General features: G+C 42.8%; 3 protein-coding genes and 2 long non-coding RNA genes across 5 annotated transcripts; all 5 read left to right on the top strand.

The window, feature by feature from the left end:
- Positions 1 to 310: 310 nt before the first annotated feature.
- On the top strand, positions 311 to 2,164 carry LOC136950697 (protein PHTF1-like). Its single transcript, XM_067245142.1, has 3 exons — positions 311 to 392; positions 1,045 to 1,170; positions 1,396 to 2,164. The coding sequence occupies exons 1-3, from the start codon at positions 315 to 317 to the stop codon at positions 1,414 to 1,416; spliced, it is 225 nt and encodes a 74-aa protein (XP_067101243.1). The 5' UTR covers positions 311 to 314; the 3' UTR covers positions 1,417 to 2,164.
- Positions 2,165 to 25,994: 23,830 nt separating this feature from the next.
- LOC136951222 (uncharacterized) lies at positions 25,995 to 27,647 on the top strand. The gene is made up of 3 exons (XR_010877712.1): positions 25,995 to 26,056; positions 26,709 to 26,834; positions 27,060 to 27,647. It is a non-coding gene; the product is annotated as an uncharacterized lncRNA (long non-coding RNA).
- A 12,669-nt stretch (positions 27,648 to 40,316) lies between these two features.
- LOC136950669 (uncharacterized) lies at positions 40,317 to 41,920 on the top strand. The gene is made up of 3 exons (XR_010877501.1): positions 40,317 to 40,378; positions 41,031 to 41,156; positions 41,384 to 41,920. It is a non-coding gene; the product is annotated as an uncharacterized lncRNA (long non-coding RNA).
- An 11,094-nt stretch (positions 41,921 to 53,014) lies between these two features.
- On the top strand, positions 53,015 to 55,125 carry LOC136950414 (protein PHTF1-like). Its single transcript, XM_067244747.1, has 3 exons — positions 53,015 to 53,096; positions 53,752 to 53,877; positions 54,103 to 55,125. The coding sequence occupies exons 1-3, from the start codon at positions 53,019 to 53,021 to the stop codon at positions 54,121 to 54,123; spliced, it is 225 nt and encodes a 74-aa protein (XP_067100848.1). The 5' UTR covers positions 53,015 to 53,018; the 3' UTR covers positions 54,124 to 55,125.
- Positions 55,126 to 68,224: 13,099 nt separating this feature from the next.
- Positions 68,225 to 69,889, top strand: LOC136951206 (protein PHTF1-like). The gene is made up of 3 exons (XM_067245617.1): positions 68,225 to 68,306; positions 68,958 to 69,083; positions 69,309 to 69,889. The coding sequence occupies exons 1-3, from the start codon at positions 68,229 to 68,231 to the stop codon at positions 69,327 to 69,329; spliced, it is 225 nt and encodes a 74-aa protein (XP_067101718.1). The 5' UTR covers positions 68,225 to 68,228; the 3' UTR covers positions 69,330 to 69,889.
- Positions 69,890 to 71,854: the final 1,965 nt, after the last annotated feature.

Genomic DNA, 71,854 nt, shown 5'->3' on the forward strand with positions numbered 1-71,854 from the left:
CACATGCACACTCAGTAAACAAAAACTGGGAGTCAGGTGGCTGAGCGGTTAGGGAATCGGGCTAGTAATCAGAAGGTTGCTGGTTCGATTCCCCGGCCGTGCAAAATGATGTTGTTGTCGTGCAAAATGATGTTGCAAGGCACTTCACCTTACTTGCCTCGGGGGAATGTCCCTGTACTTACTGTAAGTTGCTCTGGATAAGAGCGTCTGCTAAATGACTAAATGTAAATGTAAACACATGTACTCTGTCACACACGCTCCCTTACTCACAGCTAGTTTCCTGCTCCTTCCCCCAGATAAACCTGTATCTCAAGATGGAAAAGAAGCCCAACAAGAAAGAAGAACTGAACATAGTGAACAATGTTCTGAAGCTCGCAACTAAACTCATGAAAGTAAGTAACCCTCAGCAATCGTCTTGTTAAAAAATTAAGATGTATTCCGTTTGCAGACGGGTTTATCCATGCAATGTACAGAGGGGGATTTGAACCTGCAACCTATGGTTTAGTAGCAGTCACTACCACTGAGCTACTGTATCCCCATCCCCTGTATCACTGGTCTTCATCTTTCACCAGGGACTGACTCATTTGTTACAAAGTTAGTACTGTAACTACTGTAACTGTGTCATTTTCAATTAACTGATGCATGGTAGGTGTAATAGTTAAAGTGCATCCGGAAAGTTTTCAAGGCGCTTCACTTTTTCCACGTTACAGGTGTATTCCAAAATGGATTACATGTATTTTTTTCCTCAAAATTCTACACACAATACCCATAATAATAACGTGAAACAAGCTTTTTTTAAATGTTTGCAAATCTATTAAAAAAAAATTAACATACTTTTTTCACTTTGTCAAAAACAAGTCAGAATTCAACTTAAGATCCAAAGAGCTTGTATTTTCTTAAATGTATTTTATGTCTGTGATTCCAATACGTTCCGTGCTTTATCATGTCTGCCCTCTCCCCCTCCATTCCCATCTCCCTCAACCCACCCTCCTAACCCCTCCCCTACCCCAATCCCCGCTCCCCTTACTCCCCTCCTCCCCCCAGGAGTTGGACATCCCCTTCCGGCTGCTGGGTCTGACGGTGAACCCCCTGGTGTACAACATCACCCGGGTGGTCATCCTGTCAGCCCTGTCCGCCGTGGTCAGCGACCTGCTGGGCTTCAATATCAGGGTGAGCTCCTCCCCCTTCCCTCCCCCCCACTGGTCTACAATTAGTGAGCATGTCGAATGTACAACCTCCAATGCAGGAGTTAGTCTAGAACTAGGTTGCGATGCTCCCCAGGAAACAGGCCCTAGCACCTCCCTGTAGAGCGCGTCAACATTCACCATACAGCGTTCTTCGAGAGGGAATCTTTGAGCTGATGTTGCTTCCTCTCTTTCTCGTCCGTTCCCCCAGCTGTGGAAGATCAAGCCTTGATGGGAACGTGCCAAACCAAACCACTGAGTGTTGGACACTGGAAAACTGGACCAGCCCCTGATGCCTGTCCAGACGGGGCCAGCCGACCTTTGACCTTTTGGCCTGTCTGTTCTGAGAGTGTGCGTACCTACTGACCCTCCACCCCTGCTTCTCCGTAGCTTCCCTGGCCCCTCGGAGCACCAGATCTCCATGGACCACCGCTCGCTTCGGCCCCTCTGTGACAAATCCCTTCTCCCTGTCCCTGGATGCTGCTAGCTCTCCCTGGACACTCTGTTAGCTGTCCCTGATGGATGTCCTGGACAACGCTGGCTGTCCCTGTTATCTCTTGTTGGGATGGATGCTACTCGGGTTGCCATGACTACCGTACCTCGGTGTCCCCTTCGTCCCTAGCATGTCACAGCAGCCGCTGGCTGGCCAGACCAGCGCCAAGACGCCTGAACATCACTCTTACCAGTCTTCCTTCTCTGGCTTCTCGTCTGTCAAACTAGTTGCCAATGGGTGCCTTTCCCCCAAAAAATGGGTTGTGTGATTGTTTGGTTAAGACAAATGAATGTGTTCTAGATCCGAAATAGGCGGTGGTGGTGGAATTCTGCAGTGGCATATTACCGGTAGTGAAAGCAAAACGTCACGGTTATGGCGTGACCATGTGTGACCTTTTAGGCGTCATCGAGGTTACGCGACGGTATGTAGACTAGGTCACTGTGCTCCATGTGCTAAAATGTGAAAGCGATGTCAGCGAAACACTACACGGATTAACAAGATGGTATTAACTGCATTGATGCTTCTTTTTATTTAAGGGGAACCAGAGCGCTTTATTTATTTGCAGTTTCAGCGTTGCAATTACTTGCCGAGTGGTATCTACAGAACTACATTCTTGGGGCGAAATCGATTGCTTTTGTATTGAAGACCAATATTCATCAAAGACTGTATTCAACAAGTTTCTATATCCTTGTTTTTTTAAAGTTCAGGGGACACTTTGACTGAGGATTTCCAGAACATACTCTCTGTCAATGTGATATGAAAAACAATGAGAATGGGAACTGATTTTTTTCTTATCTGGCCATTTTCCTCTTTCCAAGAATGAAGCAAAGCACTCAATGTTTTGGTGTCCACACTTTTGCACATATAGTTTAATCTGCCATCTTTCATTGAACAATTGAGTCCTCCATACACACTGTTGTTGCAGGTATTAAACAATCATAGACATCGCTGAGGTACCTAAAAGACACCATCTATTTGGAAAGATTCTATCGGTCTGATCTGAGTTCTTTACTTTGATAGATACCATCCACAAAAAGGCACAGATCAAGTGTTCTGCGTATGTTTTCTTCATGCAGACCACGATGGTATTGGCTGTAGACTCGTCTGTTCTGCTCTGGAGCTGTAGAATGTGAGACCTTGCTAGTCCAAGGAGGACAAAAGGAACTCCACCTGCATTTCTAGGTTCCCAAGGACTTCTCCAGACATAATCTCAGGACAGCCATATAGATGGTGCTCAAAATCAAAGATGGCGTCCATCCATGACTGCATCTGGCTCTGAGAACACATTGAGACATCCAAAACATTTAGTACTGTAAATCTACAAAGACACAGTGAACACTGTCCAGGTAGAGTGTGTGAAGGGGAGAGAAAGAAAGAGTGTGAGACAGAGAGAAAGAGACTGCACCTTGATTCTTAATAAAAAGTTCTCAGATCTCTGGCTCCAGCTCTGTCCTGGTGGTCTGATGGACAGAATGACCCCAAAGAGCAGATGGAGGAATCCATTGGGCCTCTGGAGTAGCAGTAGAGAGACATGAGAGATGAGACACAGTCAACATAACAATAGGACTACAGAATGGTGGGTTGGACCAGCCAATAAGATTACACTATTATGTTTGTGTCTCTTACTGGGGCAGCATGGACTGTCTTGCCCTCCAAAAGGCCGAGCAGGATCATTTCAAAGAACAAATCAAGGAAATTGATTTGGGTGATCTGAAATCAAACAAGTGCATATTTTAAAGAACAGTGTGACACAAAATGACAAAAAGACCAAAAACCTTCATCACAACCTCATTCATTGCTATGGAATGACTGGAATCTGATCTGCTGTCTGGCTACACCTACTCCTGATTGGCTAATTTCCTCCATCATAGCCTGTCTGTTTCCTGGCTCATTGATGAAGGAGACCAGGCGGTCATAGGCTTGCTGAAAGTCCCTCACATCCTCAAAACAGAAACGTAATAAAACTCACACCTCAAACTTCTTATTGAGTACAAAACACTAAGACTCATTGCCCTCTCTCTTTCTCTCGCGGTATTGTGAATTCTGTAGTTACCTGGTTATTGAGCTGAACAAGTAGACCAAGAACCATCCGCCCAGCATGGCTGATGTAGTTAAGGGACTTGTTGGTGTTGGTCAGATCCTGGAAAATATTGGAGAACCATCGGGACACTGTATCTACATGAAGTAAAATGTAGAGACTCATGACAAATACTGTTTCTCGTTACCTTAAAGGTATTGCGGAGGGCAGCCAGTTTACCCTCAAAATCTGTGGTCCCTTTGTAGGCAAAATAGCTTCTGTATCAAGAAAATGAAATACTCATTGATATCGTGAGATGTACTGAAGAAGCACTTTAGGTTTCATTCTGTACACAGGAGAGTAGCAGGACTATTTTCATCCAGTATTCCTATAGAACTTACTGCATCAGGGGCACCTCCACAATTGGTTCCTCCACAATGTCCTCCTCAATATCCTGCAACACAAAAGCAACATTTGTCTCAATCTCAAGGCACCTTTCACTCAGTGGCCAGTGGAGTCACTGGCAGAGGTACAAGCCCATGTAAATGGAAAGACATTTTACCTGAGGAGTGTCGTCAAAGTGGGGAGAAGGAGCCGGGGGAGGAGGAGAGCCGTGAGGAGAGCGAGGTGGAGGAGGGTCACTGAAGGTGGACTCTGTGTTGGAGCGAGACCAGCTCGCCGTCCGTGTCTCACCTGCTGCCTCGGCGAAGCCCTCGAAAGTGGTCTTCACGTCCACCTCCTGTGGTTAGGAAACACAGAACATCTTTAGACGTTTAGTACACCGTTAAACAGTGACGACTCTCAACCGAACAAGACGTTTCGACAAGGATAGTGTCGTGCACCTGGCCATCCTCAAAGTACAAGAACTCCTTTCTTATGTTGATGCAGTAGGACGTCACGTGACTCATCTCTCTATCGAGTAACTAGGGAGGACAAAGCAGAACTCATCAGTTTATTACTAACTGATATCAAATCTGTGTCAAGCTGTCAACACTGAAGCAGCGTTGATGTCCGCTTGTGAACATTAGGTGTTCGACTGACCTGCACCCCTGTGACCTCCTGTTTGATGGTAGACACAGCCACCAATCCCTGAAAAAGACACACAGGAATACATTCAGTTTCCTCCAGGAACCGTAGGATCAGCCAGATGCTCTGGTTGGTGGCCTGTTCAGTCCTCAGTATTCTCTCACCTCAGGGGTCAGAAAGTCAATGTGGAGCTGTCTCTTCCACCACAGCTGGGTCCGTTGGTCCATGACTACACTGATCTTCTGCTCAACCTCCTCCAGGGTCTGTAAAGAGAGGGTTCCCTTAATATAAATGCAACATGTTGGGGATTGAACTTCAGTCTCCTAATTGCTAAGCCAAACATACCAACAGACCGAAAAGACATCCTTTGTTCCAAGGTTGAGATTAGAGCTTGTAACTCGCAGACAGGGCTGACTCATTAAGTGCGTTTCCACACTACCACGTTACCGTTGTGTGTGTGTGTGTGTGTGTAGTGGTCAATACAGAATCAGAGAAGTCCACATGACAGAGTTGTCTGAATTACCTGCAGTCGTCCGGTATTGCGCCTGGTGTTTGTGAAAACTGAGCCGTTCCAAGTATCCATGAGGGGTAGGTCCTCCTCAAAGAGTTCCTCCTTGTGGAACCTCTTAGATTTCTCCTCACTCAGGGAAGAGGCGTCCTTCTCCGGCTCAGGCAAGACAGGCTGCACAACAAGAGCCAAACAGTCACCCTAACTTGCAATTTAACACACTGTCCTTTGAAACAATCCTTTCAATCCTGTCTGTTTTGGTTTTCATTGTACTGCCGTGGCATACAAATAAGTGTAGATGCTAATAGTTTGGGCTTCTCATTCAGTTTATTTCGATGTTACTAAGATTACCTGTCCTCTGGAAAGGGTCAAAGCCTCCAAAGTCATTTTCCCAGCTACGGTGAGGTACACTTTGGGAAACTGTTTGGGCCAAACAGGGGCCATGAAGAAAGTCTGTGGCAGGGAAGATATTAAGACAATCAAGTACATCCTCTTGGTTGAGGGTGACTTCATGATTTAAACCAGTTTATTATTTATTTTTAATCTCCAGACAGTAAATAATGGACTAAGAATATGGAATGTGGAGTGAAATAGTTACCAGATTGTCCAGAGATATTAAGATGCTCAGTACCAGCTTCCCAGCATGAGTCAGTTTGAGAACCGGCATGGGTGAAGGAGCCTTCATGGCAGAGAGAAAAGTTAGAGAATCTTAGGACTTGTATGGAAAATCGTTATTTGTGTCGAGTATATTATCAGTGTGTTACGATGACATAACTAGCTATTGCTATTTGCCCATGTTCTTAGTGATACGTCTATGCACCCTCTCAAACCGCTAACCCCAAACAGAGGAGACTTACAGGAAGCCACACTGGCCTGTAAAGGACCAGTGGTCCAGACAGAGGGCTGAACAGAGGGAGCAGCAGCTCCTCCTCAATGACCTGAGGAGGAAGAGGACAGTAGGTGGAGGAGGTTTTTAATGACAGTCCAGCATGAAACAAGCAAACAGTAATCATGTTGTCCCCCCGCCAGTGATGTACTGTAGTTCCACCCTTGGGTCAGTCAGTGACCAGACCGCCCCCTAGTGGATTAAAGTCCACATTACTGTGTGACAACCTGATGCACACATGGAGACCGATCCATACTGTCCTCCCGATTCCATTGTGATGGGGGATAAAGGAATTGGTATGAACAAGCATCCATTAATGGTGAGATACAATCTAGTAGGTTGTGTTGTCTTACAGTGCTGGTTCTTCTGCATTGGCCATTCTCTGAAGAATTAAACCTTGATCTTGGTGAGTGGTCTGGAGTTTGGCCCTGGTCTGAAGATCTTTGCCTCGACTGAAAAGGTCAAAATGTTTAGGCCTTTAGGAGCATTATTTAAATCAAACAGGTATAAATTGTAACCAGAGATAGGATGTGATGTAGTAGGTTTTGTTGCTCAACTGTACAGTCTTTGTCCTTTCCTGTGGGGGACTGAGGGCTCTTTCTCCACTGCCCAAAGATCTGTTTCAGAGGCTTTAGTTTACGTTTGTTTGACTTCTTCTTCGTGACTTTCTCTACCTTCATCAGACGGTGTCTACCGCCATCAGCTGAGAGGGAACTTTCTGATAGTTTGAACACAAAAAAGAATGGAATTAGCGATGTATCGTGAATTGTGTTTGTTATCCGGCAACTAGTTGTCCAAGGGCTCCTTAAACACTTACCATAATCTGTATCATCGTTTGTCTTCGCTGAGGAGGCAGACTTTCTTTTCATAGACACACAACAAGTCAGAAGGGAGAATAGGTGAAGAAATCTTGTAAGTGACTCTCCACTAGAGACCCCTGGGTCACTTTGGGCCTGACCCATTAAGCCAATAAATAGTTTTGATCTCAAATGTAAATAATCAAATAACTATTGCTATCTGTAATGAGAAACTAACTCTGCTATTTCATGATCTAACTGAAAACTCTGAAACTTCGAATTAAAGCTCAAGTTGTAGATGACATCATAATTGCAAGGCTCATTGTGACATAATGTCCATCATGTGTGAAAAAAAAATCAAGTTGTTTACAAATTAAACTAGTCCGCTTTCAAGTATTCCAACGTGATATCAAAGGAACATAATAAATTACAGTAACACATTACAGTTTTTCACAATTGTTAACACACGTTTCTCAAAACAATAACGGCTTTCTCAAAACTGCACACACAAAACTGAAAAGCTCACACACAAAATGCTAAACCTGACACTCCTTTGCAAGATGACTCTTTGCCATCAAATCTCTTACCTGTTCACAAAATGCACTACCAAGCATTCACAGCACACAGTAGTGCAAAATTGAAAACACAATTCTAGAAATGGAACACACCATACGAATGACTCTGGGGAATCAGCCATTTCAACTTTTGTAAAATGTCTCAGTGTAGGCCTAATTTTTTCAAACATAAAACAGCACACATATGCGGCAAAAAAAGTTTTATTTCTGAACAGTACAGTACTGTCAACGGGCCTGCTCAACCCATTGCAGCACACAAAGTGATGTTCCCATCACGCTGGCCGGGGACCTCAACAATGGCGCGCTGGCCAATGACATTTCTGCCCCGGTGCCTCCTCTTCACCAGGTTGAATCCAACCTCATCAATGAATATGTATTCATATAGCTCATTAGCTGTGTCATGCTCCTGGATCCGCTGGAACAGACAGCATGATAATAATGCAAGTTATAGTATGGACACAGATGGGTCAACGCAGTGGACTACAGTGAGACACTGTAGAAAAGGAACAATATTGGATTACTGGTACAATACATGCGTGTCAGTGCTGAATGTATGGGACTTACAAGCACAAACTCTTGCCGTAACTCCTTGATGTGGTCTGTGTTTCAGTCGAATAGGACCCTGTACACTTGTTTCATCCGCATGGCATTCCTGGGGCATTCCTTTCCCCCATGTTTCTGAATGTGACATGGTCAGCCAGGATCCACGAACCATTTTCACAATGTCAGTCTCCTGTTCGGCTGTGAAAGTGCATGTTCTTCCTCCACGGTGTGGTTCTCTTTCAGTTCTGCAAAATACAAATACAGTGAGCACACTGTATTCTATTGATATGCAGTATTTCAGTACACAAGGCAAATATAATTCATACCTGTTCTCTATTCTAAAGGTTCTAATGATGGCCAGCCTCCCTCATGCTCAAACCATGGTTGAGCACATGGTCAACCATGGTGGCCCGAATCTCATTGGAGATCACCGTTCTCTTTCTTCTTTCTCCTCCTCCTCCTTCTTCTTCTCCTCTTCCTCCTCCTCCTTCTTGTCATCCTCCTCTTCCTCCTCCTTATCCTCCTCCTTGTCATCCTCTCCCTCCTCTTCCTTGTCCTCTTCCTTGTCCTCTTCCTTGTCCTCTTCCTTTTAATTCTGCAGTCCTGATCGCAAATTGCTCACCAGACCTAAGATTTGAATATTTGTGTGTTGTAGGTTGATGCTTTGAGAGCTTTACTTGAGAAGTGTGTTTAACAACTGAACATTGTGTGTAGTGTTTTGACAACAAGGTGATGTGTAATTGACATCAGTGTGTAAACAAGGAAAGTCAGAGTCTAATGCAGATAAGGGAGTGTGAAGTAGTGCCAAATTGGGTCAAGCAATTGGTACATGAAGTGAAGGTTGTGAAAATTGTGCCAAAGTTTTGCTTTTTGTGTGTTAACAATTGTGAAAAACTGTAATGAGGTGCTTCAACTAGAGTTAAAGCTGGTTAATGAATGGATCTTGGAAAATAAGATGAAGTTGAATGTTTTAAAAACTAAATGCATGGTTATAGGTTCTAAATATTCTCTCCGGACAGATCAGAAATTAAGCCTCTCTTTAAAGGGTGCTACTATGGAGCAGGTCAAAGAAGTCAAACTGTTGGGTGTCATTATTGACGAAACACTGTCATGGTCCACTCAGATTAAAAATTAGAAGGAGTGCTCATCTGCTAACCAACACAACAATTAGACTACTCATACAATCTCTAGTTCTGTCAAATCTGGACTACTGTCCTGTTATCTGGTCTAGTGCATCAAAGCAGGAACTTAATAAACTTCAGCTTGCTCCGAACAGAGCGGCAAGACTAACACTTGACTGCTCTGTCAGGAGTAGTGTGGAGGATATGCATGCCAGGCTGTCATGGGTGAGGGTGGATGAAAGACTAGCATGCAGCCTTATTCTGTTCTTAAATAATGTCTATTTCTCACAGAAACCCGTCAGTTTGTCTCTACAGCTATCACATGTAAATGAGACACAGTTTTAATACTAGACAGGCACTAAGTGGTCACTTTACTCTTCCTCTACCCAGAACCAATGCACTTAAGAAAACGGTAATGTACAGAGCTATTGCATACTGGAATGTGCTCCCCTCATATTTGACTCTAACAAGAAATACATGTGATTTCAAAAGGAAACTTAAGGCAGCAATAATCAGAAATGAAATTAGAGTAGATTAGGTTATTATTTTAGGACAGACAACAATGATGTTTTAAGTCTGTTTTTGTTTGTTATTTTATTTTTACTGTAAATGTTGTTTTCTAAGTTTGTGTTTTTGTTCACCAACATTGATCATGTTGTACTGCATGTTATGATTTATATTGTAATGTTTTCTGCCTGAATCCCAGGAATAATAGTCTCCACTACGGTGTAGACTTATGGGGATCCTTAATAAACATAAACATAAACGGAGGCGTTGCCTCGACATACCAACTGAGGCACTGTATCGACATACCAACTGAGGCTTTGCTCGACGTACCAACTGAGGCGTTTGCCTCGACATACCATGAGGCGTTGCCTCGACAGGCTCACATCCACAGTCCATGCTCTTATGGTTCTTCCCTTTGGCACTTATTTTGGTTGTTCACAATATGTGCTTCATGTGTTGGCTACCCGCAATGTTTTTGGGGCTATCTTGTTGTTATTATCAGTGACCTATGCACTTTGTAAAGCTCTCTCTTGGAAGTCGCTTTAGATAAAAGCGTCTGCTAAATGAATAAATGTAAATGTAAGATGATAGCGTCCTCATGTGATCCACTGACGTGCGGTGATGTCAGTAAGAGGCTAGGCACTGAGTTATGAAAGCCAGATTACCTAATTTACTGTTAGGTAGGGTGACCAGATTTGAGTTTGTGAAAAACTCGAATCTCAAATCCAAAACTTGTAGTTTGTGAAAGACCCAGAGAAACACATATCCGACGAGGCAAAATCCCGGACAATTTTGGAATCCCTGCCGGACGCATTTTTAGGTCTCAAAAAGAGGACATGTCCGGGTAAAAGAGGACGTCTGGTCACACTACTGTTAGGCTAATATGTAAAAAACAGTAAACGCAGTAAACGGTACAAGCAGTAGCCTACAGCCGCTGACTATTAGCACAGCCACATAGCCAATCTTTTATTCCATACCAGTCAGTTTGAAACGATCGAAAAAAATGTGTCCCTTTTGCTGCAGTAGTCCATTTAAGTCTGGCGTAGACCTCCCTCTTGCTGTTAACTCCTTTTTTGAATAAAATCGATCTTGGAGTAATTCCTCAACTCTGTGATATCGGCACACACCGCTGCTGTCATTTTGACTTGAATTTCGCGGGGATTACGTTTACAATGTAGCTGGTGTAATGACGTCAGCTGCGCAAATGTCCAGTAATATCTCGATTTTAATTGGTCCATGTTTGATACGTAACGTAGGTGATTACTGGCATAACATATTTACGTGCAAAGGCACAGCAGAGTTGTGTTTTTCTAAGTACATTTTGAAGAATACAGTATCAGTTTTTCGCTTGTAGTCCGCAGTGAATGGCTGTTTATTCTACAATTTTTGTTGTATAAAGATTATGCAACTGCTACATTTGTCATCGTAACATCTAAACAATTGGAATAGCACACATATTGCATATATAAATCACAAGACTAAACAGTAAAAATATAAATACAAGTTTATTAAATAAAATGATTTAATAAACATTTTTACGTTTGGCAGTGCCTACCTTGCCTACCCAGACTGCACGACACTGATGTGATGCTTTAGGTATTGGCTGTTTTAGCGTTTCCACCAAACAACAGTGCCACCCTCAGGCTGACAGTAATATTTCAGTGAAGCTGACCTGGCTATGGAGCATTCATAAAATATGTATAACATTTTTTAATTTTAAGTATTTTAATTTGAATGTATATTGTCACACTGTGAGTGAAACAGTTAGTGAAGCATGTAAAAAATATTTTGTAAACATTTATATTGTATTTTTGTAACTATGATTTATGGCATGTTTCAAGTGCACCTACGGAACGAGCTCCAACATAAGCCTGTGCTCTGGTATTTTCTTTTGGGTAACACGTGTGGGACTGAACTGTGAGCACTCTGCAAGGACTCAAATGATAGTGTAATGTTCTCTTCTGTGCATGGTTTGAACAAAACAAGAACGTTTAATATTCTGATATTAATGTGATGTGATTGGTAGTACCATAAGTGATTTTTGAGTGAAAGGTGCATTTACAAATTTGGTAGTGAAGTAGGATTTATGGCATGTTTCAAGTGCACCTACGGAACGAGCTCCAACATAAGCCTGTGCTCTGGTATTTTCTTTTGGGTAACACGTGTGGGACTGAACTGTGAGCACTCTGCAAGGACTCAAATGATAGTGTAATGTTCTCTTCTGTGCATGGTTTGAACAAAACAAGAACGTTTAATATTCTGATATTAATGTGATGTGATTGGTAGTACCATAAGTGATTTTTGAGTGAAAGGTGCATTTACAAATTTGGTAGTGAAGTAGGCCTACCTTTAAGAGGACTGATATTTATATTCATTGTATTTCAATTATTTCCTTTTGTCATCATTCATGTGTTTCTAGAGAAATGTCATAGGTGATTTAAACTGATCGTAAAGTTTCTCTAGTGGAGGCTTGAAAATAATAGTACCGGTAACTGGATATTGCCATATTTACACTTCATTGGTAAGCGTTTATATATTTCAGCCAGCTCACAATTCAGCTGCTGGGAACCCAGGTTCTAGTTTATCTTTATATTGATTAAATGTCCCATATGGCTAAGAAAAGTGTTACACACACCTACAGCGACGTAAAGTATGTACAATCACATATTTACAAACATACTCTCTCTCACACACACACATACACACACATACAGTCATATTTACAAACTCGCGTGCACACACACAGTGACCACACAACACTCGTTCGCTGAGTCACTCACGCACACACACAGATGCATTCTTCTGTATGCAGACACACACACTCACACATGCACACTCAGTAAACAAAAACTGGGAGTCAGGTGGCTGAGCGGTTAGGGAATCGGGCTAGTAATCAGAAGGTTGCTGGTTCGATTCCCCGGCCGTGCAAAATGATGTTGTTGTCGTGCAAAATGATGTTGCAAGGCACTTCACCTTACTTGCCTCGGGGGAATGTCCCTGTACTTACTGTAAGTTGCTCTGGATAAGAGCGTCTGCTAAATGACTAAATGTAAATGTAAACACATGTACTCTGTCACACACGCTCCCTTACTCACAGCTAGTTTCCTGCTCCTTCCCCCAGATAAACCTGTATCTCAAGATGGAAAAGAAGCCCAACAAGAAAGAAGAACTGAACATAGTGAACAATGTTCTGAAGCTCGCAACTAAACTCATGAAAGTAAGTAACCCTCAGCAATCGTCTTGTTAAAAAATTAAGATGTATTCCGTTTGCAGACGGGTTTATCCATGCAATGTACAGAGGGGGATTTGAACCTGCAACCTATGGTTTAGTAGCATTCACTACCACTGAGCTACTGTATCCCCATCCCCTGTATCACTGGTCTACATCTTTCACCAGGGACTGACTCATTTGTTACAAAGTTAGTACTGTAACTACTGTAACTGTGTCATTTTCAATTAACTGATGCATGGTAGGTGTAATAGTTAAAGTGCATCCAGAAAGTTTTCAAGGCGCTTCACTTTTTCCTCGTTACAGGTGTATTCCAAAATGGATTACATGTATTTTTTTCCTCAAAATTCTACACACAATACCCATAATAATAACGTGAAACAAGCTTTTTTTAAATGTTTGCAAATCTATAAAAAAAAAATTAACATACTTTTTTCACTTTGTCAAAAACAAGTCAGAATTCAACTTAAGATCCAAAGAGCTTGTATTTTCTTAAATGTATTTTATGTCTGTGATTCCAATACGTTCCGTGCTTTATCATGTCTGCCCTCTCCCCCTCCATTCCCATCTCCCTCAACCCACCCTCCTAACCCCTCCCCTACCCCAATCCCCGCTCCTCTTACTCCCCTCCTCCCCCCAGGAGTTGGACATCCCCTTCCGGCTGCTGGGTCTGACGGTAAACCCCCTGGTGTACAACATCTCCCGGGTGGTCATCCTGTCAGCCCTGTCCGCCGTGGTCAGCGACCTGCTGGGCTTCAATATCAGGGTGAGCTCCTCCCCCTTCCCTGCCCCCCACTAGTCTACAATTAGTGAGCATGTCGAATGTACAACCTCCAATGCAGGAGTTAGTCTAGAACTAGGTTGCGATGCTCCCCAGGAAACAGGCCCTAGCACCTCCCTGTAGAGCGCGTCAACATTCACCATACAGCGTTCTTCGAGAGGGAATCTTTGAGCTGATGTTGCTTCCTCTCTTTCTCGTCCGTTCCCCCAGCTGTGGAAGATCAAGCCTTGATGGGAACGTGCCAAACCAAACCACTGAGTGTTGGACACTGGAAAACTGGACCAGCCCCTGATGCCTGTCCAGACGGGGCCAGCCGACCTTTGACCTTTTGGCCTGTCTGTTCTGAGAGTGTGCGTACCTACTGACCCTCCACCCCTGCTTCTCCGTAGCTTCCCTGGCCCCTCGGAGCACCAGATCTCCCTGGACCACCGCTCGCTTCGGCCCCTCTGTGACAAATCCCTTCTCCCTGTCCCTGGATGCTGCTAGCTCTCCCTGGACACTCTGTTAGCTGTCCCTGATGGATGTCCTGGACAACGCTGGCTGTCCCTGTTATCTCTTGTTGGGATGGATGCTACTCGGGTTGCCATGACTACCGTACCTCGGTGTCCCCTTCGTCCCTAGCATGTCACAGCAGCCGCTGGCTGGCCAGACCAGCGCCAAGACGCCTGAACATCACTCTTACCAGTCTTCCTTCTCTGGCTTCTCGTCTGTCAAACTAGTTGCCAATGGGTGCCTTTCCCCAAAAAAATGGGTTGTGTGATTGTTTGGTTAAGACAAATGAATGTGTTCTAGATCCGAAATAGGCAGTGGTGGTGGAATTCTGCAGTGGCATATTACCGGTAGTGAAAGCAAAACGTCACGGTTATGGCGTGACCATGTGTGACCTTTTAGGCGTCATCGAGGTTACGCGACGGTATGTAGACTAGGTCACTGTGCTCCATGTGCTAAAATGTGAAAGCGATTTCAGCGAAACACTACACGGATTAACAAGATGCTATTAACTGCATTGATGCTTCTTTTTATTTAAGGGGAACCAGAGCGCTTTATTTATTTGCAGTTTCAGCGTTGCAATTACTTGCCGAGTGGTATCTACAGAACTACATTCTTGGGGCGAAATCGATTGCTTTTGTATTGAAGACCAATATTCATCAAAGATACTATGCACAGGCGAGATGATTTTGTACGTGCAACATAATAGGAATGTTTGCCTCAATCTTTTGGAAGATAAATAAATTGTCCTTTTTTTAAGAACAGCTGACTTGTCTGTGTTTAGTTCATGTTTTATTTGCCTCTGCAATAATATCCCAGCAGGCTCTGGGAAGATGTGTAATATACATTTAGAAGCTGTTTATTTAGTGACTTCCACTAAAGATGGAGAAGTGAGTAAACACAAGAGGGATGTTGGATGTTGGGGGCAGTGAGTTTTTCACTCATTAATTACCCAGACTGGGGCATCCCACCATAGTGTAATTTGTCACGCAATAGTTTCATAATAAACCGAAAATATTTGTACCCTTCTGGAAAATGTACATCAACCCTTGAAAAAGGACGGCTTGTCATCTCTGAATAATCTGATGATGATACCTGCACAGTTCTGGGGGTTTCATCAAAGACTGTATTCAACAAGTTTCTATATCCTTGTTTTTTTAAAGTTCAGGGGACACTTTGACTGAGGATTTCCAGAACATACTCTCTGTCAATGTGATATGAAAAACAATGAGAATGGGAACTGATTTTTTTCTTATCTGGCCATTTTCCTCTTTCCAAGAATGAAGCAAAGCACTCAATGTTTTGGTGTCCACACTTTTGCACATATAGTTTAATCTGCCATCTTTCATTGAACAATTGAGTCCTCCATACACACTGTTGTTGCAGGTATTAAACAATCATAGACATCGCTGAGGTACCTAAAAGACACCATCTATTTGGAAAGATTCTATCGGTCTGATCTGAGTTCTTTACTTTGATAGATACCATCCACAAAAAGGCACAGATCAAGTGTTCTGCGTATGTTTTCTTCATGCAGACCACGATGGTATTGGCTGTAGACTCGTCTGTTCTGCTCTGGAGCTGTAGAATGTGAGACCTTGCTAGTCCAAGGAGGACAAAAGGAACTCCACCTGCATTTCTAGGTTCCCAAGGACTTCTCCAGACATAATCTCAGGACAGCCATATAGATGGTGCTCAAAATCAAAGATGGCGTCCATCCATGACTGCATCTGGCTCTGAGAACACATTGAGACATCCAAAACATTTAGTACTGTAAATCTACAAAGACACAGTGAACACTGTCCAGGTAGAGTGTGTGAAGGGGAGAGAAAGAAAGAGTGTGAGACAGAGAGAAAGAGACTGCACCTTGATTCTTAATAAAAAGTTCTCAGATCTCTGGCTCCAGCTCTGTCCTGGTGGTCTGATGGACAGAATGACCCCAAAGAGCAGATGGAGGAATCCATTGGGCCTCTGGAGTAGCAGTAGAGAGACATGAGAGATGAGACACAGTCAACATAACAATAGGACTACAGAATGGTGGGTTGGACCAGCCAATAAGATTACACTATTATGTTTGTGTCTCTTACTGGGGCAGCATGGACTGTCTTGCCCTCCAAAAGGCCGAGCAGGATCATTTCAAAGAACAAATCAAGGAAATTGATTTGGGTGATCTGAAATCAAACAAGTGCATATTTTAAAGAACAGTATGACACAAAATGACAAAAAGATCAAAAACCTACATCACAACCTCCTTCATTGCTATGGAATGACTGGAATCTGATCTGCTGTCTGGCTACACCTACTCCTGATTGGCTAATTTCCTCCATCATAGCCTGTCTGTTTCCTGGCTCATTGATGAAGGAGACCAGGCGGTCATAGGCTTGCTGAAAGTCCCTCACATCCTCAAAACAGAAACGTAATAAAACTCACACCTCAAACTTCTTATTGAGTACAAAACACTAAGACTCATTGCCCTCTCTCTTTCTCTCGCGGTATTGTGAATTCTGTAGTTACCTGGTTATTGAGCTGAACCAGTAGACCAAGAACCATCCGCCCAGCATGGCTGATGTAGTTAAGGGACTTGTTGGTGTTGGTCAGATCCTGGAAAATATTGGAGAACCATCGGGACACTGTATCTACATGAAGTAAAATGTAGACACTCATGACAAATACTGTTTCTCGTTACCTTAAAGGTATTGCGGAGGGCAGCCAGTTTACCCTCAAAATCTGTGGTCCCTTTGTAGGCAAAATAGCTTCTGTATCAAGAAAATGAAATACTCATTGATATCGTGAGATGTACTGAAGAAGCACTTTAGGTTTCATTCTGTACACAGGAGAGTAGCAGGACTATTTTCATCCAGTATTCCTATAGAACTTACTGCATCAGGGGCACCTCCACAATTGGTTCCTCCACAATGTCCTCCTCAATATCCTGCAACACAAAAGCAACATTTGTCTCAATCTCAAGGCACCTTTCACTCAGTGGCCAGTGGAGTCACTGGCAGAGGTACAAGCCCATGTAAATGGAAAGACATTTTACCTGAGGAGTGTCGTCAAAGTGGGGAGAAGGAGCCGGGGGAGGAGGAGAGCCGTGAGGAGAGCGAGGTGGAGGAGGGTCACTGAAGGTGGACTCTGTGTTGGAGCGAGACCAGCTCGCCGTCCGTGTCTCACCTGCTGCCTCGGCGAAGCCCTCGAAAGTGGTCTCCCAAGGACTTCTCCAGACATAATCTCAGGACAGCCATATAGATGGTGCTCAAAATCAAAGATGGCGTCCATCCATGACTGCATCTGGCTCTGAGAACACATTGAGACATCCAAAACATTTAGTACTGTAAATCTACAAAGACACAGTGAACACTGTCCAGGTAGAGTGTGTGAAGGGGAGAGAAAGAAAGAGTGTGAGACAGAGAGAAAGAGACTGCACCTTGATTCTTAATAAAAAGTTCTCAGATCTCTGGCTCCAGCTCTGTCCTGGTGGTCTGATGGACAGAATGACCCCAAAGAGCAGATGGAGGAATCCATTGGGCCTCTGGAGTAGCAGTAGAGAGACATGAGAGATGAGACACAGTCAACATAACAATAGGACTACAGAATGGTGGGTTGGACCAGCCAATAAGATTACACTATTATGTTTGTGTCTCTTACTGGGGCAGCATGGACTGTCTTGCCCTCCAAAAGGCCGAGCAGGATCATTTCAAAGAACAAATCAAGGAAATTGATTTGGGTGATCTGAAATCAAACAAGTGCATATTTTAAAGAACAGTATGACACAAAATGACAAAAAGATCAAAAACCTACATCATAACCTCATTCATTGCTATGGAATGACTGGAATCTGATCTGCTGTCTGGCTACACCTACTCCTGATTGGCTAATTTCCTCCATCATAGCCTGTCTGTTTCCTGGCTCATTGATGAAGGAGACCAGGCGGTCATAGGCTTGCTGAAAGTCCCTCACATCCTCAAAACAGAAACGTAATAAAACTCACACCTCAAACTTCTTATTGAGTACAAAACACTAAGACTCATTGCCCTCTCTCTTTCTCTCGCGGTATTGTGAATTCTGTAGTTACCTGGTTATTGAGCTGAACCAGTAGACCAAGAACCATCCGCCCAGCATGGCTGATGTAGTTAAGGGACTTGTTGGTGTTGGTCAGATCCTGGAAAATATTGGAGAACCATCGGGACACTGTATCTACATGAAGTAAAATGTAGACACTCATGACAAATACTGTTTCTCGTTACCTTAAAGGTATTGCGGAGGGCAGCCAGTTTACCCTCAAAATCTGTGGTCCCTTTGTAGGCAAAATAGCTTCTGTATCAAGAAAATGAAATACTCATTGATATCGTGAGATGTACTGAAGAAGCACTTTAGGTTTCATTCTGTACACAGGAGAGTAGCAGGACTATTTTCATCCAGTATTCCTATAGAACTTACTGCATCAGGGGCACCTCCACAATTGGTTCCTCCACAATGTCCTCCTCAATATCCTGCAACACAAAAGCAACATTTGTCTCAATCTCAAGGCACCTTTCACTCAGTGGCCAGTGGAGTCACTGGCAGAGGTACAAGCCCATGTAAATGGAAAGACATTTTACCTGAGGAGTGTCGTCAAAGTGGGGAGAAGGAGCCGGGGGAGGAGGAGAGCCGTGAGGAGAGCGAGGTGGAGGAGGGTCACTGAAGGTGGACTCTGTGTTGGAGCGAGACCAGCTCGCCGTCCGTGTCTCACCTGCTGCCTCGGCGAAGCCCTCGAAAGTGGTCTTCACGTCCACCTCCTGTGGTTAGGAAACACAGAACATCTTTAGACGTTTAGTACACCGTTAAACAGTGACGACTCTCAACCGAACAAGACGTTTCGACAAGGATAGTGTCGTGCACCTGGCCATCCTCAAAGTACAAGAACTCCTTTCTTATGTTGATGCAGTAGGACGTCACGTGACTCATCTCTCTATCGAGTAACTAGGGAGGACAAAGCAGAACTCATCAGTTTATTACTAACTGATATCAAATCTGTGTCAAGCTGTCAACACTGAAGCAGCGTTGATGTCCGCTTGTGAACATTAGGTGTTCGACTGACCTGCACCCCTGTGACCTCCTGTTTGATGGTAGACACAGCCACCAATCCCTGAAAAAGACACACAGGAATACATTCAGTTTCCTCCAGGAACCGTAGGATCAGCCAGATGCTCTGGTTGGTGGCCTGTTCAGTCCTCAGTATTCTCTCACCTCAGGGGTCAGAAAGTCAATGTGGAGCTGTCTCTTCCACCACAGCTGGGTCCGTTGGTCCATGACTACACTGATCTTCTGCTCAACCTCCTCCAGGGTCTGTAAAGAGAGGGTTCCCTTAATATAAACGCAACATGTTGGGGATTGAACTTCAGTCTCCTAATTGCTAAGCCAAACATACCAACAGACCGAAAAGACATCCTTTGTTCCAAGGTTGAGATTAGAGCTTGTAACTCGCAGACAGGGCTGACTCATTAAGTGCGTTTCCACACTACCACGTTACCGTTGTGTGTGTGTGTGTGTGTGTGTGTGTAGTGGTCAATACAGAATCAGAGAAGTCCACATGACAGAGTTGTCTGAATTACCTGCAGTCGTCCGGTATTGCGCCTGGTGTTTGTGAAAACTGAGCCGTTCCAAGTATCCATGAGGGGTAGGTCCTCCTCAAAGAGTTCCTCCTTGTGGAACCTCTTAGATTTCTCCTCACTCAGGGAAGAGGCGTCCTTCTCCGGCTCAGGCAAGACAGGCTGCACAACAAGAGCCAAACAGTCACCCTAACTTGCAATTTAACACACTGTCCTTTGAAACAATCCTTTCAATCCTGTCTGTTTTGGTTTTCATTGTACTGCCGTGGCATACAAATAAGTGTAGATGCTAATAGTTTGGGCTTCTCATTCAGTTTATTTCGATGTTACTAAGATTACCTGTCCTCTGGAAAGGGTCAAAGCCTCCAAAGTCATTTTCCCAGCTACGGTGAGGTACACTTTGGGAAACTGTTTGGGCCAAACAGGGGCCATGAAGAAAGTCTGTGGCAGGGAAGATATTAAGACAATCAAGTACATCCTCTTGGTTGAGGGTGACTTCATGATTTAAACCAGTTTATTATTTATTTTTAATCTCCAGACAGTAAATAATGGACTAAGAATATGGAATGTGGAGTGAAATAGTTACCAGATTGTCCAGAGATATTAAGATGCTCAGTACCAGCTTCCCAGCATGAGTCAGTTTGAGAACCGGCATGGGTGAAGGAGCCTTCATGGCAGAGAGAAAAGTTAGAGAATCTTAGGACTTGTATGGAAAATCGTTATTTGTGTCGAGTATATTATCAGTGTGTTACGATGACATAACTAGCTATTGCTATTTGCCCATGTTCTTAGTGATACGTCTATGCACCCTCTCAAACCGCTAACCCCAAACAGAGGAGACTTACAGGAAGCCACACTGGCCTGTAAAGGACCAGTGGTCCAGACAGAGGGCTGAACAGAGGGAGCAGCAGCTCCTCCTCAATGACCTGAGGAGGAAGAGGACAGTAGGTGGAGGAGGTTTTTAATGACAGTCCAGCATGAAACAAGCAAACAGTAATCATGTTGTCCCCCCGCCAGTGATGTACTGTAGTTCCACCCTTGGGTCAGTCAGTGACCAGACCGCCCCCTAGTGGATTAAAGTCCACATTACTGTGTGACAACCTGATGCACACATGGAGACCGATCCATACTGTCCTCCCGATTCCATTGTGATGGGGGATAAAGGAATTGGTATGAACAAGCATCCATTAATGGTGAGATACAATCTAGTAGGTTGTGTTGTCTTACAGTGCTGGTTCTTCTGCATTGGCCATTCTCTGAAGAATTAAACCTTGATCTTGGTGAGTGGTCTGGAGTTTGGCCCTGGTCTGAAGATCTTTGCCTCGACTGAAAAGGGCAAAATGTTTAGGCCTTTAGGAGCATTATTTAAATCAAACAGGTATAAACTGTAACCAGAGATAGGATGTGATGTAGTAGGTTTTGTTGCTCAACTGTACAGTCTTTGTCCTTTCCTGTGGGGGACTGAGGGCTCTTTCTCCACTGCCCAAAGATCTGTTTCAGAGGCTTTAGTTTACGTTTGTTTGACTTGGCCTTCTTCGTGACTTTCTCTACCTTCATCAGACGGTGTCTACCGCCATCAGCTGAGAGGGAACTTTCTGATAGTTTGAACACAAAAAAGAATGGAATTAGCGATGTATCGTGAATTGTGTTTGTTATCCGGCAACTAGTTGTCCAAGGGCTCCTTAAACACTTACCATCATCTGTATCATCGTTTGTCTTCGCTGAGGAGGCAGACTTTCTTTTCATAGACACACAACAAGTCAGAAGGGAGAATAGGTGAAGAAATCTTGCAAGTGACTCTCCACTAGAGACCCCTGGGTCACTTTGGGCCTGACCCATTAAGCCAATAAATTGTTTTGATCTCAAATGTAAATAATCAAATAACTATTGCTATCTGTAATGAGAAACTAACTCTGCTATTTCATGATCTAACTGAAAACTCTGAAACTTCGAATTAAAGCTCAAGTTGTAGATGACATCATAATTGCAAGGCTCATTGTGACATAATGTCCATCATGTGTGAAAAAAAAATCAAATTGTTTACAAATTAAACTAGTCCGCTTTCAAGTATTCCAACGTGATATCAAAGGAACATAATAAATTACAGTAACACATTACAGTTTTTCACAATTGTTAACACACGTTTCTCAAAACAATAACGGCTTTCTCAAAACTGCACACACAAAACTGAAAAGCTCACACACAAAATGCTAAACCTGACACTCCTTTGCAAGATGACTCTTTGCCATCAAATCTCTTACCTGTTCACAAAATGCACTACCAAGCATTCACAGCACACAGTAGTGCAAAATTGAAAACACAATTCTAGAAATGGAACACACCATACGAATGACTCTGGGGAATCAGCCATTTCAACTTTTGTAAAATGTCTCAGTGTAGGCCTAATTTTTTCAAACATAAAACAGCACACATATGCGGCAAAAAAAGTTTTATTTCTGAACAGTACAGTACTGTCAACGGGCCTGCTCAACCCATTGCAGCACACAAAGTGATGTTCCCATCACGCTGGCCGGGGACCTCAACAATGGCGCGCTGGCCAATGACATTTCTGCCCCGGTGCCTCCTCTTCACCAGGTTGAATCCAACCTCATCAATGAATATGTATTCATATAGCTCATTAGCTGTGTCATGCTCCTGGATCCGCTGGAACAGACAGCATGATAATAATGCAAGTTATAGTATGGACACAGATGGGTCAACGCAGTGGACTACAGTGAGACACTGTAGAAAAGGAACAATATTGGATTACTGGTACAATACATGCGTGTCAGTGCTGAATGTATGGGACTTACAAGCACAAACTCTTGCCGTAACTCCTTGATGTGGTCTGTGTTTCAGTCGAATAGGACCCTGTACACTTGTTTCATCCGCATGGCATTCCTGGGGCATTCCTTTCCCCCATGTTTCTGAATGTGACATGGTCAGCCAGGATCCACGAACCATTTTCACAATGTCAGTCTCCTGTTCGGCTGTGAAAGTGCATGTTCTTCCTCCACGGTGTGGTTCTCTTTCAGTTCTGCAAAATACAAATACAGTGAGCACACTGTATTCTATTGATATGCAGTATTTCAGTACACAAGGCAAATATAATTCATACCTGTTCTCTATTCTAAAGGTTCTAATGATGGCCAGCCTCCCTCATGCTCAAACCATGGTTGAGCACATGGTCAACCATGGTGGCCCGAATCTCATTGGAGATCACCGTTCTCTTTCTTCTTTCTCCTCCTCCTCCTTCTTCTTCTCCTCTTCCTCCTCCTCCTTCTTGTCATCCTCCTCTTCCTCCTCCTTATCCTCCTCCTTGTCATCCTCTCCCTCCTCTTCCTTGTCCTCTTCCTTGTCCTCTTCCTTGTCCTCTTCCTTTTAATTCTGCAGTCCTGATCGCAAATTGCTCACCAGACCTAAGATTTGAATATTTGTGTGTTGTAGGTTGATGCTTTGAGAGCTTTACTTGAGAAGTGTGTTTAACAACTGAACATTGTGTGTAGTGTTTTGACAACAAGGTGATGTGTAATTGACATCAGTGTGTAAACAAGGAAAGTCAGAGTCTAATGCAGATAAGGGAGTGTGAAGTAGTGCCAAATTGGGTCAAGCAATTGGTACATGAAGTGAAGGTTGTGAAAATTGTGCCAAAGTTTTGCTTTTTGTGTGTTAACAATTGTGAAAAACTGTAATGAGGTGCTTCAACTAGAGTTAAAGCTGGTTAATGAATGGATCTTGGAAAATAAGATGAAGTTGAATGTTTTAAAAACTAAATGCATGGTTATAGGTTCTAAATATTCTCTCCGGACAGATCAGAAATTAAGCCTCTCTTTAAAGGGTGCTACTATGGAGCAGGTCAAAGAAGTCAAACTGTTGGGTGTCATTATTGACGAAACACTGTCATGGTCCACTCAGATTAAAAATTAGAAGGAGTGCTCATCTGCTAACCAACACAACAATTAGACTACTCATACAATCTCTAGTTCTGTCAAATCTGGACTACTGTCCTGTTATCTGGTCTAGTGCATCAAAGCAGGAACTTAATAAACTTCAGCTTGCTCCGAACAGAGCGGCAAGACTAACACTTGACTGCTCTGTCAGGAGTAGTGTGGAGGATATGCATGCCAGGCTGTCATGGGTGAGGGTGGATGAAAGACTGGCATGCAGCCTTATTCTGTTCTTAAATAATGTCTATTTCTCACAGAAACCCGTCAGTTTGTCTCTACATTTACATTTACATTTAGTCATTTAGCAGACGCTCTTATCCAGAGCGACTTACAGTAAGTACAGGGACATTCCCCCGAGGCAAGTAGGGTGAAGTGCCTTGCCCAAGGACACAACGTCAGTTGGCACTGCCGGGAATCGAACTGGCAACCTTCGGATTACTAGCCCGATTCCCTCACCGCTCAGCCACCTGACTCCCAGGTCAGGTCTGTCTCTACAGCTATCACATGTAAATGAGAGACATAGTTTTAATACTAGACAGGCACTAAGTGGTCACTTTACTCTTCCTCTACCCAGAACCAATGCACTTAAGAAAACGGTAATGTACAGAGCTATTGCATACTGGAATGTGCTCCCCTCATATTTGACTCTAACAAGAAATACATGTGATTTCAAAAGGAAACTTAAGGCAGCAATAATCAGAAATGAAATTAGAGTAGATTAGGTTATTATTTTAGGACAGAACACAATGATGTTTTAAGTCTGTTTTTGTTTGTTATTTTATTTTTACTGTAAATGTTGTTTTCTAAGTTTGAGTTTTTGTTCACCAACATTGATCATGTTGTACTGCATGTTATGATTTATATTGTAATGTTTTCTGCCTGAATCCCAGGAATAATAGTCTCCACTACGGTGTAGACTTATGGGGATCCTTAATAAACATAAACATAAACTGAGGCGTTTGCCTCGACATACCATGAGGCGTTGCCTCGACAGGCTCCCATCCACAGTCCATGCTCCTATGGTTCTTCCCTTTGGCACTTATTTTGGTTGTTCACAATATGTGCTTCATGTGTTGGCTACCCGCAATGTTTTTGGGGCTATCTTGTTGTTATTATCAGTGACCTATGCACTTTGTAAAGCTCTCTCTTGGAAGTCGCTTTAGATAAAAGCGTCTGCTAAATGAATAAATGTAATGTAAAAAACATTTATATTGTATTTTTGTCACTATGATTTATGGCATGTTTCAAGTGCACCTACGGAACGAGCTCCAACATAAGCCTGTGCTCTGGTATTTTCTTTTGGGTAACACGTGTGGGACTGAACTGTGAGCACTCTGCAAGGACTCAAAGGATAGTGTAATGTTCTCTTCTGTGCATGGTTTGAACAAAACAAGAACGTTTAATATTCTGATATTAATGTGATGTGATTGGTAGTACCATAAGTGATTTTTGAGTGAAAGGTGCATTTACAAATTTGGTAGTGAAGTAGGCCTACCTTTAAGAGGACTGATATTTATATTCATTGTATTTCAATTATTTCCTTTTGTCATCATTCATGTGTTTCTAGAGAAATGTCATAGGTGATTTAAACTGATCGTAAAGTTTCTCTAGTGGAGGCTTGAAAATAATAGTACCGGTAACTGGATATTGCCATATTTACACTTCATTGGTAAGCTTTTATATATTTCAGCCAGCTCACAATTCAGCTGCTGGGAACCCAGGTTCTAGTTTATCTTTATATTGATTAAATGTCCCATATGGCTAAGAAAAGTGTTACACACACCTACAGCGACGTAAAGTATGTACAATCACATATTTACAAACATACTCTCTCTCACACACACACATACACACACATACAGTCATATTTACAAACTCGCGTGCACACACACAGTGACCACACAACACTCGTTCGCTGAGTCACTCACGCACACACACAGATGCATTCTTCTGTATGCAGACACACACACTCACACATGCACACTCAGTAAACAAAAACTGGGAGTCAGGTGGCTGAGCGGTTAGGGAATCGGGCTAGTAATCAGAAGGTTGCTGGTTCGATTCCCCGGCCGTGCAAAATGATGTTGTTGTCGTGCAAAATAATGTTGCAAGGCACTTCACCTTACTTGCCTCGGGGGAATGTCCCTGTACTTACTGTAAGTCGCTCTGGATAAGAGCGTCTGCTAAATGACTAAATGTAAATGTAAACACATGTACTCTGTCACACACGCTCCCTTACTCACAGCTAGTTTCCTGCTCCTTCCCCCAGATAAACCTGTATCTCAAGATGGAAAAGAAACCCAACAAGAAAGAAGAACTGAACATAGTGAACAATGTTCTGAAGCTCGCAACTAAACTCATGAAAGTAAGTAACCCTCAGCAATCGTCTTGTTAAAAAATTAAGATGTATTCCGTTTGCAGACGGGTTTATCCATGCAATGTACAGAGGGGGATTTGAACCTGCAACCTATGGTTTAGTAGCAGTCACTACCACTGAGCTACTGTATCCCCATCCCCTGTATCACTGGTCTTCATCTTTCACCAGGGACTGACTCATTTGTTACAAAGTTAGTACTGTAACTACTGTAACTGTGTCATTTTCAATTAACTGATGCATGGTAGGTGTAATAGTTAAAGTGCATCCGGAAAGTTTTCAAGGCGCTTCACTTTTTCCACGTTACAGGTGTATTCCAAAATGGATTACATGTATTTTTTTCCTCAAAATTCTACACACAATACCCATAATAATAACGTGAAACAAGCTTTTTTTAAATGTTTGCAAATCTATAAAAACAAAATTAACATACTTTTTTCACTTTGTCAAAAACAAGTCAGAATTCAACTTAAGATCCAAAGAGCTTGTATTTTCTTAAATGTATTTTATGTCTGTGATTCCAATACGTTCCGTGCTTTATCATGTCTGCCCTCTCCCCCTCCATTCCCATCTCCCTCAACCCACCCTCCTAACCCCTCCCCTACCCCAATCCCCGCTCCCCTTACTCCCCTCCTCCCCCCAGGAGTTGGACATCCCCTTCCGGCTGCTGGGTCTGACGGTGAACCCCCTGGTGTACAACATCACCCGGGTGGTCATCCTGTCAGCCCTGTCCGCCGTGGTCAGCGACCTGCTGGGCTTCAATATCAGGGTGAGCTCCTCCCCCTTCCCTCCCCCCCACTGGTCTACAATTAGTGAGCATGTCGAATGTACAACCTCCAATGCAGGAGTTAGTCTAGAACTAGGTTGCGATGCTCCTCAGGAAACAGGCCCTAGCACCTCCCTGTAGAGCGCGTCAACATTCACCATACAGCGTTCTTCGAGAGGGAATCTTTGAGCTGATGTCGCTTCCTCTCTTTCTCGTCCGTTCCCCCAGCTGTGGAAGATCAAGCCTTGATGGGAACGTGCCAAACCAAACCACTGAGTGTTGGACACTGGAAAACTGGACCAGCCCCTGATGCCTGTCCAGACGGGGCCAGCCGACCTTTGACCTTTTGGCCTGTCTGTTCTGAGAGTGTGCGTACCTACTGACCCTCCACCCCTGCTTCTCCGTAGCTTCCCTGGCCCCTCGGAGCACCAGATCTCCCTGGACCACCGCTCGCTTCGGCCCCTCTGTGACAAATCCCTTCTCCCTGTCCCTGGATGCTGCTAGCTCTCCCTGGACACTCTGTTAGCTGTCCCTGATGGATGTCCTGGACAACGCTGGCTGTCCCTGTTATCTCTTGTTGGGATGGATGCTACTCGGGTTGCCATGACTACCGTACCTCGGTGTCCCCTTCGTCCCTAGCATGTCACAGCAGCCGCTGGCTGGCCAGACCAGCGCCAAGACGCCTGAACATCACTCTTACCAGTCTTCCTTCTCTGGCTTCTCGTCTGTCAAACTAGTTGCCAATGGGTGCCTTTCCCCCAAAAAATGGGTTGTGTGATTGTTTGGTTAAGACAAATGAATGTGTTCTAGATCCGAAATAGGCAGTGGTGGTGGATTTTTGCAGTGGCATATTACTGGTAGTGAAAGCAAAACGTCACGGTTATGGCGTGACCATGTGTGACCTTTTAGGCGTCATCGAGGTTACGCGACGGTATGTAGACTAGGTCACTGTGCTCCATGTGCTAAAATGTGAAAGCGATTTCAGCGAAACACTACACGGATTAACAAGATGCTATTAACTGCATTGATGCTTCTTTTTATTTAAGGGGAACCAGAGCGCTTTATTTATTTGCAGTTTCAGCGTTGCAATTACTTGCCGAGTGGTATCTACAGAACTACATTCTTGGGGCGAAATCGATTGCTTTTGTATTGAAGACCAATATTCATCAAAGATACTATGCACAGGCGAGATGATTTTGTACGTGCAACATAATAGGAATGTTTGCCTCAATCTTTTGGAAGATAAATAAATTGTCCTTTTTTTAAGAACAGCTGACTTGTCTGTGTTTAGTTCATGTTTTATTTGCCTCTGCAATAATATCCCAGCAGGCTCTGGGAAGATGTGTAATATACATTTAGAAGCTGTTTATTTAGTGACTTCCACTAAAGATGGAGAAGTGAGTAAACACAAGAGGGATGTTGGATGTTGGGGGCAGTGAGTTTTTCACTCATTAATTACCCAGACTGGGGCATCCCACCATAGTGTAATTTGTCACGCAATAGTTTCATAATAAACCGAAAATATTTGTACCCTTCTGGAAAATGTACATCAACCCTTGAAAAAGGACGGCTTGTCATCTCTGAATAATCTGATGATGATACCTGCACAGTTCTGGGGGTTTCATCAAAGACTGTATTCAACAAGTTTCTATATCCTTGTTTTTTTAAAGTTCAGGGGACACTTTGACTGAGGATTTCCAGAACATACTCTCTGTCAATGTGATATGAAAAACAATGAGAATGGGAACTGATTTTTTTCTTATCTGGCCATTTTCCTCTTTCCAAGAATGAAGCAAAGCACTCAATGTTTTGGTGTCCACACTTTTGCACATATAGTTTAATCTGCCATCTTTCATTGAACAATTGAGTCCTCCATACACACTGTTGTTGCAGGTATTAAACAATCATAGACATCGCTGAGGTACCTAAAAGACACCATCTATTTGGAAAGATTCTATCGGTCTGATCTGAGTTCTTTACTTTGATAGATACCATCCACAAAAAGGCACAGATCAAGTGTTCTGCGTATGTTTTCTTCATGCAGACCACGATGGTATTGGCTGTAGACTCGTCTGTTCTGCTCTGGAGCTGTAGAATGTGAGACCTTGCTAGTCCAAGGAGGACAAAAGGAACTCCACCTGCATTTCTAGGTTCCCAAGGACTTCTCCAGACATAATCTCAGGACAGCCATATAGATGGTGCTCAAAATCAAAGATGGCGTCCATCCATGACTGCATCTGGCTCTGAGAACACATTGAGACATCCAAAACATTTAGTACTGTAAATCTACAAAGACACAGTGAACACTGTCCAGGTAGAGTGTGTGAAGGGGAGAGAAAGAAAGAGTGTGAGACAGAGAGAAAGAGACTGCACCTTGATTCTTAATAAAAAGTTCTCAGATCTCTGGCTCCAGCTCTGTCCTGGTGGTCTGATGGACAGAATGACCCCAAAGAGCAGATGGAGGAATCCATTGGGCCTCTGGAGTAGCAGTAGAGAGACATGAGAGATGAGACACAGTCAACATAACAATAGGACTACAGAATGGTGGGTTGGACCAGCCAATAAGATTACACTATTATGTTTGTGTCTCTTACTGGGGCAGCATGGACTGTCTTGCCCTCCAAAAGGCCGAGCAGGATCATTTCAAAGAACAAATCAAGGAAATTGATTTGGGTGATCTGAAATCAAACAAGTGCATATTTTAAAGAACAGTATGACACAAAATGACAAAAAGATCAAAAACCTACATCACAACCTCCTTCATTGCTATGGAATGACTGGAATCTGATCTGCTGTCTGGCTACACCTACTCCTGATTGGCTAATTTCCTCCATCATAGCCTGTCTGTTTCCTGGCTCATTGATGAAGGAGACCAGGCGGTCATAGGCTTGCTGAAAGTCCCTCACATCCTCAAAACAGAAACGTAATAAAACTCACACCTCAAACTTCTTATTGAGTACAAAACACTAAGACTCATTGCCCTCTCTCTTTCTCTCGCGGTATTGTGAATTCTGTAGTTACCTGGTTATTGAGCTGAACCAGTAGACCAAGAACCATCCGCCCAGCATGGCTGATGTAGTTAAGGGACTTGTTGGTGTTGGTCAGATCCTGGAAAATATTGGAGAACCATCGGGACACTGTATCTACATGAAGTAAAATGTAGACACTCATGACAAATACTGTTTCTCGTTACCTTAAAGGTATTGCGGAGGGCAGCCAGTTTACCCTCAAAATCTGTGGTCCCTTTGTAGGCAAAATAGCTTCTGTATCAAGAAAATGAAATACTCATTGATATCGTGAGATGTACTGAAGAAGCACTTTAGGTTTCATTCTGTACACAGGAGAGTAGCAGGACTATTTTCATCCAGTATTCCTATAGAACTTACTGCATCAGGGGCACCTCCACAATTGGTTCCTCCACAATGTCCTCCTCAATATCCTGCAACACAAAAGCAACATTTGTCTCAATCTCAAGGCACCTTTCACTCAGTGGCCAGTGGAGTCACTGGCAGAGGTACAAGCCCATGTAAATGGAAAGACATTTTACCTGAGGAGTGTCGTCAAAGTGGGGAGAAGGAGCCGGGGGAGGAGGAGAGCCGTGAGGAGAGCGAGGTGGAGGAGGGTCACTGAAGGTGGACTCTGTGTTGGAGCGAGACCAGCTCGCCGTCCGTGTCTCACCTGCTGCCTCGGCGAAGCCCTCGAAAGTGGTCTTCACGTCCACCTCCTGTGGTTAGGAAACACAGAACATCTTTAGACGTTTAGTACACCGTTAAACAGTGACGACTCTCAACCGAACAAGACGTTTCGACAAGGATAGTGTCGTGCACCTGGCCATCCTCAAAGTACAAGAACTCCTTTCTTATGTTGATGCAGTAGGACGTCACGTGACTCATCTCTCTATCGAGTAACTAGGGAGGACAAAGCAGAACTCATCAGTTTATTACTAACTGATATCAAATCTGTGTCAAGCTGTCAACACTGAAGCAGCGTTGATGTCCGCTTGTGAACATTAGGTGTTCGACTGACCTGCACCCCTGTGACCTCCTGTTTGATGGTAGACACAGCCACCAATCCCTGAAAAAGACACACAGGAATACATTCCGTTTCCTCCAGGAACCGTAGGATCAGCCAGATGCTCTGGTTGGTGGCCTGTTCAGTCCTCAGTATTCTCTCACCTCAGGGGTCAGAAAGTCAATGTGGAGCTGTCTCTTCCACCACAGCTGGGTCCGTTGGTCCATGACTACACTGATCTTCTGCTCAACCTCCTCCAGGGTCTGTAAAGAGAGGGTTCCCTTAATATAAATGCAACATGTTGGGGATTGAACTTCAGTCTCCTAATTGCTAAGCCAAACATACCAACAGACCGAAAAGACATCCTTTGTTCCAAGGTTGAGATTAGAGCTTGTAACTCGCAGACAGGGCTGACTCATTAAGTGCGTTTCCACACTACCACGTTACCGTTGTGTGTGTGTGTGTGTGTGTGTGTAGTGGTCAATACAGAATCAGAGAAGTCCACATGACAGAGTTGTCTGAATTACCTGCAGTCGTCCGGTATTGCGCCTGGTGTTTGTGAAAACTGAGCCGTTCCAAGTATCCATGAGGGGTAGGTCCTCCTCAAAGAGTTCCTCCTTGTGGAACCTCTTAGATTTCTCCTCACTCAGGGAAGAGGCGTCCTTCTCCGGCTCAGGCAAGACAGGCTGCACAACAAGAGCCAAACAGTCACCCTAACTTGCAATTTAACACACTGTCCTTTGAAACAATCCTTTCAATCCTGTCTGTTTTGGTTTTCATTGTACTGCCGTGGCATACAAATAAGTGTAGATGCTAATAGTTTGGGCTTCTCATTCAGTTTATTTCGATGTTACTAAGATTACCTGTCCTCTGGAAAGGGTCAAAGCCTCCAAAGTCATTTTCCCAGCTACGGTGAGGTACACTTTGGGAAACTGTTTGGGCCAAACAGGGGCCATGAAGAAAGTCTGTGGCAGGGAAGATATTAAGACAATCAAGTACATCCTCTTGGTTGAGGGTGACTTCATGATTTAAGCCAGTTTATTATTATTTTTTTAATCTCCAGACAGTAAATAATGGACTAAGAATATGGAATGTGGAGTGAAATAGTTACCAGATTGTCCAGAGATATTAAGATGCTCAGTACCAGCTTCCCAGCATGAGTCAGTTTGAGAACCGGCATGGGTGAAGGAGCCTTCATGGCAGAGAGAAAAGTTAGAGAATCTTAGGACTTGTATGGAAAATCGTTATTTGTGTCGAGTATATTATCAGTGTGTTACGATGACATAACTAGCTATTGCTATTTGCCCATGTTCTTAGTGATACCTCTATGCACCCTCTCAAACCGCTAACCCCAAACAGAGGAGACTTACAGGAAGCCACACTGGCCTGTAAAGGACCAGTGGTCCAGACAGAGGGCTGAACAGAGGGAGCAGCAGCTCCTCCTCAATGACCTGAGGAGGAAGAGGACAGTAGGTGGAGGAGGTTTTTAATGACAGTCCAGCATGAAACAAGCAAACAGTAATCATGTTGTCCCCCCGCCAGTGATGTACTGTAGTTCCACCCTTGGGTCAGTCAGTGACCAGACCGCCCCCTAGTGGATTAAAGTCCACATTACTGTGTGACAACCTGATGCACACATGGAGACCGATCCATACTGTCCTCCCGATTCCATTGTGATGGGGGATAAAGGAATTGGTATGAACAAGCATCCATTAATGGTGAGATACAATCTAGTAGGTTGTGTTGTCTTACAGTGCTGGTTCTTCTGCATTGGCCATTCTCTGAAGAATTAAACCTTGATCTTGGTGAGTGGTCTGGAGTTTGGCCCTGGTCTGAAGATCTTTGCCTCGACTGAAAAGGTCCAAATGTTTAGGCCTTTAGGAGCATTATTTAAATCAAACAGGTATAAACTGTAACCAGAGATAGGATGTGATGTAGTAGGTTTTGTTGCTCAACTGTACAGTCTTTGTCCTTTCCTGTGGGGGACTGAGGGCTCTTTCTCCACTGCCCAAAGATCTGTTTCAGAGGCTTTAGTTTACGTTTGTTTGACTTCTTCTTCGTGACTTTCTCTACCTTCATCAGACGGTGTCTACCGCCATCAGCTGAGAGGGAACTTTCTGATAGTTTAAACACAAAAAAGAATGGAATTAGCAATGTATCGTGAATTGTGTTTGTTATCCGGCAACTAGTTGTCCAAGGGCTCCTTAAACACTTACCATCATCTGTATCATCGTTTGTCTTCGCTGAGGAGGCAGACTTTCTTTTCATAGACACACAACAAGTCAGAAGGGAGAATAGGTGAAGAAATCTTGTAAGTGACTCTCCACTAGAGACCCCTGGGTCACTTTGGGCCTGACCCATTAAGCCAATAAATTGTTTTGATCTCAAATGTAAATAATCAAATAACTATTGCTATCTGTAATGAGAAACTAACTCTGCTATTTCATGATCTAACTGAAAACTCTGAAACTTCGAATTAAAGCTCAAGTTGTAGATGACATCATAATTGCAAGGCTCATTGTGACATAATGTCCATCATGTGTGAAAAAAAAATCAAAAAGTTGTTTACAAATTAAACTAGTCCGCTTTCAAGTATTCCAACGTGATATCAAAGGAACATAATAAACTAGAGAGGGTACAATTTCTGGGGAAATTGTAGGGTGTGCTTGCTTGAGTCGGTTGCACAGGGGTCCGTTTTTGAATGACATTTTTACAACTGATTTCTGTATATTTTATATGAAAATGCATACTTATTATTTATAAAGATTAAATAGATTTAAAAGCATTTTTTTTTTGCTGCTCATTTACAACTGAAAATACGAGTGAAGTGTAGATTGAAATAGATGTCTTCTCATTTCCCCTGCAAAAGGCAGCCTCATCGTTAAATCAAAACGAATAAATTTGGCAGACCTGTGTAAAAATTGACCTAATCTCTATGACTTAAACGTCATTTTAAGTTTTTCCCTTCTCGTGTTATTTTCAGGCATGAAGTCTACTCATTGCATTCATTCATTAATAAAGAACACCCTTTGAAGATTATTCTACGACGTTACCGGCAGAAGATAGAATCGCGATTCAAACAGTACCATCTGCTAACTGAAAATATGCCCCCAAAAACGTAAATAAGCTTGACATTTATTTAGTGGAAAATCGCTCATTCATAAAAAGCTCACTGGTAGCGATCATTGTCAGTAACAACGCAAAATGCGATATAGCCCTGTGTGGAGAATCTGCCCCGGTAAATTGTACTACTACGGTACAGTAGTAGACTACTGCTGTGTTAGTCTTGGTAGCGATTGCGTTGGTTGAATTGGATTTAACGTTCCGTTGTACGGTTTAGGCTGAAATTAATTATTTTCATGAACAGATTGGCAACGTTTAGGCTGTGGCAATGAAGTTAAGGTTAATAGTTAGATAGACTTTTGATTAAGTAAGGGGAGTGCCGAACATGTTCTGTCGCCGTTTGACTTCCTACAGCTGTGTAGATGTTTTTGTAGTGTCTCGCGTAGGCTACAGCATTGCAGTGAGCAACACTGGTTTGAAACACAGGTAATGATAATTTCACCCACAAATCGTTTAGTTGTAATGTAATGTCATAATGAATCCTACAACGAAAATGTATTTGTGAGGAATGTTTATTTTAAAGATTGAAAACAGATGCATCATAGACCACTGTAGTATGTGTTGCCCGGGCAACAGAGGCTAATGTCATGATGCTAATGCTTCAGTGAAATAGTAGACTACCGTTTCCAAAAGTAGATGTGGGCCTACTTCCTTAATAATATCAGCTAATATTGTACATTACATTTCATAATTGTGTTTCACATCACAAAGTAAAATGAGTAAATAGTTATCACCCTGGCCTCTTTGCTTGTGGTGTTTCTGCAGCTGCCTTGCAGTAAAGCTATAGTTAGCCTAGCTATCCCCCAAGTTAACAGATGTGAAACGAATGTTCTGCTACAGGTAGTCACGCGTGTTTTCGTGACGTTAGTGACGCAGTGACGTTAGTAACGTCAGTGACTGTGGCTAGCAAATTAGCCACCGTTAGCTTCACTTTTCGCCACAAAAACTTAACTGAAGCCTAAACCATGCAACGGAACGTAAATTCCAATAGAAGCAACTCAATCGCTACCAAGACGAAACTTTTGACACCGCCGTTGTGTATGTAGTCCAAATATTGACTGAGTTTTAGGGGGGCGAAAATAAATAATAAAGAAATAAAGAAATAAATAAAGAAATATATATGTGAGAGAACAAAGGTTGTGCTCTCGCCGAAGGCTTGAGCACACCCAATTACAGTAACACATTACAGTTTTTCACAATTGTTAACACACGTTTCTCAAAACAATAACGGCTTTCTCAAAACTGCACACACAAAACTGAAAAGCTCACACACAAAATGTTAAACCTGACACTCCTTTGCAAGATGACTCTTTGCCATCAAATCTCTTACCTGTTCACAAAATGCACTACCAAGCATTCACAGCACACAGTAGTGCAAAATTGAAAACACAATTCTAGAAATGGAACACACCATACGAATGACTCTGGGGAATCAGCCATTTCAACTTTTGTCAAATGTCTCAGTGTAGGCCTAATTTTTTCAAACATAAAACAGCACACATATGCGGCAAAAAAAGTTTTATTTCTGAACAGTACAGTACTGTCAACGGGCCTGCTCAACCCATTGCAGCACACAAAGTGATGTTCCCCGGGGACCTCAACAATGGCGCGCTGGCCAATGACATTTCTGCCCCGGTGCCTCCTCTTCACCAGGTTGAATCCAACCTCATCAATGAATATGTATTCATATAGCTCATTAGCTGTGTCATGCTCCTGGATCCGCTGGAACAGACAGCATGATAATAATGCAAGTTATAGTATGGACACAGATGGGTCAACGCAGTGGACTACAGTGAGACACTGTAGAAAAGGAACAATATTGGATTACTGGTACAATACATGCGTGTCAGTGCTGAATGTATGGGACTTACAAGCACAAACTCTTGCCGTAACTCCTTGATGTGGTCTGTGTTTCAGTCGAATAGGACCCTGTACACTTGTTTCATCCGCATGGCATTCCTTTCCCCCATGTTTCTGAATGTGACATGGTCAGCCAGGATCCACGAACCATTTTCACAATGTCAGTCTCCTGTTCGGCTGTGAAAGTGCATGTTCTTCCTCCACGGTGTGGTTCTCTTTCAGTTCTGCAAAATACAAATACAGTGAGCACACTGTATTCTATTGATATGCAGTATTTCAGTACACAAGGCAAATATAATTCATACCTGTTCTCTATTCTAAAGGTTCTAATGATGGCCAGCCTCCCTCATGCTCAAACCATGGTTGAGCACATGGTCAACCATGGTGGCCCGAATCTCATTGGAGATCACCGTTCTCTTTCTTCTTTCTCCTCCTCCTCCTTCTTCTTCTCCTCTTCCTCCTCCTCCTTCTTGTCATCCTCCTCTTCCTCCTCCTTATCCTCCTCCTTGTCATCCTCTCCCTCCTCTTCCTTGTCCTCTTCCTTGTCCTCTTCCTTGTCCTCTTCCTTTTAATTCTGCAGTCCTGATCGCAAATTGCTCACCAGACCTAAGATTTGAATATTTGTGTGTTGTAGGTTGATGCTTTGAGAGCTTTACTTGAGAAGTGTGTTTAACAACTGAACATTGTGTGTAGTGTTTTGACAACAAGGTGATGTGTAATTGACATCAGTGTGTAAACAAGGAAAGTCAGAGTCTAATGCAGATAAGGGAGTGTGAAGTAGTGCCAAATTGGGTCGAGCAATTGGTACAGGAAGTGAAGGTTGTGAAAATTGTGCCAAAGTTTTGCTTTTTGTGTGTTAACAATTGTGAAAAACTGTAATGAGGTGCTTCAACTAGAGTTAAAGCTGGTTAATGAATGGATCTTGGAAAATAAGATGAAGTTGAATGTTTTAAAAACTAAATGCATGGTTATAGGTTCTAAATATTCTCTCCGGACAGATCAGAAATTAAGCCTCTCTTTAAAGGGTGCCACTATGGAGCAGGTCAAAGAAGTCAAACTGTTGGGTGTCATTATTGACGAAACACTGTCATGGTCCACTCAGATTAAAAATTAGAAGGAGTGCTCATCTGCTAACCAACACAACAATTAGACTACTCATACAATCTCTAGTTCTGTCAAATCTGGACTACTGTCCTGTTATCTGGTCTAGTGCATCAAAGCAGGAACTTAATAAACTTCAGCTTGCTCCGAACAGAGCGGCAAGACTAACACTTGACTGCTCTGTCAGGAGTAGTGTGGAGGATATGCATGCCAGGCTGTCATGGGTGAGGGTGGATGAAAGACTGGCATGCAGCCTTATTCTGTTCTTAAATAATGTCTATTTCTCACAGAAACCCGTCAGTTTGTCTCTACAGCTATAACATGTAAATGAGACACAGTTTTAATACTAGACAGGCACTAAGTGGTCACTTTACTCTTCCTCTACCCAGAACCAATGCACTTAAGAAAACGGTAATGTACAGAGCTATTGCATACTGGAATGTGCTCCCCTCATATTTGACTCTAACAAGAAATACATGTGATTTCAAAAGGAAACTTAAGGCAGCAATAATCAGAAATGAAATTAGAGTAGATTAGGTTATTATTTTAGGACAGACAACAATGATGTTTTAAGTCTGTTTTTGTTTTTACTGTAAATTTTGTTTTCTAAATTTGTGTTTTTGTTCACCAACATTGATCATGTTGTACTGCATGTTATGATTTATATTGTAATGTTTTCTGCCTGAATCCCAGGAATAATAGTCTCCACTACGGTGTAGACTTATGGGGATCCTTAATAAACATAAACATAAACGGAGGCGTTGCCTCGACATACCAACTGAGGCACTGTATCGACATACCAACTGAGGCTTTGCTCGACGTACCAACTGAGGCGTTTGCCTCGACATACCATGAGGCGTTGCCTCGACAGGCTCACATCCACAGTCCATGCTCTTATGGTTCTTCCCTTTGGCACTTATTTTGGTTGTTCACAATATGTGCTTCATGTGTTGGCTACCCGCAATGTTTTTGGGGCTATCTTGTTGTTATTATCAGTGACCTATGCACTTTGTAAAGCTCTCTCTTGGAAGTCGCTTTAGATAAAAGCGTCAGCTAAATGAATAAATGTAAATGTAAGATGATTGCGTCCTCATGTGATCCACTGACGTGCGGTGATGTCAGTAAGAGGCTAGGCACTGAGTTATGAAAGCCAGATTACCTAATTTACTGTTAGGTAGGGTGACCAGATTTGAGTTTGTGAAAAACTCTAATCTCAAATCCCAAACTTGTAGTTTGTGAAAGACCCAGAGAAACACATATCCGACGAGGCAAAATCCCGGACAATTTTGGAATCCCTGCCGGACGCATTTTTTAGGTCTCAAAAAGAGGACATGTCCGGGTAAAAGAGGACGTCTGGTCACACTACTGTTAGGCTAATATGTAAAAAACAGTAAACGCAGTAAACGGTACAAGCAGTAGCCTACAGCCGCTGACTATTAGCACAGCCACATAGCCAATCTTTTATTCCATACCAGTCAGTTTGAAACGATCGAAAACAATGTGTCCCTTTTGCTGCAGTAGTCCATTTAAGTCTGGCGTAGACCTCCCTCTTGCTGTTAACTCCTTTTTTGAATAAAATCGATCTTGGAGTAATTCCTCAACTCTGTGATATCGGCACACACCGCTGCTGTCATTTTGACTTGAATTTCGCGGGGATTACGTTTACAATGTAGCTGGTGTAATGACGTCAGCTGCGCAAATGTCCAGTAATATCTCGATTTTAATTGGTCCATGTTTGATACGTAACGTAGGTGATTACTGGCATAACATATTTACGTGCAAAGGCACAGCAGAGTTGTGCTTTTCTACGTACATTTTGAAGAATACAGTATCAGTTTTTCGCTTGTCGTCCGCAGTGAATGGCTGTTTATTCTACAATTTTTGTTGTATAAAGATTATGCAACTGCTACATTTGTCATCGTAACATCTAAACAATTGGAATAACACACATATTGCATATATAAATCACAAGACTAAACAGTAAAAATATAAATACAAGTTTATTAAATAAAATAATTTAATAAACATTTTTACGTTTGGCAGTGCCTACCTTGCCTACCCAGACTGCACGACACTGATGTGATGCTTTAGGTATTGGCTGTTTTAGCGTTTCCACCAAACAACAGTGCCACCCTCAGGCTGACAGTAATATTTCAGTGAAGCTGACCTGGCTATGGAGCATTCATAAAATATGTATAATTCTTTTTAATTTTAAGTATTTTAATTTGAATGTATATTGTCACACTGTGAGTGAAACAGTTAGTGAAGCATGGAAAAAATATTTTGTAAACATTTATATTGTATTTTTGTTACTATGATTTATGGCATGTTTCAAGTGCACCTACGGAACGAGCTCCAACATAAGCCTGTGCTCTGGTATTTTCTTTTGGGTAACACGTGTGGGACTGAACTGTGAGCACTCTGCAAGGACTCAAAGGATAGTGTAATGTTCTCTTCTGTGCATGGTTTGAACAAAACAAGAACGTTTAATATTCTGATATTAATGTGATGTGATTGGTAGTACCATAAGTGATTTTTGAGTGAAAGGTGCATTTACAAATTTGGTAGTGAAGTAGGCCTACCTTTAAGAGGACTGATATTTATATTCATTGTATTTCAATTATTTCCTTTTGTCATCATTCATGTGTTTCTAGAGAAATGTCATAGGTGATTTAAACTGATCGTAAAGTTTCTCTAGTGGAGGCTTGAAAATAATAGTACCGGTAACTGGATATTGCCATATTTACACTTCATTGGTAAGCGTTTATATATTTCAGCCAGCTCACAATTCAGCTGCTGGGAACCCAGGTTCTAGTTTATCTTTATATTGATTAAATGTCCCATATGGCTAAGAAAAGTGTTACACACACCTACAGCGACGTAAAGTATGTACAATCACATATTTACAAACATACTCTCTCTCACACACACACATACACACACATACAGTCATATTTACAAACTCGCGTGCACACACACAGTGACCACACAACACTCGTTCGCTGAGTCACTCACGCACACACACAGATGCATTCTTCTGTATGCAGACACACACACTCACACATGCACACTCAGTAAACAAAAACTGGGAGTCAGGTGGCTGAGCGGTTAGGGAATCGGGCTAGTAATCAGAAGGTTGCTGGTTCGATTCCCCGGCCGTGCAAAATGATGTTGTTGTCGTGCAAAATGATGTTGCAAGGCACTTCACCTTACTTGCCTCGGGGGAATGTCCCTGTACTTACTGTAAGTTGCTCTGGATAAGAGCGTCTGCTAAATGACTAAATGTAAATGTAAACACATGTACTCTGTCACACACGCTCCCTTACTCACAGCTAGTTTCCTGCTCCTTCCCCCAGATAAACCTGTATCTCAAGATGGAAAAGAAACCCAACAAGAAAGAAGAACTGAACATAGTGAACAATGTTCTGAAGCTCGCAACTAAACTCATGAAAGTAAGTAACCCTCAGCAATCGTCTTGTTAAAAAATTAAGATGTATTCCGTTTGCAGACGGGTTTATCCATGCAATGTACAGAGGGGGATTTGAACCTGCAACCTATGGTTTAGTAGCAGTCACTACCACTGAGCTACTGTATCCCCATCCCCTGTATCACTGGTCTTCATCTTTCACCAGGGACTGACTCATTTGTTACAAAGTTAGTACTGTAACTACTGTAACTGTGTCATTTTCAATTAACTGATGCATGGTAGGTGTAATAGTTAAAGTGCATCCGGAAAGTTTTCAAGGCGCTTCACTTTTTCCACGTTACAGGTGTATTCCAAAATGGATTACATGTATTTTTTTCCTCAAAATTCTACACACAATACCCATAATAATAACGTGAAACAAGCTTTTTTTAAATGTTTGCAAATCTATAAAAAATTCTTTAACATACTTTTTTCACTTTGTCAAAAACAAGTCAGAATTCAACTTAAGATCCAAAGAGCTTGTATTTTCTTAAATGTATTTTATGTCTGTGATTCCAATACGTTCCGTGCTTTATCATGTCTGCCCTCTCCCCCTCCATTCCCATCTCCCTCAACCCACCCTCCTAACCCCTCCCCTACCCCAATCCCCGCTCCCCTTACTCCCCTCCTCCCCCCAGGAGTTGGACATCCCCTTCCGGCTGCTGGGTCTGACGGTGAACCCCCTGGTGTACAACATCACCCGGGTGGTCATCCTGTCAGCCCTGTCCGCCGTGGTCAGCGACCTGCTGGGCTTCAATATCAGGGTGAGCTCCTCCCCCTTCCCTCCCCCCCCCACTGGTCTACAATTAGTGAGCATGTCGAATGTACAACCTCCAATGCAGGAGTTAGACTAGAACTAGGTTGCGATGCTCCCCAGGAAACAGGCCCTAGCACCTCCCTGTAGAGCGCGTCAACATTCACCATACAGCGTTCTTCGAGAGGGAATCTTTGAGCTGATGTTGCTTCCTCTCTTTCTCGTCCGTTCCCCCAGCTGTGGAAGATCAAGCCTTGATGGGAACGTGCCAAACCAAACCACTGAGTGTTGGACACTGGAAAACTGGACCAGCCCCTGATGCCTGTCCAGACGGGGCCAGCCGACCTTTGACCTTTTGGCCTGTCTGTTCTGAGAGTGTGCGTACCTACTGACCCTCCACCCCTGCTTCTCCGTAGCTTCCCTGGCCCCTCGGAGCACCAGATCTCCATGGACCACCGCTCGCTTCGGCCCCTCTGTGACAAATCCCTTCTCCCTGTCCCTGGATGCTGCTAGCTCTCCCTGGACACTCTGTTAGCTGTCCCTGATGGATGTCCTGGACAACGCTGGCTGTCCCTGTTATCTCTTGTTGGGATGGATGCTACTCGGGTTGCCATGACTACCGTACCTCGGTGTCCCCTTCGTCCCTAGCATGTCACAGCAGCCGCTGGCTGGCCAGACCAGCGCCAAGACGCCTGAACATCACTCTTACCAGTCTTCCTTCTCTGGCTTCTCGTCTGTCAAACTAGTTGCCAATGGGTGCCTTTCCCCAAAAAAATGGGTTGTGTGATTGTTTGGTTAAGACAAATGAATGTGTTCTAGATCCGAAATAGGCGGTGGTGGTGGAAGTCTGCAGTGGCATATTACCGGTAGTGAAAGCAAAACGTCACGGTTATGGCGTGACCATGTGTGACCTTTTAGGCGTCATCGAGGTTACGCGACGGTATGTAGACTAGGTCACTGTGCTCCATGTGCTAAAATGTGAAAGCGATGTCAGCGAAACACTACACGGATTAACAAGATGTTATTAACTGCATTGATGCTTCTTTTTATTTAAGGGGAACCAGAGCGCTTTATTTATTTGCAGTTTCAGCGTTGCAATTACTTGCCGAGTGGTATCTACAGAACTACATTCTTGGGGCGAAATCGATTGCTTTTGTATTGAAGACCAATATTCATCAAAGATACTATGCACAGGCGAGACGATTTTGTACGTGCAACATAATAGGAATGTTTGCCTCAATCTTTTGGAAGATAAATAAATTGTCCTTTTTTTAAGAACAGCTGACTTGTCTGTGTTTAGTTCATGTTTTATTTGCCTCTGCAATAATATCCCAGCAGGCTCTGGGAAGATGTGTAATATACATTTAGAAGCTGTTTATTTAGTGACTTCCACTAAAGATGGAGAAGTGAGTAAACACAAGAGGGATGTTGGATGTTGGGGGCAGTGAGTTTTTCACTCATTAATTACCCAGACTGGGGCATCCCACCATAGTGTAATTTGTCACGCAATAGTTTCATAATAAACCGAAAATATTTGTACCCTTCTGGAAAATGTACATCAACCCTTGAAAAAGGACGGCTTGTCATATCTGAATAATCTGATGATGATACCTGCACAGTTCTGGGGGTTTCATCAAAGACTGTATTCAACAAGTTTCTATATCCTTGTTTTTTTAAAGTTCAGGGGACACTTTGACTGAGGATTTCCAGAACATACTCTCTGTCAATGTGATATGAAAAACAATGAGAATGGGAACTGATTTTTTTCTTATCTGGCCATTTTCCTCTTTCCAAGAATGAAGCAAAGCACTCAATGTTTTGGTGTCCACACTTTTGCACATATAGTTTAATCTGCCATCTTTCATTGAACAATTGAGTCCTCCATACACACTGTTGTTGCAGGTATTAAACAATCATAGACATCGCTGAGGTACCTAAAAGACACCATCTATTTGGAAAGATTCTATCGGTCTGATCTGAGTTCTTTACTTTGATAGATACCATCCACAAAAAGGCACAGATCAAGTGTTCTGCGTATGTTTTCTTCATGCAGACCACAATGGTATTGGCTGTAGACTCGTCTGTTCTGCTCTGGAGCTGTAGAATGTGAGACCTTGCTAGTCCAAGGAGGACAAAAGGAACTCCACCTGCATTTCTAGGTTCCCAAGGACTTCTCCAGACATAATCTCAGGACAGCCATATAGATGGTGCTCAAAATCAAAGATGGCGTCCATCCATGACTGCATCTGGCTCTGAGAACACATTGAGACATCCAAAACATTTAGTACTGTAAATCTACAAAGACACAGTGAACACTGTCCAGGTAGAGTGTGTGAAGGGGAGAGAAAGAAAGAGTGTGAGACAGAGAGAAAGAGACTGCACCTTGATTCTTAATAAAAAGTTCTCAGATCTCTGGCTCCAGCTCTGTCCTGGTGGTCTGATGGACAGAATGACCCCAAAGAGCAGATGGAGGAATCCATTGGGCCTCTGGAGTAGCAGTAGAGAGACATGAGAGATGAGACACAGTCAACATAACAATAGGACTACAGAATGGTGGGTTGGACCAGCCAATAAGATTACACTATTATGTTTGTGTCTCTTACTGGGGCAGCATGGACTGTCTTGCCCTCCAAAAGGCCGAGCAGGATCATTTCAAAGAACAAATCAAGGAAATTGATTTGGGTGATCTGAAATCAAACAAGTGCATATATTAAAGAACAGTGTGACACAAAATGACAAAAAGATCAAAAACCTACATCATAACCTCATTCATTGCTATGGAATGACTGGAATCTGATCTGCTGTCTGGCTACACCTACTCCTGATTGGCTAATTTCCTCCATCATAGCCTGTCTGTTTCCTGGCTCATTGATGAAGGAGACCAGGCGGTCATAGGCTTGCTGAAAGTCCCTCACATCCTCAAAACAGAAACGTAATAAAACTCACACCTCAAACTTCTTATTGAGTACAAAACACTAAGACTCATTGCCCTCTCTCTTTCTCTCGCGGTATTGTGAATTCTGTAGTTACCTGGTTATTGAGCTGAACCAGTAGACCAAGAACCATCCGCCCAGCATGGCTGATGTAGTTAAGGGACTTGTTGGTGTTGGTCAGATCCTGGAAAATATTGGAGAACCATCGGGACACTGTATCTACATGAAGTAAAATGTAGAGACTCATGACAAATACTGTTTCTCGTTACCTTAAAGGTATTGCGGAGGGCAGCCAGTTTACCCTCAAAATCTGTGGTCCCTTTGTAGGCAAAATAGCTTCTGTATCAAGAAAATGAAATACTCATTGATATCGTGAGATGTACTGAAGAAGCACTTTAGGTTTCATTCTGTACACAGGAGAGTAGCAGGACTATTTTCATCCAGTATTCCTATAGAACTTACTGCATCAGGGGCACCTCCACAATTGGTTCCTCCACAATGTCCTCCTCAATATCCTGCAACACAAAAGCAACATTTGTCTCAATCTCAAGGCACCTTTCACTCAGTGGCCAGTGGAGTCACTGGCAGAGGTACAAGCCCATGTAAATGGAAAGACATTTTACCTGAGGAGTGTCGTCAAAGTGGGGAGAAGGAGCCGGGGGAGGAGGAGAGCCGTGAGGAGAGCGAGGTGGAGGAGGGTCACTGAAGGTGGACTCTGTGTTGGAGCGAGACCAGCTCGCCGTCCGTGTCTCACCTGCTGCCTCGGCGAAGCCCTCGAAAGTGGTCTTCACGTCCACCTCCTGTGGTTAGGAAACACAGAACATCTTTAGACGTTTAGTACACCGTTAAACAGTGACGACTCTCAACCGAACAAGACGTTTCGACAAGGATAGTGTCGTGCACCTGGCCATCCTCAAAGTACAAGAACTCCTTTCTTATGTTGATGCAGTAGGACGTCACGTGACTCATCTCTCTATCGAGTAACTAGGGAGGACAAAGCAGAACTCATCAGTTTATTACTAACTGATATCAAATCTGTGTCAAGCTGTCAACACTGAAGCAGCGTTGATGTCCGCTTGTGAACATTAGGTGTTCGACTGACCTGCACCCCTGTGACCTCCTGTTTGATGGTAGACACAGCCACCAATCCCTGAAAAAGACACACAGGAATACATTCAGTTTCCTCCAGGAACCGTAGGATCAGCCAGATGCTCTGGTTGGTGGCCTGTTCAGTCCTCAGTATTCTCTCACCTCAGGGGTCAGAAAGTCAATGTGGAGCTGTCTCTTCCACCACAGCTGGGTCCGTTGGTCCATGACTACACTGATCTTCTGCTCAACCTCCTCCAGGGTCTGTAAAGAGAGGGTTCCCTTATTATAAATGCAACATGTTGGGGATTGAACTTCAGTCTCCTAATTGCTAAGCCAAACATACCAACAGACCGAAAAGACATCCTTTGTTCCAAGGTTGAGATTAGAGCTTGTAACTCGCAGACAGGGCTGACTCATTAAGTGCGTTTCCACACTACCACGTTACCGTTGTGTGTGTGTGTGTGTGTGTGTGTGTGTGTGTGTGTGTGTGTGTAGTGGTCAATACAGAATCAGAGAAGTCCACATGACAGAGTTGTCTGAATTACCTGCAGTCGTCCGGTATTGCGCCTGGTGTTCGTGAAAACTGAGCCGTTCCAAGTATCCATGAGGGGTAGGTCCTCCTCAAAGAGTTCCTCCTTGTGGAACCTCTTAGATTTCTCCTCACTCAGGGAAGAGGCGTCCTTCTCCGGCTCAGGCAAGACAGGCTGCACAACAAGAGCCAAACAGTCACCCTAACTTGCAATTTAACACACTGTCCTTTGAAACAATCCTTTCAATCCTGTCTGTTTTGGTTTTCATTGTACTGCCGTGGCATACAAATAAGTGTAGATGCTAATAGTTTGGGCTTCTCATTCAGTTTATTTCGATGTTACTAAGATTACCTGTCCTCTGGAAAGGGTCAAAGCCTCCAAAGTCATTTTCCCAGCTACGGTGAGGTACACTTTGGGAAACTGTTTGGGCCAAACAGGGGCCATGAAGAAAGTCTGTGGCAGGGAAGATATTAAGACAATCAAGTACATCCTCTTGGTTGAGGGTGACTTCATGATTTAAGCCAGTTTATTATTTATTTTTAATCTCCAGACAGTAAATAATGGACTAAGAATATGGAATGTGGAGTGAAATAGTTACCAGATTGTCCAGAGATATTAAGATGCTCAGTACCAGCTTCCCAGCATGAGTCAGTTTGAGAACCGGCATGGGTGAAGGAGCCTTCATGGCAGAGAGAAAAGTTAGAGAATCTTAGGACTTGTATGGAAAATCGTTATTTGTGTCGAGTATATTATCAGTGTGTTACGATGACATAACTAGCTATTGCTATTTGCCCATGTTCTTAGTGATACGTCTATGCACCCTCTCAAACCGCTAACCCCAAACAGAGGAGACTTACAGGAAGCCACACTGGCCTGTAAAGGACCAGTGGTCCAGACAGAGGGCTGAACAGAGGGAGCAGCAGCTCCTCCTCAATGACCTGAGGAGGAAGAGGACAGTAGGTGGAGGAGGTTTTTAATGACAGTCCAGCATGAAACAAGCAAACAGTAATCATGTTGTCCCCCCGCCAGTGATGTACTGTAGTTCCACCCTTGGGTCAGTCAGTGACCAGACCGCCCCCTAGTGGATTAAAGTCCACATTACTGTGTGACAACCTGATGCACACATGGAGACCGATCCATACTGTCCTCCCGATTCCATTGTGATGGGGGATAAAGGAATTGGTATGAACAAGCATCCATTAATGGTGAGATACAATCTAGTAGGTTGTGTTGTCTTACAGTGCTGGTTCTTCTGCATTGGCCATTCTCTGAAGAATTAAACCTTGATCTTGGTGAGTGGTCTGGAGTTTGGCCCTGGTCTGAAGATCTTTGCCTCGACTGAAAAGGGCAAAATGTTTAGGCCTTTAGGAGCATTATTTAAATCAAACAGGTATAAACTGTAACCAGAGATAGGATGTGATGTAGTAGGTTTTGTTGCTCAACTGTACAGTCTTTGTCCTTTCCTGTGGGGGACTGAGGGCTCTTTCTCCACTGCCCAAAGATCTGTTTCAGAGGCTTTAGTTTACGTTTGTTTGACTTGGCCTTCTTAGTGACTTTCTCTACCTTCATCAGACGGTGTCTACCGCCATCAGCTGAGAGGGAACTTTCTGATAGTTTGAACACAAAAAAGAATGGAATTAGCGATGTATCGTGAATTGTGTTTGTTATCCGGCAACTAGTTGTCCAAGGGCTCCTTAAACACTTACCATAATCTGTATCATCGTTTGTCTTCGCTGAGGAGGCAGACTTTCTTTTCATAGACACACAACAAGTCAGAAGGGAGAATAGGTGAAGAAATCTTGTAAGTGACTCTCCACTAGAGACCCCTGGGTCACTTTGGGCCTGACCCATTAAGCCAATAAATTGTTTTGATCTCAAATGTAAATAATCAAATAACTATTGCTATCTGTAATGAGAAACTAACTCTGCTATTTCATGATCTAACTGAAAACTCTGAAACTTCGAATTAAAGCTCAAGTTGTAGATGACATCATAATTGCAAGGCTCATTGTGACATAATGTCCATCATGTGTGAAAAAAAAATCAAAAAGTTGTTTACAAATTAAACTAGTCCGCTTTCAAGTATTCCAACGTGATATCAAAGGAACATAATAAATTACAGTAACACATTACAGTTTTTCACAATTGTTAACACACGTTTCTCAAAACAATAACGGCTTTCTCAAAACTGCACACACAAAACTGAAAAGCTCACACACAAAATGCTAAACCTGACACTCCTTTGCAAGATGACTCTTTGCCATCAAATCTCTTACCTGTTCACAAAATGCACTACCAAGCATTCACAGCACACAGTAGTGCAAAATTGAAAACACAATTCTAGAAATGGAACACACCATACGAATGACTCTGGGGAATCAGCCATTTCAACTTTTGTAAAATGTCTCAGTGTAGGCCTAATTTTTTCTAACATAAAACAGCACACATATGCGGCAAAAAAACTTTTATTTCTGAACAGTACAGTACTGTCAACGGGCCTGCTCAACCCATTGCAGCACACAAAGTGATGTTCCCATCACGCTGGCCGGGGACCTCAACAATGGCGCGCTGGCCAATGACATTTCTGCCCCGGTGCCTCCTCTTCACCAGGTTGAATCCAACCTCATCAATGAATATGTATTCATATAGCTCATTAGCTGTGTCATGCTCCTGGATCCGCTGGAACAGACAGCATGATAATAATGCAAGTTATAGTATGGACACAGATGGGTCAACGCAGTGGACTACAATGAGACACTGTAGAAAAGGAACAATATTGGATTACTGGTACAATACATGCGTGTCAGTGCTGAATGTATGGGACTTACAAGCACAAACTCTTGCCGTAACTCCTTGATGTGGTCTGTGTTTCAGTCGAATAGGACCCTGTACACTTGTTTCATCCGCATGGCATTCCTGGGGCATTCCTTTCCCCCATGTTTCTGAATGTGACATGGTCAGCCAGGATCCACGAACCATTTTCACAATGTCAGTCTCCTGTTCGGCTGTGAAAGTGCATGTTCTTCCTCCACGGTGTGGTTCTCTTTCAGTCCTGCAAAATACAAATACAGTGAGCACACTGTATTCTATTGATATGCAGTATTTCAGTACACAAGGCAAATATAATTCATACCTGTTCTCTATTCTAAAGGTTCTAATGATGGTCAGCCTCCCTCATGCTCAAACCATGGTTGAGCACATGGTCAACCATGGTGGCCCGAATCTCATTGGAGATCACCGTTCTCTTTCTTCTTTCTCCTCCTCCTCCTTCTTCTTCTCCTCTTCCTCCTCCTCCTTCTTGTCATCCTCCTCTTCCTCCTCCTTATCCTCCTCCTTGTCATCCTCTCCCTCCTCTTCCTTGTCCTCTTCCTTGTCCTCTTCCTTGTCCTCTTCCTTGTCCTCTTCCTTTTAATTCTGCAGTCCTGATCGCAAATTGCTCACCAGACCTAAGATTTGAATATTTGTGTGTTGTAGGTTGATGCTTTGAGAGCTTTACTTGAGAAGTGTGTTTAACAACTGAACATTGTGTGTAGTGTTTTGACAACAAGGTGATGTGTAATTGACATCAGTGTGTAAACAAGGAAAGTCAGAGTCTAATGCAGATAAGGGAGTGTGAAGTAGTGCCAAATTGGGTCGAGCAATTGGTACATGAAGTGAAGGTTGTGAAAATTGTGCCAAAGTTTTGCTTTTTGTGTGTTAACAATTGTGAAAAACTGTAATGAGGTGCTTCAACTAGAGTTAAAGCTGGTTAATGAATGGATCTTGGAAAATAAGATGAAGTTGAATGTTTTAAAAACTAAATGCATGGTTATAGGTTCTAAATATTCTCTCCGGACAGATCAGAAATTAAGCCTCTCTTTAAAGGGTGCTACTATGGAGCAGGTCAAAGAAGTCAAACTGTTGGGTGTCATTATTGACGAAACACTGTCATGGTCCACTCAGATTAAAAATTAGAAGGAGTGCTCATCTGCTAACCAACACAACAATTAGACTACTCATACAATCTCTAGTTCTGTCAAATCTGGACTACTGTCCTGTTATCTGGTCTAGTGCATCAAAGCAGGAACTTAATAAACTTCAGCTTGCTCCGAACAGAGCGGCAAGACTAACACTTGACTGCTCTGTCAGGAGTAGTGTGGAGGATATGCATGCCAGGCTGTCATGGGTGAGGGTGGATGAAAGACTGGCATGCAGCCTTATTCTGTTCTTAAATAATGTCTATTTCTCACAGAAACCCGTCAGTTTGTCTCTACAGCTATCACATGTAAATGAGACACAGTTTTAATACTAGACAGGCACTAAGTGGTCACTTTACTCTTCCTCTACCCAGAACCAATGCACTTAAGAAAACGGTAATGTACAGAGCTATTGCATACTGGAATGTGCTCCCCTCATATTTGACTCTAACAAGAAATACATGTGATTTCAAAAGGAAACTTAAGGCAGCAATAATCAGAAATGAAATTAGAGTAGATTAGGTTATTATTTTAGGACAGACAACAATGATGTTTTAAGTCTGTTTTTGTTTGTTATTTTATTTTTACTGTAAATGTTGTTTTCTAAGTTTGTGTTTTTGTTCACCAACATTGATCATGTTGTACTGCATGTTATGATTTATATTGTAATGTTTTCTGCCTGAATCCCAGGAATAATAGTCTCCACTACGGTGTAGACTTATGGGGATCCTTAATAAACATAAACATAAACGGAGGCGTTGCCTCGACATACCAACTGAGGCACTGTATCGACATACCAACTGAGGCTTTGCTCGACGTACCAACTGAGGCGTTTGCCTCGACATACCATGAGGCGTTGCCTCGACAGGCTCACATCCACAGTCCATGCTCTTATGGTTCTTCCCTTTGGCACTTATTTTGGTTGTTCACAATATGTGCTTCATGTGTTGGCTACCCGCAATGTTTTTGGGGCTATCTTGTTGTTATTATCAGTGACCTATGCACTTTGTAAAGCTCTCTCTTGGAAGTCGCTTTAGATAAAAGCGTCAGCTAAATGAATAAATGTAAATGTAAGATGATTGCGTCCTCATGTGATCCACTGACTTGCGGTGATGTCAGTAAGAGGCTAGGCACTGAGTTATGAAAGCCAGATTACCTAATTTACTGTTAGGTAGGGTGACCAGATTTGAGTTTGTGAAAAACTCGAATCTCAAATCCAAAACTTGTAGTTTGTGAAAGACCCAGAGAAACACATATCCGACGAGGCAAAATCCCGGACAATTTTGGAATCCCTGCCGGACGCATTTTTTAGGTCTCAAAAAGAGGACATGTCCGGGTAAAAGAGGACGTCTGGTCACACTACTGTTAGGCTAATATGTAAAAAACAGTAAACGCAGTAAACGGTACAAGCAGTAGCCTACAGCCGCTGACTATTAGCACAGCCACATAGCCAATCTTTTATTCCATACCAGTCAGTTTGAAACGATCGAAAAAAATGTGTCCCTTTTGCTGCAGTAGTCCATTTAAGTCTGGCGTAGACCTCCCTCTTGCTGTTAACTCTTTTTTTGAATAAAATCGATCTTGGAGTAATTCCTCAACTCTGTGATATCGGCACACACCGCTGCTGTCATTTTGAGTTGAATTTCGCGGGGATTACGTTTACAATGTAGCTGGTGTAATGACGTCAGCTGCGCAAATGTCCAGTAATATCTCGATTTTAATTGGTCCATGTTTGATACGTAACGTAGGTGATTACTGGCATAACATATTTACGTGCAAAGGCACAGCAGAGTTGTGCTTTTCTACATACATTTTGAAGAATACAGTATCAGTTTTTCGCTTGTCGTCCGCAGTGAATGGCTGTTTATTCTACAATTTTTGTTGTATAAAGATTATGCAACTGCTACATTTGTCATCGTAACATCTAAACAATTGGAATAGCACACATATTGCATATATAAATCACAAGACTAAACAGTAAAAATATAAATACAAGTTTATTAAATAAAATGATTTAATAAACATTTTTACGTTTGGCAGTGCCTACCTTGCCTACCCAGACTGCACGACACTGATGTGATGCTTTAGGTATTGGCTGTTTTAGCGTTTCCACCAAACAACAGTGCCACCCTCAGGCTGACAGTAATATTTCAGTGAAGCTGACCTGGCTATGGAGCATTCATAAAATATGTATAACATTTTTTAATTTTAAGTATTTTAATTTGAATGTATCTTGTCACACTGTGAGTGAAACAGTTAGTGAAGCATGGAAAAAATATTTTGTAAACATTTATATTGTATTTTTGTTACTATGATTTATGGCATGTTTCAAGTGCACCTACGGAACGAGCTCCAACATAAGCCTGTGCTCTGGTATTTTCATTTGGGTAACACGTGTGGGACTGAACTGTGAGCACTCTGCAAGGACTCAAAGGATAGTGTAATGTTCTCTTCTGTGCATGGTTTGAACAAAACAAGAACGTTTAATATTCTGATATTAATGTGATGTGATTGGTAGTACCATAAGTGATTTTTGAGTGAAAGGTGCATTTACAAATTTGGTAGTGAAGTAGGCCTACCTTTAAGAGGACTGATATTTATATTCATTGTATTTCAATTATTTCCTTTTGTCATCATTCATGTGTTTCTAGAGAAATGTCATAGGTGATTTAAACTGATCGTAAAGTTTCTCTAGTGGAGGCTTGAAAATAATAGTACCGGTAACTGGATATTGCCATATTTACACTTCATTGGTAAGCGTTTATATATTTCAGCCAGCTCACAATTCAGCTGCTGGGAACCCAGGTTCTAGTTTATCTTTATATTGATTAAATGTCCCATATGGCTAAGAAAAGTGTTACACACACCTACAGCGACGTAAAGTATGTACAATCACATATTTACAAACATACTCTCTCTCACACACACACATACACACACATACAGTCATATTTACAAACTCGCGTGCACACACACAGTGACCACACAACACTCGTTCGCTGAGTCACTCACGCACACACACAGATGCATTCTTCTGTATGCAGACACACACACTCACACATGCACACTCAGTAAACAAAAACTGGGAGTCAGGTGGCTGAGCGGTTAGGGAATCGGGCTAGTAATCAGAAGGTTCGATTCCCCGGCCGTGCAAAATGATGTTGTTGTCGTGCAAAATGATGTTGCAAGGCACTTCACCTTACTTGCCTCGGGGGAATGTCCCTGTACTTACTGTAAGTTGCTCTGGATAAGAGCGTCTGCTAAATGACTAAATGTAAATGTAAACACATGTACTCTGTCACACACGCTCCCTTACTCACAGCTAGTTTCCTGCTCCTTCCCCCAGATAAACCTGTATCTCAAGATGGAAAAGAAGCCCAACAAGAAAGAAGAACTGAACATAGTGAACAATGTTCTGAAGCTCGCAACTAAACTCATGAAAGTAAGTAACCCTCAGCAATCGTCTTGTTAAAAAATTAAGATGTATTCCGTTTGCAGACGGGTTTATCCATGCAATGTACAGAGGGGGATTTGAACCTGCAACCTATGGTTTAGTAGCAGTCACTACCACTGAGCTACTGTATCCCCATCCCCTGTATCACTGGTCTACATCTTTCACCAGGGACTGACTCATTTGTTACAAAGTTAGTACTGTAACTACTGTAACTGTGTCATTTTCAATTAACTGATGCATGGTAGGTGTAATAGTTAAAGTGCATCCGGAAAGTTTTCAAGGCGCTTCACTTTTTCCTCGTTACAGGTGTATTCCAAAATGGATTACATGTATTTTTTTCCTCAAAATTCTACACACAATACCCATAATAATAACAACGTGAAACAAGCTTTTTTTAAATGTTTGCAAATCTATAAAAAAAAAATTAACATACTTTTTTCACTTTGTCAAAACCAAGTCAGAATTCAACTTAAGATCCAAAGAGCTTGTATTTTCTTAAATGTATTTTATGTCTGTGATTCCAATACGTTCCGTGCTTTATCATGTCTGCCCTCTCCCCCTCCATTCCCATCTCCCTCAACCCACCCTCCTAACCCCTCCCCTACCCCAATCCCCGCTCCCCTTACTCCCCTCCTCCCCCCAGGAGTTGGACATCCCCTTCCGGCTGCTGGGTCTGACGGTGAACCCCCTGGTGTACAACATCACCCGGGTGGTCATCCTGTCAGCCCTGTCCGCCGTGGTCAGCGACCTGCTGGGCTTCAATATCAGGGTGAGCTCCTCCCCCTTCCCTCCCCCCCACTAGTCTACAATTAGTGAGCATGTCGAATGTACAACCTCCAATGCAGGAGTTAGTCTAGAACTAGGTTGCGATGCTCCCCAGGAAACAGGCCCTAGCACCTCCCTGTAGAGCGCGTCAACATTCACCATACAGCGTTCTTCAAGAGGGAATCTTTGAGCTGATGTTGCTTCCTCTCTTTCTCGTCCGTTCCCCCAGCTGTGGAAGATCAAGCCTTGATGGGAACGTGCCAAACCAAACCACTGAGTGTTGGACACTGGAAAACTGGACCAGCCCCTGATGCCTGTCCAGACGGGGCCAGCCGACCTTTGACCTTTTGGCCTGTCTGTTCTGAGAGTGTGCGTACCTACTGACCCTCCACCCCTGCTTCTCCGTAGCTTCCCTGGCCCCTCGGAGCACCAGATCTCCCTGGACCACCGCTCGCTTCGGCCCCTCTGTGACAAATCCCTTCTCCCTGTCCCTGGATGCTGCTAGCTCTCCCTGGACACTCTGTTAGCTGTCCCTGATGGATGTCCTGGACAACGCTGGCTGTCCCTGTTATCTCTTGTTGGGATGGATGCTACTCGGGTTGCCATGACTACCGTACCTCGGTGTCCCCTTCGTCCCTAGCATGTCACAGCAGCCGCTGGCTGGCCAGACCAGCGCCAAGACGCCTGAACATCACTCTTACCAGTCTTCCTTCTCTGGCTTCTCGTCTGTCAAACTAGTTGCCAATGGGTGCCTTTCCCCCAAAAAATGGGTTGTGTGATTGTTTGGTTAAGACAAATGAATGTGTTCTAGATCCGAAATAGGCAGTGGTGGTGGAATTCTGCAGTGGCATATTACCGGTAGTGAAAGCAAAACGTCACGGTTATGGCGTGACCATGTGTGACCTTTTAGGCGTCATCGAGGTTACGCGACGGTATGTAGACTAGGTCACTGTGCTCCATGTGCTAAAATGTGAAAGCGATTTCAGCGAAACACTACACGGATTAACAAGATGCTATTAACTGCATTGATGCTTCTTTTTATTTAAGGGGAACCAGAGCGCTTTATTTATTTGCAGTTTCAGCGTTGCAATTACTTGCCGAGTGGTATCTACAGAACTACATTCTTGGGGCGAAATCGATTGCTTTTGTATTGAAGACCAATATTCATCAAAGATACTATGCACAGGCGAGATGATTTTGTACGTGCAACATAATAGGAATGTTTGCCTCAATCTTTTGGAAGATAAATAAATTGTCCTTTTTTTAAGAACAGCTGACTTGTCTGTGTTTAGTTCATGTTTTATTTGCCTCTGCAATAATATCCCAGCAGGCTCTGGGAAGATGTGTAATATACATTTAGAAGCTGTTTATTTAGTGACTTCCACTAAAGATGGAGAAGTGAGTAAACACAAGAGGGATGTTGGATGTTGGGGGCAGTGAGTTTTTCACTCATTAATTACCCAGACTGGGGCATCCCACCATAGTGTAATTTGTCACGCAATAGTTTCATAATAAACCGAAAATATTTGTACCCTTCTGGAAAATGTACATCAACCCTTGAAAAAGGACGGCTTGTCATCTCTGAATAATCTGATGATGATACCTGCACAGTTCTGGGGGTTTCATCAAAGACTGTATTCAACAAGTTTCTATATCCTTGTTTTTTTTAAGTTCAGGGGACACTTTGACTGAGGATTTCCAGAACATACTCTCTGTCAATGTGATATGAAAAACAATGAGAATGGGAACTGATTTTTTTCTTATCTGGCCATTTTCCTCTTTCCAAGAATGAAGCAAAGCACTCAATGTTTTGGTGTCCACACTTTTGCACATATAGTTTAATCTGCCATCTTTCATTGAACAATTGAGTCCTCCATACACACTGTTGTTGCAGGTATTAAACAATCATAGACATCGCTGAGGTACCTAAAAGACACCATCTATTTGGAAAGATTCTATCGGTCTGATCTGAGTTCTTTACTTTGATAGATACCATCCACAAAAAGGCACAGATCAAGTGTTCTGCGTATGTTTTCTTCATGCAGACCACGATGGTATTGGCTGTAGACTCGTCTATTCTGCTCTGGAGCTGTAGAATGTGAGACCTTGCTAGTCCAAGGAGGACAAAAGGAACTCCACCTGCATTTCTAGGTTCCCAAGGACTTCTCCAGACATAATCTCAGGACAGCCATATAGATGGTGCTCAAAATCAAAGATGGCGTCCATCCATGACTGCATCTGGCTCTGAGAACACATTGAGACATCCAAAACATTTAGTACTGTAAATCTACAAAGACACAGTGAACACTGTCCAGGTAGAGTGTGTGAAGGGGAGAGAAAGAAAGAGTGTGAGACAGAGAGAAAGAGACTGCACCTTGATTCTTAATAAAAAGTTCTCAGATCTCTGGCTCCAGCTCTGTCCTGGTGGTCTGATGGACAGAATGACCCCAAAGAGCAGATGGAGGAATCCATTGGGCCTCTGGAGTAGCAGTAGAGAGACATGAGAGATGAGACACAGTCAACATAACAATAGGACTACAGAATGGTGGGTTGGACCAGCCAATAAGATTACACTATTATGTTTGTGTCTCTTACTGGGGCAGCATGGACTGTCTTGCCCTCCAAAAGGCCGAGCAGGATCATTTCAAAGAACAAATCAAGGAAATTGATTTGGGTGATCTGAAATCAAACAAGTGCATATTTTAAAGAACAGTATGACACAAAATGACAAAAAGATCAAAAACCTACATCACAACCTCATTCATTGCTATGGAATGACTGGAATCTGATCTGCTGTCTGGCTACACCTACTCCTGATTGGCTAATTTCCTCCATCATAGCCTGTCTGTTTCCTGGCTCATTGATGAAGGAGACCAGGCGGTCATAGGCTTGCTGAAAGTCCCTCACATCCTCAAAACAGAAACGTAATAAAACTCACACCTCAAACTTCTTATTGAGTACAAAACACTAAGACTCATTGCCCTCTCTCTTTCTCTCTCGCGGTATTGTGAATTCTGTAGTTACCTGGTTATTGAGCTGAACCAGTAGACCAAGAACCATCCGCCCAGCATGGCTGATGTAGTTAAGGGACTTGTTGGTGTTGGTCAGATCCTGGAAAATATTGGAGAACCATCGGGACACTGTATCTACATGAAGTAAAATGTAGAGACTCATGACAAATACTGTTTCTCGTTACCTTAAAGGTATTGCGGAGGGCAGCCAGTTTACCCTCAAAATCTGTGGTCCCTTTGTAGGCAAAATAGCTTCTGTATCAAGAAAATGAAATACTCATTGATATCGTGAGATGTACTGAAGAAGCACTTTAGGTTTCATTCTGTACACAGGAGAGTAGCAGGACTATTTTCATCCAGTATTCCTATAGAACTTACTGCATCAGGGGCACCTCCACAATTGGTTCCTCCACAATGTCCTCCTCAATATCCTGCAACACAAAAGCAACATTTGTCTCAATCTCAAGGCACCTTTCACTCAGTGGCCAGTGGAGTCACTGGCAGAGGTACAAGCCCATGTAAATGGAAAGACATTTTACCTGAGGAGTGTCGTCAAAGTGGGGAGAAGGAGCCGGGGGAGGAGGAGAGCCGTGAGGAGAGCGAGGTGGAGGAGGGTCACTGAAGGTGGACTCTGTGTTGGAGCGAGACCAGCTCGCCGTCCGTGTCTCACCTGCTGCCTCGGCGAAGCCCTCGAAAGTGGTCTTCACGTCCACCTCCTGTGGTTAGGAAACACAGAACATCTTTAGACGTTTAGTACACCGTTAAACAGTGACGACTCTCAACCGAACAAGACGTTTCGACAAGGATAGTGTCGTGCACCTGGCCATCCTCAAAGTACAAGAACTCCTTTCTTATGTTGATGCAGTAGGACGTCACGTGACTCATCTCTCTATCGAGTAACTAGGGAGGACAAAGCAGAACTCATCAGTTTATTACTAACTGATATCAAATCTGTGTCAAGCTGTCAACACTGAAGCAGCGTTGATGTCCGCTTGTGAACATTAGGTGTTCGACTGACCTGCACCCCTGTGACCTCCTGTTTGATGGTAGACACAGCCACCAATCCCTGAAAAAGACACACAGGAATACATTCAGTTTCCTCCAGGAACCGTAGGATCAGCCAGATGCTCTGGTTGGTGGCCTGTTCAGTCCTCAGTATTCTCTCACCTCAGGGGTCAGAAAGTCAATGTGGAGCTGTCTCTTCCACCACAGCTGGGTCCGTTGGTCCATGACTACACTGATCTTCTGCTCAACCTCCTCCAGGGTCTGTAAAGAGAGGGTTCCCTTAATATAAATGCAACATGTTGGGGATTGAACTTCAGTCTCCTAATTGCTAAGCCAAACATACCAACAGACCGAAAAGACATCCTTTGTTCCAAGGTTGAGATTAGAGCTTGTAACTCGCAGACAGGGCTGACTCATTAAGTGCGTTTCCACACTACCACGTTACCGTTGTGTGTGTGTGTGTGTGTGTGTGTGTGTAGTGGTCAATACAGAATCAGAGAAGTCCACATGACAGAGTTGTCTGAATTACCTGCAGTCGTCCGGTATTGCGCCTGGTGTTCGTGAAAACTGAGCCGTTCCAAGTATCCATGAGGGGTAGGTCCTCCTCAAAGAGTTCCTCCTTGTGGAACCTCTTAGATTTCTCCTCACTCAGGGAAGAGGCGTCCTTCTCCGGCTCAGGCAAGACAGGCTGCACAACAAGAGCCAAACAGTCACCCTAACTTGCAATTTAACACACTGTCCTTTGAAACAATCCTTTCAATCCTGTCTGTTTTGGTTTTCATTGTACTGCCGTGGCATACAAATAAGTGTAGATGCTAATAGTTTGGGCTTCTCATTCAGTTTATTTCGATGTTACTAAGATTACCTGTCCTCTGGAAAGGGTCAAAGCCTCCAAAGTCATTTTCCCGGCTACAGTGAGGTACACTTTGGGAAACTGTTTGGGCCAAACAGGGCCCATGAAGAAAGTCTGTGGCAGGGAAGATATTAAGACAATCAAGTACATCCTCTTGGTTGAGGGTGACTTCATGATTTAAGCCAGTTTATTATTTATTTTTAATCTCCAGACAGTAAATAATGGACTAAGGATATGGAATGTGGAGTGAAATAGTTACCAGATTGTCCAGAGATATTAAGATGCTCAGTACCAGCTTCCCAGCATGAGTCAGTTTGAGAACCGGCATGGGTGAAGGAGCCTTCATGGCAGAGAGAAAAGTTAGAGAATCTTAGGACTTGTATGGAAAATCGTTATTTGTGTCGAGTATATTATCAGTGTGTTACGATGACATAACTAGCTATTGCTATTTGCCCATGTTCTTAGTGATACGTCTATGCACCCTCTCAAACCGCTAACCCCAAACAGAGGAGACTTACAGGAAGCCACACTGGCCTGTAAAGGACCAGTGGTCCAGACAGAGGGCTGAACAGAGGGAGCAGCAGCTCCTCCTCAATGACCTGAGGAGGAAGAGGACAGTAGGTGGAGGAGGTTTTTAATGACAGTCCAGCATGAAACAAGCAAACAGTAATCATGTTGTCCCCCCGCCAGTGATGTACTGTAGTTCCACCCTTGGGTCAGTCAGTGACCAGACCGCCCCCTAGTGGATTAAAGTCCACATTACTGTGTGACAACCTGATGCACACATGGAGACCGATCCATACTGTCCTCCCGATTCCATTGTGATGGGGGATAAAGGAATTGGTATGAACAAGCATCCATTAATGGTGAGATACAATCTAGTAGGTTGTGTTGTCTTACAGTGCTGGTTCTTCTGCATTGGCCATTCTCTGAAGAATTAAACCTTGATCTTGGTGAGTGGTCTGGAGTTTGGCCCTGGTCTGAAGATCTTTGCCTCGACTGAAAAGGTCAAAATGTTTAGGCCTTTAGGAGCATTATTTAAATCAAACAGGTATAAATTGTAACCAGAGATAGGATGTGATGTAGTAGGTTTTGTTGCTCAACTGTACAGTCTTTGTCCTTTCCTGTGGGGGACTGAGGGCTCTTTCTCCACTGCCCAAAGATCTGTTTCAGAGGCTTTAGTTTACGTTTGTTTGACTTCTTCTTCGTGACTTTCTCTACCTTCATCAGACGGTGTCTACCGCCATCAGCTGAGAAGGAACTTTCTGATAGTTTGAACACAAAAAAGAATGGAATTAGCGATGTATCGTGAATTGTGTTTGTTATCCGGCAACTAGTTGTCCAAGGGCTCCTTAAACACTTACCATAATCTGTATCATCGTTTGTCTTCGCTGAGGAGGCAGACTTTCTTTTCATAGACACACAACAAGTCAGAAGGGAGAATAGGTGAAGAAATCTTGTAAGTGACTCTCCCCTAGAGACCCCTGGGTCACTTTGGGCCTGACCCATTAAGCCAATAAATAGTTTTGATCTCAAATGTAAATAATCAAATAACTATTGCTATCTGTAATGAGAAACTAACTCTGCTATTTCATGATCTAACTGAAAACTCTGAAACTTCGACTTAAAGCTCAAGTTGTAGATAACATCATAATTGCAAGGCTCATTGTGACATAATGTCCATCATGTGTGAAAAAAAAATCAAGTTGTTTACAAATTAAACTAGTCCGCTTTCAAGTATTCCAACGTGATATCAAAGGAACATAATAAATTACAGTAACACATTACAGTTTTTCACAATTGTTAACACACGTTTCTCAAAACAATAACGGCTTTCTCAAAACTGCACACACAAAACTGAAAAGCTCACACACAAAATGCTAAACCTGACACTCCTTTGCAAGATGACTCTTTGCCATCAAATCTCTTACCTGTTCACAAAATGCACTACCAAGCATTCACAGCACACAGTAGTGCAAAATTGAAAACACAATTCTAGAAATGGAACACACCATACGAATGACTCTGGGGAATCAGCCATTTCAACTTTTGTAAAATGTCTCAGTGTAGGCCTAATTTTTTCAAACATAAAACAGCACACATATGCGGCAAAAAAAGTTTTATTTCTGAACAGTACAGTACTGTCAACGGGCCTGCTCAACCCATTGCAGCACACAAAGTGATGTTCCCATCACGCTGGCCGGGGACCTCAACAATGGCGCGCTGGCCAATGACATTTCTGCCCCGGTGCCTCCTCTTCACCAGGTTGAATCCAACCTCATCAATGAATATGTATTCATATAGCTCATTAGCTGTGTCATGCTCCTGGATCCGCTGGAACAGACAGCATGATAATAATGCAAGTTATAGTATGGACACAGATGGGTCAAAGCAGTGGACTACAGTGAGACACTGTAGAAAAGGAACAATATTGGATTACAGGTACAATACATGCGTGTCAGTGCTGAATGTATGGGACTTACAAGCACAAACTCTTGCCGTAACTCCTTGATGTGGTCTGTGTTTCAGTCGAATAGGACCCTGTACACTTGTTTCATCCGCATGGCATTCCTGGGGCATTCCTTTCCCCCATGTTTCTGAATGTGACATGGTCAGCCAGGATCCACGAACCATTTTCACAATGTCAGTCTCCTGTTCGGCTGTGAAAGTGCATGTTCTTCCTCCACGGTGTGGTTCTCTTTCAGTTCTGCAAAATACAAATACAGTGAGCACACTGTATTCTATTGATATGCAGTATTTCAGTACACAAGGCAAATATAATTCATACCTGTTCTCTATTCTAAAGGTTCTAATGATGGCCAGCCTCCCTCATGCTCAAACCATGGTTGAGCACATGGTCAACCATGGTGGCCCGAATCTCATTGGAGATCACCGTTCTCTTTCTTCTTTCTCCTCCTCCTCCTTCTTCTTCTCCTCTTCCTCCTCCTCCTTCTTGTCATCCTCCTCTTCCTCCTCCTTATCCTCCTCCTTGTCATCCTCTCCCTCCTCTTCCTTGTCCTCTTCCTTGTCCTCTTCCTTGTCCTCTTCCTTTTAATTCTGCAGTCCTGATCGCAAATTGCTCACCAGACCTAAGATTTGAATATTTGTGTGTTGTAGGTTGATGCTTTGAGAGCTTTACTTGAGAAGTGTGTTTAACAACTGAACATTGTGTGTAGTGTTTTGACAACAAGGTGATGTGTAATTGACATCAGTGTGTAAACAAGGAAAGTCAGAGTCTAATGCAGATAAGGGAGTGTGAAGTAGTGCCAAATTGGGTCGAGCAATTGGTACATGAAGTGAAGGTTGTGAAAATTGTGCCAAAGTGTTGCTTTTTGTGTGTTAACAATTGTGAAAAACTGTAATGAGGTGCTTCAACTAGAGTTAAAGCTGGTTAATGAATGGATCTTGGAAAATAAGATGAAGTTGAATGTTTTAAAAACTAAATGCATGGTTATAGGTTCTAAATATTCTCTCCGGACAGATCAGAAATTAAGCCTCTCTTTAAAGGGTGCTACTATGGAGCAGGTCAAAGAAGTCAAACTGTTGGGTGTCATTATTGACGAAACACTGTCATGGTCCACTCAGATTAAAAATTAGAAGGAGTGCTCATCTGCTAACCAACACAACAATTAGACTACTCATACAATCTCTAGTTCTGTCAAATCTGGACTACTGTCCTGTTATCTGGTCTAGTGCATCAAAGCAGGAACTTAATAAACTTCAGCTTGCTCCGAACAGAGCGGCAAGACTAACACTTGACTGCTCTGTCAGGAGTAGTGTGGAGGATATGCATGCCAGGCTGTCATGGGTGAGGGTGGATGAAAGACTGGCATGCAGCCTTATTCTGTTCTTAAATAATGTCTATTTCTCACAGAAACCCGTCAGTTTGTCTCTACAGCTATCACATGTAAATGAGACACAGTTTTAATACTAGACAGGCACTAAGTGGTCACTTTACTCTTCCTCTACCCAGAACCAATGCACTTAAGAAAACGGTAATGTACAGAGCTATTGCATACTGGAATGTGCTCCCCTCATATTTGACTCTAACAAGAAATACATGTGATTTCAAAAGGAAACTTAAGGCAGCAATAATCAGAAATGAAATTAGAGTAGATTAGGTTATTATTTTAGGACAGACAACAATGATGTTTTAAGTCTGTTTTTGTTTGTTATTTTATTTTTACTGTAAATGTTGTTTTCTAAGTTTGTGTTTTTGTTCACCAACATTGATCATGTTGTACTGCATGTTATGATTTATATTGTAATGTTTTCTGCCTGAATCCCAGGAATAATAGTCTCCACTACGGTGTAGACTTATGGGGATCCTTAATAAACATAAACATAAACGGAGGCGTTGCCTCGACATACCAACTGAGGCACTGTATCGACATACCAACTGAGGCTTTGCTCGACGTACCAACTGAGGCGTTTGCCTCGACATACCATGAGGCGTTGCCTCGACAGGCTCACATCCACAGTCCATGCTCTTATGGTTCTTCCCTTTGGCACTTATTTTGGTTGTTCACAATATGTGCTTCATGTGTTGGCTTCCCGCAATGTTTTTGGGGCTATCTTGTTGTTATTATCAGTGACCTATGCACTTTGTAAAGCTCTCTCTTGGAAGTCGCTTTAGATAAAAGCGTCTGCTAAATGAATAAATGTAAATGTAAGATGATAGCGTCCTCATGTGATCCACTGACGTGCGGTGATGTCAGTAAGAGGCTAGGCACTGAGTTATGAAAGCCAGATTACCTAATTGGGTGTGCTCAAGCCTTCGGCGAGAGCACAACCTTTGTTCTCTCACATATATATTATTATTATTTTTTTTTTTCTTTTTGCCCCCCTAAAACTCAGTAAATACTTGGCCTACATAGACAACGTAGGTGTCAAAAGTTTCGTCTTGGTAGCGATTGAGTTGCTTCTATTGGAATTTACGTTCCGTTGCATGGTTTAAGCTTAAATTAAGTTTTTGTGGCGAAAAGTGAAGCTAACGGTGGCTAATTTGCTAGCCACAGTCACTGACGTTACTAACGTCACTGCGTCACTAACGTCACGAAAACACGCGTGACTACCTTTGCCAGAACATTCGTTTAGCATCTGTTAACTTGGGGGATAGCTAGGCTAACTATAGCTTTACTGCAAGGCAGCTGCAGAAACGCCACAAGAGGCCAGGGTGATAACTATTTACTAATTTTACTTTGTGATATGACACACAATTGTGATGTGTAATGTACAATATAAGCTGATATTATTAAGGAAGTACATCTACTTTCGGAAACAGTAGTCTACTATTTCACTGAAGTATTAGCATCATGACATTAGCCTGTGTTTCCCGGGCAACACATACTACAGTGGTCTATGATGTAGCGTTATCTGTTTTCAATCGTTAAAATAAACATTCCTCACATATACATTTTCGTTGTAGGATTTATTCTGACATTAGAAAACGATTTGTTGGTGAAATTACCATTACCTGTGGTTTCAAACCAGTGTAGCTCACTGCAACGCTGTAGCTTACGCGAGACACACTACAAAAACATCTAGCTACAGTACACAGCTGTTTAGGAAGTCAAACGGCGACAGAAAACGTTCGGCACTCCCCTTACTTAAATCAAAAGTCTATCTAACTACTAACCTGAACTTCATTGCCACAGCCTAAACGTTGTCAATCTGTTCATGAAAATAATTAATTTCAGCCTAAACCGTACAACGGAACGTTAAATCCAATTCAACCAACGCAATCGCTACCAAGACGAACACAGCAGTAGTCTAGTACTGTACTGTACCGTAGTAGTACAATTTACCGGGGCAGCTTCTCAACACAGGGCTATATCGCATTTTGCGTTGTTACTGACAATGATCGCTACCAGTGAGCTTTTTATGAATGAGCAATTTTCCACTAAATAAATGTCAAGCTTATTTACGTTTTGGGGGGCATATTTTCAGTTAGCAGATGGTACCTTTTGAATTGCGATTCCATCTTCTACTGCCGGGTAACGTCGTAGAATAATCTTCAAAGGGGTTGTTTATTCATGAATGAATGCAATATGAGTAGGCTAAATGCCTGAAAATATCATGAGAAGAGAAAAACTTAAAATGACGTTTAAATCATAGAGATTAGGTCAATTTTTACACCGGTCTGCAATAATGTCACGAAAACACGCGTGACTACCTTTGGCAGAACATTCGTTTGGCATCTGTTAACTTGGGGGATAGCTAGGCTAACTATAGCTTTACTGCAAGGCAGCTGCAGAAACGCCACAAACAAAGAGGCCAGGGTGATAAATATTTACTCATTTTACTTTGTGATATGACACACAATTGTGATGTGTAATGTACAATATAAGCTGATATTATTAAGGAAGTACATCTACTTTCGGAAACAGTAGTCTACTATTTCACTGACATATTAGCATCATGACATTAGCCTGTGTTACCCGGGCAACACATACTACAGTGGTCTATGATGTATCTGTTTTCAATCGTTAAAATAAACATTCCTCACATACATTTTCGTTGTAGGATTTATTCTGACATTAGTAAACGATTTGTTGGTGAAATTACCATTACCTGTGGTTTCAAACCAGTGTAGCTCACTGCAACGCTGTAGCCTACTGTACCCGAGACACTAGTGTGAGTAGCTAACAACAACTCCTCAGCTGTTTAAGTCAAACGGCAACAGAACATGTTCGGCACTCCCCTTACTCAAAATTCTTTCAGTAGGGAAACTATCTGACTACTAACCTGAACTTCATTGCCACAGCCTAAACTTTGTCAATCTGTTCATGAAAATAATTAATTTCAGCCTAAACCGTACAACGGAACGTTTAATCGAATTCAACCAACGCAATCGCTATCAAGACGAACACAGCAGTAGTCTAGTACTGTACTGTAGTAGTAGAATTTACCGGGGCAGCTTCTCCACACAGGGCTATATCGCATTTTGAGTCACGAGAAGGGACAACTTAAAAGGACGTTTAAGTCATAGAGATTAGGTCCATTTGTACACCGGTCTGCCAAATGTATTCGTTTTGATTCAGCCTGTCAGCTGCCTCTTGCAGGGGAAATGAGAAGACATCATATTTCATTCTACACTTCACTCGTATTTTGAGTTGTAAATGAGCAGCAAAAAAAAGATGCTTTTAAATCTATGTAATCTTTATAAATAATAACTAGGCCCGATGCATTTTTATATAAAATATACAGACCCCTGTGCAACCGACGCAAGCAAGCACACCCTACAATTTCCCCAGAAATTGTACCCTCTCTAGTTTACTGTTAGGTAGGGTGACCAGATTTGAGTTTGTGAAAAACTCGAATCTCAAATCCAAAACTTGTAGTTTGTGAAAGACCCAGAGAAACACATATCCGACGAGGCAAAATCCCGGACAATTTTGGAATCCCTGCCGGACGCATTTTTAGGTCTCAAAAAGAGGACATGTCCGGGTAAAAGAGGACGTCTGGTCACACTACTGTTAGGCTAATATGTAAAAAACAGTAAACGCAGTAAACGGTACAAGCAGTAGCCTACAGCCGCTGACTATTAGCACAGCCACATAGCCAATCTTTTATTCCATACCAGTCAGTTTGAAACGATCGAAAAAAATGTGTCCCTTTTGCTGCAGTAGTCCATTTAAGTCTGGCGTAGACCTCCCTCTTGCTGTTAACTCTTTTTTTGAATAAAATCGATCTTGGAGTAATTCCTCAACTCTGTGATATCGGCACACACCGCTGCTGTCATTTTGACTTGAATTTCGCGGGGATTACGTTTACAATGTAGCTGGTGTAATGACGTTAGCTGCGCAAATGTCCAGTAATATCTCGATTTTAATTGGTCCATGTTTGATACGTAACGTAGGTGATTACTGGCATAACATATTTACGTGCAAAGGCACAGCAGAGTTGTGCTTTTCTACGTACATTTTGAAGAATACAGTATCAGTTTTTCGCTTGTCGTCCGCAGTGAATGGCTGTTTATTCTACAATTTTTGTTGTATAAAGATTATGCAACTGCTACATTTGTCATCGTAACATCTAAACAATTGGAATAACACACATATTGCATATATAAATCACAAGACTAAACAGTAAAAATATAAATACAAGTTTATTAAATAAAATGATTTAATAAACATTTTTACGTTTGGCAGTGCCTACCTTGCCTACCCAGACTGCACGACACTGATGTGATGCTTTAGGTATTGGCTGTTTTAGCGTTTCCACCAAACAACAGTGCCACCCTCAGGCTGACAGTAATATTTCAGTGAAGCTGACCTGGCTATGGAGCATTCATAAAATATGTATAACATTTTTTAATTTTAAGTATTTTAATTTGAATGTATCTTGTCACACTGTGAGTGAAACAGTTAGTGAAGCATGTAAAAAATATTTTGTAAACATTTATATTGTATTTTTGTTACTATGATTTATGGCATGTTTCAAGTGCACCTACGGAACGAGCTCCAACATAAGCCTGTGCTCTGGTATTTTCTTTTGGGTAACACGTGTGGGACTGAACTGTGAGCACTCTGCAAGGACTCAAAGGGTAGTGTAATGTTCTCTTCTGTGCATGGTTTGAACAAAACAAGAATGTTTAATATTCTGATATTAATGTGATGTGATTGGTAGTACCATAAGTGATTTTTGAGTGAAAGGTGCATTTACAAATTTGGTAGTGAAGTAGGCCTACCTTTAAGAGGACTGATATTTATATTCATTGTATTTCAATTATTTCCTTTTGTCATCATTCATGTGTTTCTAGAGAAATGTCATAGGTGATTTAAACTGATCGTAAAGTTTCTCTAGTGGAGGCTTGAAAATAATAGTACCGGTAACTGGATATTGCCATATTTACACTTCATTGGTAAGCGTTTATATATTTCAGCCAGCTCACAATTCAGCTGCTGGGAACCCAGGTTCTAGTTTATCTTTATATTGATTAAATGTCCCATATGGCTAAGAAAAGTGTTACACACACCTACAGCGACGTAAAGTATGTACAATCACATATTTACAAACATACTCTCTCTCACACACACACATACACACACATACAGTCATATTTACAAACTCGCGTGCACACACACAATGACCACACAACACTCGTTCGCTGAGTCACTCACGCACACACACACAGATGCATTCTTCTGTATGCAGACACACACACTCACACATGCACACTCAGTAAACAAAAACTGGGAGTCAGGTGGCTGAGCGGTTAGGGAATCGGGCTAGTAATCAGAAGGTTGCTGGTTCGATTCCCCGGCCGTGCAAAATGATGTTGTTGTCGTGCAAAATGATGTTGCAAGGCACTTCACCTTACTTGCCTCGGGGGAATGTCCCTGTACTTACTGTAAGTTGCTCTGGATAAGAGCGTCTGCTAAATGACTAAATGTAAATGTAAACACATGTACTCTGTCACACACGCTCCCTTACTCACAGCTAGTTTCCTGCTCCTTCCCCCAGATAAACCTGTATCTCAAGATGGAAAAGAAGCCCAACAAGAAAGAAGAACTGAACATAGTGAACAATGTTCTGAAGCTCGCAACTAAACTCATGAAAGTAAGTAACCCTCAGCAATCGTCTTGTTAAAAAATTAAGATGTATTCCGTTTGCAGACGGGTTTATCCATGCAATTTACAGAGGGGTATTTGAACCTGCAACCTATGGTTTAGTAGCAGTCACTACCACTGAGCTACTGTATCCCCATCCCCTGTATCACTGGTCTTCATCTTTCACCAGGGACTGACTCATTTGTTACAAAGTTAGTACTGTAACTACTGTAACTGTGTCATTTTCAATTAACTGATGCATGGTAGGTGTAATAGTTAAAGTGCATCCGGAAAGTTTTCAAGGCGCTTCACTTTTTCCTCGTTACAGGTGTATTCCAAAATGGATTACATGTATTTTTTCCTCAAAATTCTACACACAATACCCATAATAATAACGTGAAACAAGCTTTTTTTAAATGTTTGCAAATCTATAAAAAAAAATTTAACATACTTTTTTCACTTTGTCAAAAACAAGTCAGAATTCAACTTAAGATCCAAAGAGCTTGTATTTTCTTAAATGTATTTTATGTCTGTGATTCCAATACGTTCCGTGCTTTATCATGTCTGCCCTCTCCCCCTCCATTCCCATCTCCCTCAACCCACCCTCCTAACCCCTCCCCTACCCCAATCCCCGCTCCCCTTACTCCCCTCCTCCCACCAGGAGTTGGACATCCCCTTCCGGCTGCTGGGTCTGACGGTGAACCCCCTGGTGTACAACATCACCCGGGTGGTCATCCTGTCAGCCCTGTCCGCCGTGGTCAGCGACCTGCTGGGCTTCAATATCAGGGTGAGCTCCTCCCCCTTCCCTCCCCCCCACTGGTCTACAATTAGTGAGCATGTCGAATGTACAACCTCCAATGCAGGAGTTAGTCTAGAACTAGGTTGCGATGCTCCCCAGGAAACAGGCCCTAGCACCTCCCTGTAGAGCGCGTCAACATTCACCATACAGCGTTCTTCGAGAGGGAATCTTTGAGCTGATGTTGCTTCCTCTCTTTCTCGTCCGTTCCCCCAGCTGTGGAAGATCAAGCCTTGATGGGAACGTGCCAAACCAAACCACTGAGTGTTGGACACTGGAAAACTGGACCAGCCCCTGATGCCTGTCCAGACGGGGCCAGCCGACCTTTGACCTTTTGGCCTGTCTGTTCTGAGAGTGTGCGTACCTACTGACCCTCCACCCCTGCTTCTCCGTAGCTTCCCTGGCCCCTCGGAGCACCAGATCTCCATGGACCACCGCTCGCTTCGGCCCCTCTGTGACAAATCCCTTCTCCCTGTCCCTGGATGCTGCTAGCTCTCCCTGGACACTCTGTTAGCTGTCCCTGATGGATGTCCTGGACAACGCTGGCTGTCCCTGTTATCTCTTGTTGGGATGGATGCTACTCGGGTTGCCATGACTACCGTACCTCGGTGTCCCCTTCGTCCCTAGCATGTCACAGCAGCCGCTGGCTGGCCAGACCAGCGCCAAGACGCCTGAACATCACTCTTACCAGTCTTCCTTCTCTGGCTTCTCGTCTGTCAAACTAGTTGCCAATGGGTGCCTTTCCCCCAAAAAATGGGTTGTGTGATTGTTTGGTTAAGACAAATGAATGTGTTCTAGATCCGAAATAGGCGGTGGTGGTGGAAGTCTGCAGTGGCATATTACCGGTAGTGAAAGCAAAACGTCACGGTTATGGCGTGACCATGTGTGACCTTTTAGGCGTCATCGAGGTTACGCGACGGTATGTAGACTAGGTCACTGTGCTCCATGTGCTAAAATGTGAAAGCGATGTCAGCGAAACACTACACGGATTAACAAGATGTTATTAACTGCATTGATGCTTCTTTTTATTTAAGGGGAACCAGAGCGCTTTATTTATTTGCAGTTTCAGCGTTGCAATTACTTGCCGAGTGGTATCTACAGAACTACATTCTTGGGGCGAAATCGATTGCTTTTGTATTGAAGACCAATATTCATCAAAGATACTATGCACAGGCGAGATGATTTTGTACGTGCAACATAATAGGAATGTTTGCCTCAATCTTTTGGAAGATAAATAAATTGTCCTTTTTTTAAGAACAGCTGACTTGTCTGTGTTTAGTTCATGTTTTATTTGCCTCTGCAATAATATCCCAGCAGGCTCTGGGAAGATGTGTAATATACATTTAGAAGCTGTTTATTTAGTGACTTCCACTAAAGATGGAGAAGTGAGTAAACACAAGAGGGATGTTGGATGTTGGGGGCAGTGAGTTTTTCACTCATTAATTACCCAGACTGGGGCATCCCACCATAGTGTAATTTGTCACGCAATAGTTTCATAATAAACCGAAAATATTTGTACCCTTCTGGAAAATGTACATCAACCCTTGAAAAAGGACGGCTTGTCATCTCTGAATAATCTGATGATGATACCTGCACAGTTCTGGGGGTTTCATCAAAGACTGTATTCAACAAGTTTCTATATCCTTGTTTTTTTAAAGTTCAGGGGACACTTTGACTGAGGATTTCCAGAACATACTCTCTGTCAATGTGATATGAAAAACAATGAGAATGGGAACTGATTTTTTTCTTATCTGGCCATTTTCCTCTTTCCAAGAATGAAGCAAAGCACTCAATGTTTTGGTGTCCACACTTTTGCACATATAGTTTAATCTGCCATCTTTCATTGAACAATTGAGTCCTCCATACACACTGTTGTTGCAGGTATTAAACAATCATAGACATCGCTGAGGTACCTAAAAGACACCATCTATTTGGAAAGATTCTATCGGTCTGATCTGAGTTCTTTACTTTGATAGATACCATCCACAAAAAGGCACAGATCAAGTGTTCTGCGTATGTTTTCTTCATGCAGACCACGATGGTATTGGCTGTAGACTCGTCTGTTCTGCTCTGGAGCTGTAGAATGTGAGACCTTGCTAGTCCAAGGAGGACAAAAGGAACTCCACCTGCATTTCTAGGTTCCCAAGGACTTCTCCAGACATAATCTCAGGACAGCCATATAGATGGTGCTCAAAATCAAAGATGGCGTCCATCCATGACTGCATCTGGCTCTGAGAACACATTGAGACATCCAAAACATTTAGTACTGTAAATCTACAAAGACACAGTGAACACTGTCCAGGTAGAGTGTGTGAAGGGGAGAGAAAGAAAGAGTGTGAGACAGAGAGAAAGAGACTGCACCTTGATTCTTAATAAAAAGTTCTCAGATCTCTGGCTCCAGCTCTGTCCTGGTGGTCTGATGGACAGAATGACCCCAAAGAGCAGATGGAGGAATCCATTGGGCCTCTGGAGTAGCAGTAGAGAGACATGAGAGATGAGACACAGTCAACATAACAATAGGACTACAGAATGGTGGGTTGGACCAGCCAATAAGATTACACTATTATGTTTGTGTCTCTTACTGGGGCAGCATGGACTGTCTTGCCCTCCAAAAGGCCGAGCAGGATCATTTCAAAGAACAAATCAAGGAAATTGATTTGGGTGATCTGAAATCAAACAAGTGCATATTTTAAAGAACAGTATGACACAAAATGACAAAAAGATCAAAAACCTACATCATAACCTCATTCATTGCTATGGAA

The sequence above is a fragment of the Osmerus mordax genome, chromosome 1 (assembly GCF_038355195.1).
Source record: "Osmerus mordax isolate fOsmMor3 chromosome 1, fOsmMor3.pri, whole genome shotgun sequence".
Lineage (NCBI taxonomy): Eukaryota > Metazoa > Chordata > Actinopteri > Osmeriformes > Osmeridae > Osmerus > Osmerus mordax.

What these genes read in the sequence shown, in the direction of transcription:
- LOC136950697 (XM_067245142.1), top strand. Translation starts at nt 315, where the DNA reads ATGGAAAAGAAGCCCAACAAGAAAGAAGAACTGAACATAGTGAACAAT. An exon ending in TCGCAACTAAACTCATGAAA is followed by an intron (nt 393 to 1,044) that starts GTAAGTAACCCT and finishes TCCTCCCCCCAG; the next exon opens with GAGTTGGACATCCCCTTCCG. An exon ending in TGCTGGGCTTCAATATCAGG is followed by an intron (nt 1,171 to 1,395) that starts GTGAGCTCCTCC and finishes CCGTTCCCCCAG; the next exon opens with CTGTGGAAGATCAAGCCTTG.
- LOC136950414 (XM_067244747.1), top strand. Translation starts at nt 53,019, where the DNA reads ATGGAAAAGAAGCCCAACAAGAAAGAAGAACTGAACATAGTGAACAAT. An exon ending in TCGCAACTAAACTCATGAAA is followed by an intron (nt 53,097 to 53,751) that starts GTAAGTAACCCT and finishes TCCTCCCCCCAG; the next exon opens with GAGTTGGACATCCCCTTCCG. An exon ending in TGCTGGGCTTCAATATCAGG is followed by an intron (nt 53,878 to 54,102) that starts GTGAGCTCCTCC and finishes CCGTTCCCCCAG; the next exon opens with CTGTGGAAGATCAAGCCTTG.
- LOC136951206 (XM_067245617.1), top strand. Translation starts at nt 68,229, where the DNA reads ATGGAAAAGAAGCCCAACAAGAAAGAAGAACTGAACATAGTGAACAAT. An exon ending in TCGCAACTAAACTCATGAAA is followed by an intron (nt 68,307 to 68,957) that starts GTAAGTAACCCT and finishes TCCTCCCACCAG; the next exon opens with GAGTTGGACATCCCCTTCCG. An exon ending in TGCTGGGCTTCAATATCAGG is followed by an intron (nt 69,084 to 69,308) that starts GTGAGCTCCTCC and finishes CCGTTCCCCCAG; the next exon opens with CTGTGGAAGATCAAGCCTTG.